Below are 51,841 nucleotides of genomic sequence, written 5' to 3'. Positions count from 1 at the left end.
CACAGGCAGACTATTTTCCATTTTCAAACATGTTTCATTCTGTTCATTTTGTTCTCTATGAGAAATGCTCTTCCCCCAACCCTTTCTGGAAGCCATCATTCAAAGCAGGTTTATTTTTATTTTTTGATGTGGACCATTTTAAAAGTGTTTATTGAATTTGTGACAATACTTCTGTTTTATGTTTTGATTTTTTGGCCATGAGGCATGTGGGATCTCAGCTCCACGACCAAGGATTGAACCCCACACCTCCTGCATTTGGAGGCAAAGTATTAGCCACTGGACCAGCATGGAAGTCCCCCAAACACATTTTAAATGTTCCTATTGGACTTCCCTGATGGTCCAGTGGTTAAGAATCTGCCTACCAATGCAGGGGACATGGGATCGATCCCTGGTCCAGGAAGACCCCACATGCTACGGGGCAACTACGCCTGTGTGCCGCAACTATTAACCCTGTGTTCTTAGAGCCCGCACATCACAACAAAGAGTAGCCCCTGTTCACCAAACAAAGAAAGCCCATAAGCAGCAATGAAGACCCAGCACAGCCAAAACTAAATAAATAGAAAAATAATTTAAATATTCCCTTTTCCATGAAGTCTTTCTGGTCTGTCAGTGTGTTTTCTTCTACTTAAAATCATCATAGTTCTTGAAGAATTTTTTTAATTAAAAAACTTATTTTCTAGCATTCTCTATTATTCAGGTCGCTAAATTTCTTATCCTTATTAAAATAGAACTCCCTCCCTCCAGCAGTGTCCCACAATGCATAGTCCACGCCAATCTGCTGAAATGAACTCCTGAATTTTTCCTTTCCTCAGTGTGCCCACTGGATTAATATTTTAAATTTGCCATGATGGGAACATTCAGCGGCAGGAGCAGAGTATGGAAGTGAGAGCCATTTTGAGGACACTGTTGGAGGCTCTGGTTCTCCAAGCCCTCACAGGGATCAGTGGACACAGGGGAGAGAGACAAAAGCCGCAGGACGTGGCAGCTCAAAGACGACCTCATTTTCCGTTTCCTAGGACCCTGCGGTCAGGGGAGGCTGTGTGGGTCATGGCCTCTTTCATGAGCTCATTAACTCTTTACAGGGGACAATCTCAACTGAGTAATAGCACGCTTGTTTAAGAATCTATATACATATTCATGAGGAAAACGCCAGTTTTCTGGTACCAACGCCCACGACAGGCCTATATAAGGTCTAGGGAAGAAGGGAGGTTTCAAACTCAAGCAAATCCAACCGTGGACACAGCAAGAGTCTTGGCCATGACTTCCATCAGCTGCTGCTCTCTCCTCAGCGGGCCGGTCTCACAGGCCGGGGCCGCCCCCCTGGGCCTCTCGGCCACCCTGGCACACGCCAACCGAGTCCGAGTGGGCACAACCCCTCTGGGTCGACCCAGCCTCTGTCTGCCCCACAGCTGCAACGCCGCCTGCGCCCTGCCGGGCACCTGCGACATTCCCGGCAACATTGGAATCTGCGGGACCTTTGGCGAAGGCTTCTTCAACAGCCACGAGAAGGAGACCATGCAGTTCCTGAATGACCGGCTGGCCAGCTACCTGGAGAAGGTGCGCGGGCTGGAGCGGGACAACGCGGAGCTGGAGAGCCGCATCCGAGAGCTGAGCAAATGCCCCGAGTCCACCGTGTGTCCGGATTATCAGAGCCACTTCCGCATCATCGAGGAGCTGCAGCGGAAGGTGAGGTTTGTGATGCTTCCCATCAGAGGTGGGCAAACAACAGTTCCTAGGCCAAAGTCACCCTCTTGCCTGACTTTGTAAATGGCTGCTTTTATGCTCCAGTGGCAGAGTCCAGTAGTCGTGATACAGATTCATGGTCTGCAAAGCCTGAAAGATCAACTGTCTGGCTCTTTTACAGAAAACGATGATTGACCTTTGCACTAAATCTTCAGGGCCTGGATTGATGGCGGAATCAGCTGTAGCTGATGTTTTTTTTAAAATTGAAGTGTAGTTGACTTACAATGCTCTGTTAATTTCTGCTGTACAGTAAAGTGATTCAGTTATACATATGTATATATATATTTTAATATTCTTAAAAATCTTTTTTTGATGTGGATCATTTTTAAAAGCATTGAAATGTTACAGTACTGTTTCTGTTATTTTTTTAATATAAATTTATTTATTTTAATTGGAGGTTGTTAATGTTTTGGTTTTTTGATTGCAAGGCATGTGGGGTCTTAGCTCCCCCACCAGGGAACAAATCTGCACCCCCTGCAGAAATCTTAACCAGAGGAGCACCAGGGTAGTCCCTATATTCTTTTCAATATTCTTTTCCATTATGGTTTATCCCTGGATATTGAGTATAGTTCCCTGTGCTGTACAGTTTCTTTATCCAGTCTTTGCATAACAGTTTGCACCTGCTAACAACCCCAGACTTAGGGGAAGAGATTCTCTTGAGTGAAGGAGAATGTGAGTATGTAAAGGGTAAGATGCAGCATTCGATTCTCTGGGATTCTGAGTTTATGCTAACTTAGTTTTGGTACTTACAATTCCTCAATTGTAGTTGCAAAAACAGTGCAAGTTAAGCTCTGGGGCAGTTAAAGGGGTCAGGGATACATGTTCTAATGTCCTTTTAGAGCCAGTGTATTCGGTAGCATTGGTCTCTTATGTATATCTGCTCTCCTCTTCAATTATAAATGGAATGCTTCTGTAGAGCTTACTTAGATTTGGAGACAGAAAGACAAAGAATGTCAGAAGAAGGGCCATGGAGCTATGGCTAGATTCAGAGAAGAACTCTGAGGAGGTTGACCAGCCAGTGGTAGAGACAACTTATTAAGACTGGATCCTACCTTAAGCGTAAGTTGGTATGGCCACTATGGAAAACGGTATGAAGATTCCCAGAAAACTAATCCTAACAGAACAGAATTATGATAATAGAATTATCATATGATCCAGTAATTCCATTCCTGGGAATATACCCAGACAAAAATATAATTCAGGATCAGAAAGATACATGCACCCCAATGTTCTTAGCAGCACTATTTATAATATCCAAAACATGGAAACAATCTAAATGGCTATCAACAGATGAATGATAAAGAAGATGTGATACCTATACAAAATGGAATATTACTTAGCCATAAAAGGAATGAAATAATGTCATTCCCAGCAACATGGTTGCAACTAGAGATTATCACACCAAGTGAAGTAAGTCAGAAAAAGACAAATTCCATATCATATCACTTATATGTGGAATCTAAGATATAGCAAAATGAACCTATCTACAAAACAGAAATAGGCCCACAGACATAGAGAGCAGACTAGTGGTTGTCAAGGGAATGGCGGGAAGGGAGAGGGATGGACTAAAAGTTTGGGGCTGGTAATGGCAAACCATTACATTGAGAATGGATGAACAACAAGGTTCTAATATATAGCACAGGGAACTGTATTCAATATCCGGTGATAAACCATAATGGAAAAGAATATAAAAAAGAATGCATATATATATATATATATATGTATAACTGAGTCACTTTGCTGTATAGCAGAGCCTGGCACAACATTGTAAATCAACTATACTTCAAGGAAAAAAAAGAGGATGGATCAGAAACATACATAACCCCCAAAAAAGAATGGATCCCATCTTACCTGAAACTTTCATAACCAGCCCATTGTTCTGTGGCCTAGATTCTAGCTCTTCTTGTTTATATAGGATTAAGCCTCAGATCTGGCAAAATAATGTCTTAGCTATGTGTTCAGTTTGCTACCATCTCCCGCCTCTTGCTTCCTTTGGCTCTATGCCTTCCCCCTTTGCCATGCATCCTTTTGCGTGTGCCTCTTCCATGCCACACCAGCATCACTCACACGTTTGGGAGTTTGTGTTGTCAAGGCAATGTTGTAGATTGAGCCTGGCCAATGGCTCTTCTTTTGACTGAGGCCATAGGTGACTCTGGGAATAAGTGAACCCCTGAGTGTACTTTCTTTCCTCAGATCCTGTGCGTCAAATCTGAGAACAACAAGCTGGTCGTGCAAATAGACAATGCTAAACTAGCTGCAGATGACTTCAGGACCAAGTGAGTCGGGGTAGCACACTTGGGGGAGGATCCAGATGCCTACCTTGATGCCTCTCTGGTGATGCACCTGGCATCAGAGATGCCATCGACCAAGATCCCAAACCAACAGTTACAGCTGACATAAACAGAGGGCATTAAGTTCGAGGTCTTGAGAAAACACCCCTGGTCCCCTGCAACTGTTTAGCCTTTATAGTTTATAGTGTGATTTGAAACACTTCCTCCACTTGATTCTATATAAGAAGACCCTGGTGAGGTGGGCAGGGCAGTGCTGGCATCTGCTTTCTGAGGACATGGGGCCCAGAGCCCTGAGGGGACTTGCCAACTGGAAGTCACATGGCTGTTGAGCAGTAGAACCAGAACTCGCCCCCTCATTTCCTATCCAAGGTCATTTTGTAAGAAATTCTGCTGCCTTGGTAAAAGATATACCTCTGCAGTGCAGCTCCACCAGTTTGTGAGCACTAGTAATTCACGACAGAAATCGGGAGCCTGGAGCCATGTGGAGGTCAGAGGGTTTACATTCCCTGAGAGGGTCCAGCGGGGCAGCAGGAAGGACATTGCATTCTATTGTCTTTCTTCTGGGCACTGTGGACGCCTCACTCCCCCAGGGTGAAGGAAGCTTCTTCCCATCGTGGTTTGGCACCTAATCTGGGACAGAGTCCAGGGTCCATCTCAGTTGGGAGGCATGGAAGATGAGGGTCTACTCTACCGCTTCCCCTTTGGCCATCTGCCCTCGAGGGCGGCACTGTCCGCGGGCCATGCTGGTATCCTCAGGACCGGCCGCTCTGCCTGGTTGTCCAGGCTGGACAGCAGACAGAAGGCCAGCGAGTTACCCTGTGGGTTGTGTCCCATGGGCCCTCTTCTCTTTAACCTCAATCCCTGTGTCTGCCCTGGTGAAGGTTCCACACGGAGCACTCCCTCCGCCAGCTGGTGGAAGCTGATGTCTGCGGGATGCGCAGGGCGCTGGATGACCTCACACTTGCCAAGGCTGACCTGGAGGCCCAGGTGGAGTCCCAGAAGGAGGAGCTGCTCTGCCTCAAAAAGAACCACGAGCAGGTGCAGTAGCCCTTTGGGTGGCGCATGGAGATGTCCTGGGGTGAATTCAGACTTCTTCGGAGGAAGCAACGAGGCCCTTCCTGGTTGTGCCTTGTGGTTAAGCCTCAAAGGGGATTTCTGGCTCTCATGGGGAGCCCACCCACTAAATGGCTTTGGAAACTACCACACTAATGTAGACAGTACCTCATCCTCAGAGGAGTGCAGGGAAATCACTGGAGCGAATGGGAAGTGGGAGGTGAGGCTCTGAGTGGAGGGCAGCGGGAGCCCCACCAATGGGATGTCCTCCTATGTCCATAGGAAGTCCACACTCTGAAGCGTCAGCTGGGAGATAAGCTCAAGATTGAGCTGGACGTGGAGCCCACCGTGAACCTGGGCAGTGTGCTGGAGGAGATGCGGGGCCAGTACGAGGCCGTGGTGGAGACCAACCTCCGTGACGTGGAGCAGTGGTTCCAAACTCAGGTGAGGGCGGTGCTGCAGAGCAGGGAGGGACCCGGCTGCATCTGGCCAGGGAGGGGAGCGGTCATTTCTCTGTGTGCTCCTGCTACAGTCTGAAGGCATCAGCCTGCAGGCCATGTCCTGCTCAGAGGAGCTGCAGTGCTGCCAGTCGGAGATCCTGGAGCTTCGACGCACAGTGAACACCCTGGAGGTGGAGCTGCAGGCTCAGCACACGCTGGTGAGTTCCTCTGGGAGCGTGGAAGACTCAGGTGGGCTCCCGCTTCTCATGGGCAGTCCCCAGGTTCAGTGCATGCCTCACTTAGACATCATCCAAGGACCCAGCTTTAACCTTGACATCTTTACCTTTGGGCTTCCCTGATGGCTCAATTGGTAAAGAATCCGCCTGCAATGCAGGAGACCCCAGTTCGATTCCTGGGTCGGGAAGATCCACTGGAGAAGAGAATTGGCTACCCACTCCAGTATTCTTGGGTTTCCCTTGTGGCTCAGCTGGTAAAGAATCTGCCCGCAATGTGGGAGACCTGGGTTCAGTCCCTGGGTTGGGAAGATCCCCTGGAGAAGGGAAAGGCTAGCCACTCCAGTATTCTGGCCTGGCAAACTCCATGGACTATACAGTCCATGGGGTCGCAAAGAGTTGGACACAACTGAGTGACTTTCAATTTCACTTTCTTTGCCTTTGCAAGAACTCTCTAGTGTGTGTGGATGCTGAGGAAATGAACATTCGCACAGTGAGGGAGGTTCTGCAAACTTCTTCTAAGGTCTATGATGAAGAGCCACAGCGTGTTGTTAGCTGTTGCTGCTGAGGACTTGCTCTTTGAGCCTGATGACGGCTTGGGGTGTCATGGTCTGAAGGGGTTGAGTACAGGGTCTGTGACCTTTAACCTCTTCCCCTCTTTCTTTGGTATTGCAGAAGGATTGTCTGCAGAACTCACTGTGTGAATCTGAGGCCCGCTTCGGCATTGAGCTGGCCCAGATGCAGAGCCTCATCAGCAACGTAGAGGAGCAGCTGTCTGAGATCCGGGCTGATCTGGAGCGGCAGAACCAGGAGTATCAGGTGCTGCTGGATGTCAAGGCCCGGCTGGAGGGAGAGATTGCCACATACCGGAACCTTCTGGAAAAGGAGGACTGCAAGTATGTAGTCTGATGTTGTTTATATCAATATCATGCGTAAAAGCAGAGACCTCTTATTGGGAATGAGCTAAAAGGAGGGAGTGGCATTGCAGATTCTACCTCTGAGGACAAACTTGCTCCCCAGTAAGCCTGGTGCTGCTTGGACATGGAGGAAGGTGTGTAAGAATCGTGAAACTCATGCCATCCCTGTTAGGCTTCCGCGTGCTAGTCACTCCCACCAGGGCTAACATACTGAGGGTTCAGTACATTTAGGTTTTGCTAAATTCCTTCTGGAACATCCCAGGAGCGTCACTTTCAGCATTTAAAAGTATTGCATGGAGCACTGGTACCTATTCTCTCATTGTTAGTTTCTCAATAGGACTGTGACATAGGTGGGCGGATGGTGTACCCCTATGAGCAGGCAGGAGCAGGAGCAGGGCTGTGTTTATAAATGCTTTGTTGCTGTTTCATCATTAAGTTGTGTCTGACTTTCTGTGACCCCGTGGACTGTAGCCCACCAGGCTCCTGGGGTTCTGGGTTCTGCAGTTCTCTAGGCAAGAATACTGGAGTGGGTAGCCATTTCCTTCTCCAGGGGATCTTCCCCACCCAGGAATCGAATCTTCTGGGTTCCTGTGTCCGCAGGTGGATTCTTTACAGCTGAGCCACCTGGGAAGCCCCTAGGGGCTGTGTTTAAATTGAGAGAGTGGCTGGCCTTGGCCTGTTCCTGCTCCACCTGCTTTCTGCCTTTCTCTTAGCTGTGTTCCTTTCCTGGTGGGAGAGAACACTGACTTTGCACAAGGCGCTCTGAGCTCTGGCTGCAGCCTCACTGAGAACTCGGAACAGTCCCTCCCCTTTCTAGGCTTAGAGGGGCCTGTATGGCCTAAGCTCCGCTTTGCTCTTCCAATTCTTTTAAAATTTATTTGGCGGCACCAGGTCTTAGTTGCAGCACGTAGGATCTTCAGTCTTTGTTGTGACATGCAGGATCTTCAAGTTGTGGCCTGTGGGATCTGTCACTGTGGCATGAGGACTCTTAGTTGAGGCATGTGGGATCCAGTTCCCCGACCAGGGATCGAACCCAGGCCCCTTGCACTGGGAGTATGGAGTCTCAGCTACTGAACCACAAGAGAAGTCCCCTGCTCTTCCAGTTCTAGAGTGCCTGTTTATTTTGGACTTTCATGTGCTTCTCATTCATTGTTGTCATTCAGTCTCTCAGTCGTGTCCGCCTCTTTGTGACCCCATGGACCGTAGCACACCAGGCCTCTCTGTCCCTCACCATCTCTTAAAGTTTGCCCAAGTTCATGTCCATTGCATTGGTGATGCCATCCAGCCATGTCATCCTCTGACGCCCTCTTCTCCTTTTGTCCTCAATCTTTCCCAACAGCAGGGACTTCTCCAATGGTCAGCTGTTTGCATCAGGTGACCAAAATACTGGAGTTTCAGATTCAGCATCAGTCCTTCCAATGAGTATTCAGGGTTGATTTCCCTTAAAATTGACTGGTTTGACCTCCTTGCTGTCTAAGGGATTCTCAAGTGTCTTCCCCAGCACCACAGTTCATGCCAATGTTTAAACACTTTCTTTTTTTTCTCTCTCTCTACAGGCTCCCCTGCAACCCGTGTGCAACCCCAGTCTCCATCACCTGTGTGGGCCCTTCAGCCTGTACCTCCTGCTCTCCCTGCCTTTCTGGGCCTTCTGGGTCCTGCTCATCACCTCGATGCTGAATTACTCCTCACCGGGAGGAGCCGGAAAATGGCAAACGCCTGTAGTCCCTTGGCTCCATCCCCCAGACCTGCCACCCCAGGCCTTTCTGCCCCAGTCAGCCTAGGGGGAGACTGAAGGCAGGAAGAGCTTCTCTACTGGTGGGCTTTCTGGTCCAGCTGCTCAGCCCTGGCCCTTGGATTTGTCCTTCCTCCTTTCAGAGTGTTCTGACTGCTCTTTCTCTCTTCTGCTGCCTCCTGGTCTTTCAGACCTTGCTTTTAATTTGATAATAAACTTCATTTCTGCAGCATAAGGAGCCCAGTGCCTGTGGTTCTGTTCCTTTATCATATGCTGAGTGATGCTGAGAGGGATGCTGTGGACCTCCCTGAGCCAGTCATTCATGTAGAAACAGAGATTGTGGTTTACTCACCAGGGTGGTTCTGGGAGAGGGCAAAGCCAGTGAGGACTGTGGCTAAAATATGAAAGTTCAGCAAAATAGCACAGGTGAGAAATACCTAGCTCTTGACCTGATCAAGCCTGATCACAGAGCCAAATTGCAGAGCTTTAAACATACAGACTAAATAACACCCCCCACGCCCCCACCTTTTTATCTGGATGAAGCCAGCTGGTCCTTGAGCAAAGGAAAAACTCAGGTCAGAGGTTCTGCTGGCCCCTCCAGAATACCTTCCTTGAAGTAAGTTTTTGTGATCACACACTCATTATGAGCAAGGCATCGTCCTGGGGCTTTATAAACACTGGGACACAGGGTCCCACAAAAACCCTGCAAAGAAGGAGTGGCTGTTACCAGTTTTAGCTGGGGGGCTGAATCAAGGCTTGAAGCCCAGTTTCTTTGAACTATATCCAAAGTCCGTACTTTGGGAGCTTTGAAGAGGCAAAAATCAAATATGAGAAAATTTAGGACAGTAGTTCTAAAATTGTGATCCTCCAACCAGTAATACCAGCATCATATGAGAACTTGGTGGAAATGTATCTTCTTGGGCCCCACCCCCAGGCTTCCTGAATAATCACCCTGTTTCCTTGAGCCTTCCAGGTGATTCTATATGCATAATCAAGTTTAAGAACCACTGTTAGGGGGTTTATTTGGGAAGTAAGATCACTGCAGAAGGAACGGGCCTTAATCTCCTGATCTCATGGATGAGGAACTCTTGATCCCATTGAGTTAGTGGTGAACATGTTAAGCAATGGTAATTGCTGAGCTGGTCACTATATCAATCTACAAAAGGCCAAACTCACCCACCCAAGCTCCCTTGCAGGCTCCAGTGGCAAGTCCTTCTGACTGCCAAGCTTGGAACTCCAGTCAACAGACACATGAACCAGAAGCTCCATATTTCAGCAGCGATGGCTAAAAAGAGCATGTCTTCAGAAAGCAGCATCAGAACTGGCCAAGTAGTAAGTAGTGAGTTCCCCATCACTAGAAGCATTCAAAGAGGGCTTTTATAACCATGTGGTGAAGACATTGAGGAAGTCACTCAGGTGTCTGATGGAGCTGGATAAGATGGTTGTAGAGGGTCTTCTAGCCCCTCAAATTGACGACTTTCTGCTTTCTAGGTCTTATTAATCAGTGAAACTACAAGCAGAGCCGATACACTGAATCCAGCAGCTGGTTCTTGTCTTCCCTCTCTACTCCTTGAACTCTCTGAATCAGAGTAGCTTGCTGAGAAATTTACAAAGTCTAGCCCATCCTCTGCGGGAGTGACCACAGTCCCAAGTCTCAGGGATGGAGAGGTTTTAAGTCAGAACCTGGCTGCTGTGCCTCCAACTGCTCTCAAGCCTGGACACCTACCTGTTGGCCACTGTCTCTGTAGACAGGACTGATTTGCTTGGGAACCATCAGGACTTGCATCGTAGGAAGCTCTGGAAGGTCAGAGGCTGTTCACCCTCCCCTCCCCTCCCCTCCCCTGTGCCTCTGCTCTTCTCCCAAGTGTAGAGCTGTGTGGGCACAGGTGATGTATCCCTGAGACACATATCCAAGAGTGGGTCCCAATAAGAAAGAGCAATCTCAATCAGTCTTAATTTAGCTCCCCAGCCCAAACACCTTTGCTTCTTCCCTTGTACTTAAATAGCTCCTTTCATCCAACAAGTTCAAAGCCATTTAACAAAATAAAGCCACTTACTCTCACACCATGAGAGAGGAGGGAAGCATTGTTCTTCCCATGTAAGGAGATGGAGAGGAGGTGAGTCATTCAGTGGTGGAGGGATTCTTCTGGTGACATGAAATGAGTCAGTGGGGCCTCAGGGTGACTGACCTGTGTTTCTTAAGTTCGTATACAATGCCTTGTCATCTATAATTAAAATATTAGCTTTGATGAGACATTGTGTGTGTGTGCCTGTGTGTGAATGTGTGAAGTGGTTTGGGAAGAAATGCTGGGTAAAGGAGATAATTATGCTTGGGAAGGTGTGAAGAGCTTCCCTGGAAACCAAACAATCCATTATTACCATCATCACTACCATCACCACCACCACAATTATCTGTTTCATCGTCATCACCATCACCATCATCACCATCGCTACCATCATCATCGTCATTACATATCTTCATCATTCTCATCATCATTGATGCTTACACTCACTGAGCTCTTACTAATTAGCCAGGCACGAATTTAAGTTAGGGATAAGTTTACATACATACACTCATTTAACCCTATAGCAATCCTATGAAGCCAATATTATTGTTATCCCTATTTTGCAGATGAGGAACCAAAGCTCAGAAAGGCTAAAGAACATGCCCAAGGACACACAGCTACTCAGTGGGGAAGCCAGGGTTCAGATCCAGGTCGTCTGCCTCCAGCAACTGTTCTTTCAACCAGTGTACTGTACAGAGGCCCAGCCTCAGATTGCGTCAGCAGGACAACAGAACTGTAATCACACCAATGTTTTGATTTGTTTTCCTTGAAGGGAATAAGACACTGTTTATGCTTGAGGATTCTTTCATATCTGAGAATTTATGCCATAAAATGAAAATAGCGTGAGGAGCCTGGCGATTTTGATGGTGGGAAATCACCAAAGAAGGCCAGTCGCTCTCCGCCATTACTAGGACCACGTTGTCCATTGAGGTAGAGAAGGAGAAGAGAAGTAGAACCCCGTATGTATGTTCATCATTTTACCATGTTCAAAGTGCCTTCATATCTGTTATCCGACTTGAGCCCCCACCCCCAAACCCTGAGGGAGACAGAACAGGTTCCACACTCTGCATTTTGCCGTGGAAGAAGTTCAAAGTCAGGGACTCACTCAAGTCTAAGTCTTCTCATTCCTGGCGCATTACCCTGAACCAAACTGCCAAACATTTTACTGGAGGCACCTCTGGATAAAACTTTGGATTTAGACACTCTCCAAGGCTGGGGGGATGGTTAGATGGTTGGATGGCATCACTGGCTCAATGGACTTGAGTTTGAGCAAGCTCCAGGAGATGGTGAAGGACAGGGAAGCCTGCTGGGCTGCAGCCCATGGGGTCACAAAGAGTCAGATATGACTGAGTGACTGAACAAGAGCAATAAGTCTGGGGGGAGATGGCTGAGTTGGATTTTGCAGGGTCTGGGAATCCCCCAAAGGATAATCTGCCCAGTGCATCCTCTCACCCTGCAATGTCCTCCCTTCCCACCACATTGCAGGCTGAGTCTCCTGGCCTCCTTCAGCTGAGGCTCCCCCTTTAGGCTAGTTTTTGTACCCACACTTCTCTTGCCTTCCTTCCCCTTTCCTCCCCCAGCTTGTCAGACATCCTAAACATGTGGTTCGTTCATTCACATTAGCTTCAAGGCCCTCTGCCGAGAGGTCTCCACCACCAGTATCTCTCTCTGATTCTGAGGGTGGCCACTGTGTCCACCTACCAGCAGGGTCACCCATCACTTCCATTTCTCCCCACTAATATCGTTCCCTTTCCTAGAAAGAGGAAGCTCTTACACTTGCTTGACTCAGCATTGCCTCTTTTCTATCTTCTGTCCCACGCCCCATCCCTTGAAGCCTCTTTCACCTGCTTTGAAACTCATCTCAATGACCACAGATCCTACAGGGATGCTGCAGAAGCACCAAGCAACGAGAACCGATATTAAAATAAAATAGCTCATTACCAGGCCTGGTTGAAGAAAAGATTCTTAAAGGGACTAGGGTTCTAGTGAGATCAGTTGTTTGAAGCTAACCTCTGAGTCACCTAGAGAGTAGAGTCACCAATAAATCTCCTTTAGGGGACAAGGAGATAATCTGAAATGGCCACATCCTTCACCTCCTGGCTGAGAATCATGGACTGGGTTGAAATGGGCTAACTGGAGTTTGGGGCAGGAACAAGTGTGGGAAAAGAGGGAGGGGGAAGGAAGGAATTGTTTTTTTTTTTGGAGGGGAGGTGAAGGGCTCAATTATATTACTGTACATTAGAGTTAGTTATAGACTTGACTGCCTGCTCAGCGGGACTGAGAGCACATCATTTGCCTGTCCCTCACAAGTATCCCCCTCCCCACCCACCCTGGCCCTCAACCCCCCATCCTACGGTCCTGGGACTATGCCAGGCATTTGGTAGAAGTTCAAAAAGTGATTACTGCCCTTAATGTGATATATACAGTTTTCTAAATCCATTAAATACAAATAAATTTCCAAATGTCCGTATACCTTTAAAATATCTCCTCTCTTCCTCTTCTGTCATTTCTCATATATTCGGGGGACCCATGTTAGTTTGAGTTGTTCATAAAAAGATAATTTGCTACAGGAACTGTGATTATTCTGTTTCAATTTCATCCCATGTCCAGCATGGAGAAGCTGCTCTTTAAATGTGCTTGAAAAAACTTAACTAAGTAAAATTGTGGGTTTGATAGTCCTGGACTGCTCAGTTTCTCTCTGAGTGAATAAACTCTGCAATTACTTCAATTAGGAGATCAAGAGAGTACATGAAATCTACTCCTAATCTGTGTGAGGCCATGCAGACCTTATAACCTTGGAGTCCCATGAAATTGTTAGTTGCTCAGTCATAGCCAACTCTTTGCAGCCCCATGGACTGTAGCCCACCAGGCTGTCCACGCAATTCTCCAGGAAAAAATACTGAAGTGGGTAGCAATTCCCTTCTCCAGGGTATCTTCCTAGTCCAGGGATCAAACCCAGGTCTCCTGCATTGCAGGCAGATTCTTTACTGTCTGATCTACCAGGGAAGCCCCTGGAGTCCCATCTTTCCCACTAATTCAAGAAGTAAATTCACAGAAGCCTATTAATATTTTGAAATCATTGCCAGAAAGAAGCTAAATTTAAAAGGGATGGTAGAATTATTGTTTACTTACCAGCTCTCTGTCCACTGTCTCTCTCCTGAATTCTTGTGCCATTTCACCTTCTGCAGGGAAAAAAGGAATCTACAGGAGAAGCCAGCAGGTAACAGGTGTAACTTGTTCTTTGCTGCATCTTCTCTGTGGTTGCCGATTGACTGTGCCCTGAAGATGCACAAGTGGGACTACCCCAGCTCCTTTCTTCCTTTCTCTTCTACACACTCCCATCATTCAGGAACAGGTAGCAGGGCCCCCTTTGACATTTTGCAGCCTGGATGTAGACAACAGGGCATTTCTCAGCCATGAACAAATCTCAGATTGGATCATGGAGTTGATGCTCTGGTCTGGACATCTTGGAACAATGCCACTTCTGTTTGAGGCCTCAAAAACTATGGTCCCATGTCTGTAGATCTCTTCTGAATCTCCATTTACATCTCTCAGGACACTCGTCAGGGTGGACCACTCTTCTGTACCTTCATTTAGGTTATCTTGGTTACTTCTCATCTTTCCATCCTCCAGGTTCCCTCACTTGAAGACAGGCTAGCTTCATCTGATCAACATGACCTGTTGTGGTTCAGAGGATTCCTTGCAGGTTCCCTCCTTGCCTCTTCTTTGCATTCTTATCTTTCTTATTAAACACATCTCTCCCTGCTTCCCTCTTTTCCCATGTCTTGGTTCTTTCTGCATTGTATGCAAGGTATGTCCGCTTTTTTGTCCCAATCCTTGAATCTTCTCATACTTAGAACCTAAACATTCTCCTTTGCTTAAAGCCTCCATGATGCTATGCTGGCCAATCAGTAGATAAGACCAAAGAGCTTGAAGGATGTTGCTGGAATTTAGTCTGAGCTCCCTGGGTGGGGAGGAAGGCAGGATGGTGATGCCTTGCTGGAAAGCCAGTGCTTTGGAGCAGGCTGACAAGAGTTGGGAAGCAGGCTTGTGCTGTTCCCTAGGAGCAAATGCCCATTGGTCTGATTCACAGGGCTTTCCATTTGTCCCAAGCCTGGATGAATGAGACAGGAGTTCCTGGCCTTGAGTCTTTCCTCTGGGAAGTCTCAGTGATGCTTGCCTTAGGACCCACCTATTTCTCCCCTTTTAATTGCCTTGGAGGAAAACAAAGAGATTTTGATTTTATTATAAGTCTGGAGCTTTTGGTCAATGGCATTATAGTAAGCAGCGATAATGACCTTGGAGAGGGTAGATGAAGGATCTTTCATCTGAGACAAAGTGGAGTGCTGCGTGAATACCATCATGAAAGCTTGCTGGGGGGAAGGACTTCAATAAGCTGTCAATAAAACTGCTTTGGAGGGCAGCCAAAACCACAGCAGAGGCTGGGGCGCTGCTCCCCAAAGGGCAGGTGGTACCTGGTGATGCAACATTTATATGTTCAGAACTTTGGTCACCCCTTCCTCAGACCTTCTAGTGCCTTCAGTGACTCCAAGATTGTCTTGCAAAATCCCCTTTAGCCGTGTTTCCTCATTTTCTCTCCTGGGTACCCAGGTTCTTGGATTCAATGACATGACCATGGAGCCCCCTCCCTTGGCACCTTTCAACCTTTGGTTCTTAAATCAGGTAGCAGGTAACCCAGTAAGGCTGATGGTGGGAGCCTGGGTCAGGGTATGATGCATCTTCCTGGTGTGACAATTATACTTGGAGAATTGGGCAAAACGTTAGAAATTCTAACTGGAAATTTACAAACATTTTCTGTTAAAGCCAACATGCAATTCTGATGCTTGAGGGGGCTCCTTTGGACTATCTCCTAGACTTACCACTCACTCTATTCTAACATGATGGCTAGATACCTCATTGGAAAAGTTTTGCAAGCCTAGCCATATTCCTTTCTCACACCTGCCTCCAGAGACTCCCTTAATTTTAATGCATTTATATGGATTTCTCAGCTTGCATTTCCTTAGCCTTCTTTCTAAATGATCTCTTCTTCCAGAATCTTCCTTGTTCTAATTCTCAAACTAATTATCAAAGCCTCTATCTTTTTTTCTTTGTTTCTTTTTTTGCTTTCTTTTTTTTATTAAAATTTTATTTTTACTTTATTTTACTTTACAATGCTGTATTTAAAATTCCTCTACAGTCCTTTTTTCTTTTGCCACACCTCGAAGCATATAGGATTTTAGTTCCCTGACCACGGATCGAACCCATGGCCCCTGTGATGGAAATGTGACATCTTAACCACTGGACCACCAGGGGAGTCCCTTCTCTACAGACTTTTATTTTTAAATTTAAATTTCAGATAAACATCAAATAACTTTTTTTCTTCTTCTTTTCAAATATAAATTTATTTATTTTAATTGGAGGCTAATTAGTTTACAATATTGTATTGATTTTGCCATACATCAACATGCATCCACCATGGGTGTACACGTGTTCCCCATCCTGAACCCCCCTCCCACCTCCCTCCTCATACCATCCCTCTGGGTCATCCCAGTGCACCAGTCCCAAGCATCCTGTATCCTGCATCAAACCTGGACTGGCAATTCGTTTCATATATGATATTATACATGTTTCAATACCATCCTCCCAAATCATCCCACCCTTTCCCTCTCCCACAGAGTCCAGAAGACTGTTCTATACATCTGCGTCTCTTTTGCTGTCTCGCATACAGGGTTATCATTACCATCTTTCTAAATTCCATATATATGTGTTAGTACACTGTATTGGTGTTTTTCTTTCTACAGACCTTTTCAAATTTTATTTTTTAAATTAAAATTTATTACTTTTTAAAAATTTATGTTTTGTAATTGGAGGAAAATTGCTTTATGATGTTACATTAGTTTCTGCTGTACAGCAAAGTGAATCAGTTATGCACATAACATGTATCTGGGTTTCCCCATTGGCTCAGCTGTAAAGAATCTGCCTGCAATGTGGGAGACCCGGGTTTGACCCCTGGTTGGGAATATCCCCTGAAGGAGGGCAAGGCTACCCACTCCAGTATTCTTGCCAGGTGAATCCCATGGACAGAGGAGCCTGGTAGGCTACGGTCCCTAGGGTCACAAAGAGGTGGACACTATTGAAGTGATTGAGCATGCCTGCACACATACATATATCCACTCTTTTTTAGATTCTTTTCCTTTTACAGTCCTTTTGAGTGATAGGCAGGTGGCATCGCACAAATAGCTGTCCATCCTTCTTGGCTGTGGCCCGAGTCGATTCTCATCCACCTCGCGCCTTCGAAGGCTTGGACTCCACATCATTGAAGGATTCTGTATCATTGAAGGATTCTGTCTCAAAGCAGATGGAAAGGGAACATATTTCTGACTTAATGCAGCTTGTTCCTTGATTCAATCCTAGTTCCTCCCTGGACATGCCAGATGGGCCAGGAGGTGAATTTGATCATGGTTTTATCAGATCGCGTAACACAAAAGAATGTCATTGGATGGACTAACTCCCAATTAACAAGGGCAGATCCTCGGGCTAGACTATGTGGCTTCTTTGAAAGTCTACCGCAGGACAATGATTTCATGGGTGCACAGCCTGAAGAGTAGTCTTGACTTAACAAGAAGCCAAGTAAAAAAGTTTATGGGACAAGGGACTCTTCTGAGGAAGGTCAATAACAGATTGAAGGGAAGGGCATTTGAAAAGCAGTGAAAAAATAAAAAGAAAAAAGACATTACATACTGTGTCCACACCCTCTGGGGATGGGGTATAAATGCTCCACAGAGGCAGAAGGCTCACAAGCTCCTTGGAGAACTTGGACCCTGTGTTCAGTCAGGAACCTTGCTCCCTCCAGCACCATGTCTTTCAACTTCTGCCTGCCCAACCTGAGCTTCCGCTCCAGCTGCTCCTCCAGGCCCTGCGTGCCCCCCAGCTGCTGTGGCACCACCCTGCCGGGGGCCTGCAACATCCCCGCCAACGTGGGCAGCTGCAACTGGTTCTGCGAGGGCTCCTTCAATGGCAACGAGAAGGAGACCATGCAGTTCCTGAACGACCGGCTGGCCAGCTACCTGGAGAAGGTGCGGCAGCTGGAGCGGGAGAATGCGGAGTTGGAGAGCCGCATCCTGGAGCGCAGTCAGCAGCAGGAGCCCCTCGTGTGTCCCAACTATCAGTCCTACTTCCGGACCATCGAGGAGCTCCAGCAGAAGGTGAGGGGGCTTGCAGTCATCTCTCAGCAGGGGGAGCGTCCCAGGATTCTTAATCTGGGGGAGAGAACTGTGCTTCTTACATCTAGGCCATCTTGATTCTTGCTTCCTCCTTTTACCTTCAAAATGGCTTTTTAAGCATTTTTAAAGAACTTGATGATTTCATAGTTATTTTCAGTCCTCACCCAGAAACCTCTCATTCCCCAGATCCTGTGTGCCAAGTCAGAGAATGCCAGACTGGTGGTGCAGATCGATAATGCCAAGCTGGCCGCAGATGACTTTAGGACCAAGTAAGTGGTTCAGATTTCGCATGGGTGCCCGCTCCTTTTGTTCAGTCTCTAGTGAAAGAAGAGGGTTTCCCATGGCTGACTGAACAGGAGTTAATCCATCAATCATGAAGGATTCTGCAGAGGACTGGGGGGACCAAACAAAGGAGTCACAAGAGTAGATGAGGACTCAAGTCAATTTTGGGATCAATATTGGGTCTTGACTGAGCCTCCAGCACCCTGCCTTTGTCTCCTGGGTCTACTCACTGCCGAAGAGGGAAGGCAAGGTGGTTGGGGTTATCCAAGATCATTCCTGTGAGTCTTCAGGGCCTGCCAGTTACTGCCCTGACCCTCCCCTTGTGCAGGTATGAGACGGAGCTGGGCTTGCGGCAGCTGGTGGAGTCGGACATCAACGGCCTGCGTAGGATCCTGGATGAGCTGACCCTGTGCAAGTCCGACCTGGAGGCCCAGGTGGAGTCCCTGAAGGAGGAGCTGATCTGCCTCAAGAGCAACCATGAAGAGGTGAGACCAGAGACGAGAAATGAAGAAATCTGACTGAGCCTCAGGCCTAGGGCAGCTTTAGTGACTTGGGGTGGTAGAATCAGGGATAAGAATCTTTAGGATTTCTTTGAAAACACCAGAACTTCATGATGAAAGAAAACATTGCGAGATGAAACCTATCCATGTTCCCAGATAAGCTGTATCTTTCACTCAAAATTGGGGCATCACTTTCATTTCCCAGGGCACCTCCCTGGGCTTGTGATTGGCTGCTGATTTGTAGAAGTCCCAGCACTGCTCTGATCATGCCGTTCGAAGCCATCTCTCTTCCCCAAAGCCAAAATATCCGTCTTGGTGAATCAAAGTCTCTATTCTTTTCAAAGTCTTGATGAAAAATGACCCAGGGTTCCTTCTCTCTCCTGGGAGGGGTCATGACAATATCTTACTTGATGGCAAGAATGGTTTGATATACATACAATCTGAAATTATACATCCAATTCTTTTTATTTATGGGGTTATCTGCAGCCATTCTACAACCTGGGAAATTTGGGCATTTATACATCCTTGAATAGCCCCCAAGCAAACCCCTGGAAAAATTTTTTTTTAATCCAAGGATCATGACACAGTCATGGCGGGAAGGAGCTGAACACATGGAACACAGACCGCTTTACCTTCTGCTGTCATAGCTGCCTCACTAGAAGTTCCTTCTCCAAGGAGATAGATGAATAGGATGTCAGCAAGCAGTGCTGTTTCTTGGGCTCCACTCTTCACTGAGGATAGTCACTCTTGCATTTTCTGCATCCACAGGAAGTCAACACCCTGCGGAGCCAGCTGGGAGATCGCCTCAATGTGGAGGTGGATGCCGCCCCCACTGTGGACCTCAACCGTGTGCTCAATGAGACCAGGGCTCAGTATGAGGCCTTGGTGGAGACCAACCGCAGAGACGTGGAGGAATGGTACATCAGGCAGGTGAGTACATCAGCACGTGGTGTCTCAGGACCCTCAGCCCCTTGGGGCCCTTCAGGCGGGGTCTGATCCTGTCCTTTGCATTTTGGTGTTTCAGACTGAGGAGCTGAACAAGCAGGTGGTGTCCAGCTCAGAGCAGCTGCAGTCCTGCCAGACAGAGATCATTGAGCTGAGACGCACGGTCAATGCTCTGGAGGTGGAGCTTCAGGCCCAGCACAACCTGGTGGGTATTGATGAGACTCCTGGTGAGGAGATGAGGTTGGGGAGTCAGGGGCACTGGGATGCCCTCCAGACCACCCTCTCCTGAACTCTTGGAGCTTGTGACTTGTTTGGAAGAGATGGAGAAGCCCCTGAAGGAGCAGCTCTGTGACCTTCCTCCCCTTCCCTCTGACAGAGAGACTCCCTGGAGAACACCCTGACGGAGACGGAGGCTCGCTACAGCTGCCAGCTGAACCAGGTGCAGAGCCTGATCAGCAACGTGGAGTCACAGCTGGCAGAGATCAGGGGTGACCTGGAGCGGCAGAACCAGGAGTACCAGGTGCTCCTGGACGTGCGGGCCCGGCTGGAGTGTGAGATCAACACGTACCGGGGGCTGCTGGATAGCGAGGACTGCAAGTGAGTACTGAGCAAGTGTTTGGTGAAGCCTTGCACACATAGGCGTACTTCTTAGTTGGACTCCAGACAAAGACCGCATACCTTGGAGAGGAAATTATGCCTTCACACCAGACATGCTCAAACAATGAAAAGCAAAGTGGTTAACATTAAAAAATAAAATGGCATGAATTGCTTGAGGGACAAACTGAAATTGTACAGCCAACTCTGCAGTCTGCTGTGATGATATTGATACATGATCAATGACATTTCTTACAGTTTGTAATACCATACTGTGCAGAGGGTACATTTCCACATGTTACCTCATCTGCCGCTAGAGTTACCACGAGGTCGACAGGATCAGTATTCTCATCATTCTGTGAGTGAAGGGATTGGGGCTTGAAGAAGTTTAGTGACTTATTCAAGGTCACCAGCTAGGAATGGACAGTGTTGGGAGCTGAGACCAGAGTTTCTGAGCATTGATAGTGAGCTTTGTATCAGGTGAGCCTGTGACCTTCTCTGTTATGGGTCAGGTCAAGTCCCAGTGGGCAGTCCACTCTTGCGGTCTCTCTGGTTGCATCACAAGCCTCCCTCACTTTATATCTTTCCCTTTCTCCAGGCTGCCCTGCAATCCCTGTGCCACGACCAATGCATACGGCAAGACCATCACACCCTGCATCTCCAGTCCCTGTGCTCCTGCTGCCCCCTGCACGCCCTGTGTCCCCCGCTCCCGCTGTGGGCCTTGCAGCTCCTACGTGCGCTAGAGTCCAGTGGTTGCCCGAGGAGCAAGGAGACAGGGCCCAGGGTTCTGGAGCTGTGACTTGGCCCTGGTTCTTTCCAACAAATGGGTTAGAAAACACAAGTGCATGGCTGGAGCTGCCCCAGGGGGGAAATCCAGAAGCTCACCCGACCTCCTCAAGATGATCCCTGCCCACGCTTTCCTTCAGTGGGGGCTGTTTCTTCTTGGCTTGCCCAGAGAGCCTGCCCACGTGTCAGCTACGCTCCCTTGTAACCTTCTAATAAACTCAATTTCCTTGGCAAAGTACATGCCTTTCCCATTGGTATTCATTTGTCTCATCACGCCTGTTGCTTGAGCACTCTATAAAAGGCCACTTGAAAGCAGAACCTTACATATAATGGCTTGAGTCTTGGATAGGAAAGCTGCTCCCGGGCTGGTGGACAGATGGCTGGTCCCATGGGAGAATGGGGGTGGGCAGGAAAGAGGGCAGGACAACTGCAGTGTGGCTCCATCTCCCCTCAGCCATTCTTGGATTTACTCCCTCACCCCTCTTGAAGAGGATATCTCCTAGAGTTGATTGTATCTGAAACTAAAATGAAGAGGCATGAGCGGGGGGCTGGAAAGAGGCTATGCAAAGCTCATCTTTTCTAAGCTGGAAGTTTTATTTATTTGTTACTGGAGTATAATTGCTTTACAATGTTGTTCAGTTCAGTGCAGTTCAGTCGCTCAGTCGTGTCCGACTCATGCCAGGCCTCCCTGTCTATCACCAACTCCTGGAATTCACCCAAACTTGTGTGCATCGAGTCAGTGATGCCATCCAGCCATCTCATCCTCTGTTGTCCCCTTCTCCTCCTGCCCACAATCTCTCCCAGCATCAAAGTCTTTTCCAATGAGTCAACTCTTTGCATGAAGTGGCCAAAGTATTGGAGTTTCAGCTTTAGCATCAGTCCTTCCAATGAACACCCAGGACTGATCTCCTTTAGGATGGACTGGTTGGACCTCCTTGCAGTCCAAGGGACTCTCAAAAGTCTTCTCCAACACCACAGTTCAAAAGCATCAATTCTTTGGTGCTCATCTTTCTTCACAGTCCAACTCTCACATCCATACATGACCACTGGAAAAACCATAGCCTTGACTAGATGGACCTTTGTTGGCAAAGTAATATCTCTGCTTGTTAATATGCTATCTAGGTTGGTCATAACTTTCCTTCCAAGGAGTAAGCATCTTTTAATTTCATGGCTGCAATCAACCATCTTCAGTGATTTTGGAGCCCCCCAAAATAAAGTCTGGCACTGTTTCCACTGTTTCCCCATCTATTTCCCATGAAGTGATGGGACCAGATGCCATGATCTTCGTTTTCTGAATGTTGAGCTTTAAGCCAACTTTTTCATTCTCCTCTTTCACTTTCATCAAGAGGTTTTTTAGTTCTTCTTCACTTTCTGCCATAGGGTGGTGTCATCTGCATATCTGAGGTTATTGATATTTCTTCCAGCAATCTTGATTCCAGCTTGTGCTTCTTCCCATCCAGCATTTCTCAGGATGTACTCTGCATATAAGTTAAATAAGCAGGGTGACAATATACAGCCTTGACATATTCCTTTTCTTATTTGGAACCAGTCTGTTGTTCCATGTCCAGTTCTAACTGTTGCTTCCTGACCTGCATATAGGTTTTTCAGGAGGCAGGTCAGGTGGTCTGGTATTCCCATCTCTTTCAGAATTTTCCACAGTTGATTGTGATCCACACAGTCAAAGGCTTTTGCATAGTCAATAAAGCAGAAATAGATGTTTTTCTGGAACTCTCTTGCTTTTTCTATGATCCAGCGGATGTTGGCAATTTGATCTCTGGTTCTTCTGCCTTTTCTAAAACCAGCTTGAACATCTGGAAGTTCATGGTTCACGTATTGCTGAAGCCTGGCTTGGAGAATTTGAGCATTACTTTACTAGCGTGTGAGATGAGTGTAATTGTGCGGTAGTCAGTTTCTGCTGAATAACAAGGTGAATCAGCCTCATGTACACATAGAGCCCTTCCCTCCTGAGCCTCCCTCCCCCCACACCCCCTTATCCCACCCCTCAAGGGCATCACAGAGCCCCGAGCTGAGCTTCCTGTGCTATGCAGCAGCTTCCCACTGGCTGTATTTTTTTTACACATGGTAGCATATATATGATAATGTTACTCTCTCAGTTAATCCCACCTTCTACCCCTGGCCATGTCCACAAGTCTGTTTTCTACATCTGTGTTTCTATTCCTGCCCTGCAAATAGGTTCATTGGCATCATTTTCTATATTCCGTATATATGCATTAATATACAATATTTGTTTTTCTTTTTCTGACTTACTTCACTCTGTACTCAGCAGGAAGTTTTAGATCTAGCCCTGTATTATCTGTGTTCCTGGTGGTCCAGGCAGCCTCAGGGTCACACAGTGAAGGGACCTCCTGGCTTGTCTGCTGTGCCCTGGACTTCCTTCTTCCTCCTTCCTCTTGATCTCCTTCCTGGGGATCATAATCAGCCTGGGCTCCAGCAGCTTGCTTCCTCTCCTCTGGGGCTCCGGGGCTCAGAGACCCCACCAGCTTTTCTGTTTATACTCCTACCTTTCTCTATCCAATCTAATCAGTACCTGTTGGATACCTACTCTATGTAGACCCTGGATAGTGGGGAAGGGGAGACACATTGTGAAAGATACAGTCCTGGCTACAGGTTGTTTTCAGTTCAGTTCAGTTCAGTTGCTCAGTCATGATCAACTCTTTGTGGCCCCATGGACTGCAGCACGCCAGGCCTCCCTCTCCATTACCAACTCCCGGAGTCTACTCAAACTCATGTCCATTGAGTCAGTGATGCCATTCAACCACCTCATCCTCTGTTGTCCCCTTTTCCTCCCACCCTCAATCTTTCCCTCCCACCCTCAATCTTTCCCAGCATCACGGTCTTTTCAAATGAGTCAGTTCTTCACATCAGGTGGCCAAAGTACTGGAGTTTCAGCTTCAACATCAGTCCTTCCAATGAATATTCAGGACTGATTTCCTTTAGGATGGACTGGTTGGATCTCCTTGCAGTCCAACAGATTCTCAAGAGTCTTCTCCAACACCACAGTTCAAAAGCATCAGTTCTTCGGTGCTCAACTTTCCTTATAGTCCAACTCTTACATCCATACATGACTATTGGAAAAACCATAGACTTGACTATACGGACCTTTGTTGGCAAAGTAATGTCTCTGCTTTTTAATATGCTATCTAGGTTGGTCATAACTTTTCTTCCAAGGAGCAAGTGTCTTTTAATTTCATGGTTGCAGTCACCATCTGCAGTGATTTTGGAACCGCCTCCCCGCCCAAAATAGAGTCTGCCACTGTTTCCACTGTTTCCCCATCTATTTGCGTGTTGTTTGTAAAGTCTTAAAAGGGATCTTTCATCTAATTTTTTATCTAAGTCTAATCCCCAGTTACTGCTATTATAAACTAGCCCCTGGCACTGTGAATTCTCAGGCTGGCACTGCGGGCAAATCTCAGAGTGCTGACCGTGACATCAGAATTCAACAAGAATGGGTATCTTGGTTTAACTCCAATGGAGAGCCTCCAGAAAGGAACACAGTCCTGCCAACATCCCAACTTTTAAAACATTTGTGGTAAAATATAGATGACATAAAATTTACCTTTTTAACCGGTTTTAGTGTACAACTCAGTGGCATAAGGTACATTTACATTGTGGTGCACTCATCATCTCTATCCATCTCTAGAAATTTTTCATCAGCCCAAATTGAAACTCTGGACGTACTAAACAATAACTCCCCAAACTCCCCTGCCTCAAGCCCCTGGTAATGTCCATTCTATTTTCTGTCCATAAGAATTTGACTCTTTTGGGTACCTTGTATAAAGAAATGGAATTTTACACTATTTGTTCTTTCAGATCTGGCTTTTTTCATTGTATACTGTTTTCAGCTTCATTCGTGTTGTAACATGTACTGAAATTTTTCTCTTTTGTTTTTTTGAAGTTAAAAATTCCTTATTTTTTAAATTCCTGGTACCACTACCACAGTTTACAGGGCAATATACCTGATGTAATGAAAAGAAAAAGAAAAAGATAAAGCTACAACAAATAAAAGACCTCAGGAATGTACATCTAATTGACACTACATTGCATTAATCAATAGCTGCACTCTTTGCAAACTGTTGCCATGACTGTTGTGAACAAGAAGGGTTTCCTGTTTAAGGGGCAGTAAATTTTCTGACTATGGATCATCGTTCCTTCTGTGGCAGATTTTTACAGTTCCTCTAACACATTTGGGATGACTGTCTCAAACTAACCTGCAGTTTTCCTGTCAACTCCTCGCTCTCCCTCCTGCTAAGAACTGTAGCCCTTTTCTTCTGAGTATTTAGAACCTTCTGCTACCATATCCCGGAGAAGGCAGTGGCAACCCACTCCAGTACTCTTGCCTGGCAAATCCCATGGATGGAGGAGCCTGGTAGGCTGCAATCCATGGGGTCGCTTAGAGTCGGACATGACTGAGCTGACTTAGCAGCAGCAGCAGCTAGCATATCCACCACTTCCACCACCAGACCCATAACCACCACCATAGCGACTGGATGAGCTTCTTCCATCAAAACTGCCTCCTTTCATGGGTCTATAATTTGATTGCTGTTGTCCACTATAATTTTCAAAATCATTATAGTTTCCATCACCACATAGTTACCTCCAATATTTCCTCCTTCATTGTAACCATCATATCCTCCACCACCGCCACCCTATCCACCACCTTGGTTACCATATTCTGGTCCAACACCACCATAGCCTTCTCTACTACTTTAACCAGGACCACTGCCATAGTTGCCACCATTACCTCCAAGTTCTTTTAAAGAGTGAATGACGATTTCATTACATACATATAAAACATTTTGTTTGTTTGTTCATCCACCAATGGATATTTTGTGTCATCCTCACTTTTGGTTGTGACTAATGAAGAAGGCTGAGTGCCGAAGAATTGATGCTTTTGAACTGCGGTGTTGGGGGAGACTCTTGAGAGTCCCTTGGACTCCAAGGAGATCCAACCAGCCCATTCTGAAGGGGATCAGCCCTGGGATTTCTTTGGAAGGAATGATGCTGAAGCTGAAACTCCAGTACTTTGGCCACCTCATGTGAAGAATTGACTCGCTGGAAAAGACTCTGATGCTGGGAGGGATTGGGGGCAGGAGGAAAAGGGGATGACAGAGGATGAGATGGCTGGATGGCATCACTGACTCGATGGACGTGAGTCTGAGTGAACTCTGGGAGTTGGTGACGGACAGGGAGGCCTGGCGTGCTGTGATTCATGGGGTCGCAAAGAGTTGGACACGACTGAGCGACTGAACTGAACTGAACTGAATGCTGCTATGGACACTGGTGAACATATGTCTTCTGTTCCAGTCCCTGCTTTCCATATTGTATGTGTGTGTGTGTTTACCTAGATGTGGAAGTACTGGGTCATACAGTAATTCTATATTTAACTGAAAAAACCCAAGATTCTTTTCCACGGTAGCTGCACCATTTAATATTCCCAGAAACAATGTGCAAGGATTCCAACATCTCCCCAATACTCATTTTCTGTTTTTTTTTTTAAGTTGTAGAACTTCATTATAAATTCTTGACATTAATCGCTTGTTAGATATATGATTGTTGAAAATATCATTCTCTCATTCTGTGGGTTTCTTTTTCATTCTTTTCATTTTCTCTTTTTAAAGATTTATTTACTTAATGGCTGCACTGTTTTTTTTTTAAATTTATTTTTCAATTGGGGGAAAATTGCTTTACAATGTTGTGTTGGTTTCTGTCATACAACAATGCAGATCAGCCATAATTATACATATATCACCTTTCTCTTGAGTGTCCCTCTGTTGCAGTCCTTTAATGGACCGGAACCTGGTGGTCCGGAGTCGATGATAGGAAAGTGAAAGAGCCGGAGAGAGGGAGAAAGAGAGAGAGAGAGAGAGAAAGAAAGACACGGGGACCCAAGCTCTGATGGAGCGAAGGTGCTTTAATGATCTTTCTGTGAGTATATATAGGCTGGTGTACAAGAAATTTCTTTCGACAATGATAAAGATCAGGAAACCAAACATACAGCAACCGTTACCAAGGGAACAAGGGATTAATAATGGTCACAAGGTCAGGAGACAATCCATATCTCAAGAAAGAGGATCGAGACTAAGCAGTTTTGTTGTAAGGAGAAGGTTTACTGAAGGAGATTCAAGCCTGTCTCATCCTATGACCTCAGTCCTGGGAGCGGCGTGCCGTTCCACTGGTTTCTGGTAACAGACACTGATAAGGAACAGAGGATTTATGAGAAACAGCACGTAGGAATCCTCCTGTTAAACATTCCCTGACATCCCTCCTCTCCTCTGACCCTACCCCTCTAGGTCATCACAGAGTGCCAAGCTGGGCTCCCTGTGTTATATAGCAGCTTCTCTCCAGCTATCATTTTATACAAAGTAATGTATATATGTCAATGCTACTGTCTCCGTTCTTCCCACTCTTTCTTTCCCCTGTGTCCACAAGTCTATTTTCTATATATGTGCCTCCATTCTTTTCTGCAAATAGGTTCATTAATACATTTTTCTGGATTTCATATATATGTGTTAATATATGATAATTGTGTTTCTCTTTCTGACTTACTTTGCACTATAAAACAGGTTCTAGGTTCATCCACTTCACTAGAACTGACTCAAATTCATTCTTTTTTATGGCTAATTGCTCTGGGTCTTCTGCTGCACATGAGCTTTCTCTAGTTTTGGCGAGTGGGGGCTACTCTCTAGTTTTGGAGCATGGGCTTCTCATTGCCGTGGCTTCAGTAGTTGCCGAGCACAGGCTCTAGGGCACGGGCTCAGTAGTTGTGGCACGTGGACTTAGTTACTCCGAGGCATGTGGAATCTTCCATCGTTGTAGTTCAGACACTAAGTCGTGTCCAACGCTATGCAATCCCATGAACTGCAGCACACTAAGCTTCCCTACCCTTCACTATTTCCTGGAGTTTGCTCAAACTCATGTCCATCGAGTCAGTGATGTATCAGGATCAAACCCATGTCACCTGCATTGGCAGGCAGATTCTTAACCACTGGGCTAGCAAGGAAGTCTCTTCTTATTTTTAATTTTTGTAAAGTTCATTTTACCTACTTTTTCTTTTGCTATCTGTGCTTTTGGTTTCATCGCCGAGAAATCATTGCCAAATCCAATGTCATGAAGATTTTCTCTTTATGTTTTCTTCTAAGAGTTCTATTGATTTAGTTCTTATGTTTAGGTCTATGATCCATTTTGCAAAAGACATCACTGGACTTTGATACAGAGTGCATTGAATCTGTAGGTTGCTTTGGGCAATGATATCTTTGTAACAACATTAAATCTTCCAATCCATAAATATGGAATGTCTTTCCAGTTACATTGTGGTTGCTGTTCAGTTGCTAAGTCATGTCTGACTCTGTGACCCCATGGACTGAGCACCCAGGCCTCTCTGTCCTTCATTATCTCCTGGAGTTTGCTCAGACTCATGTCCATTGAGTCGGTGATGCCATCCAACCTTCTCATCCTCTGTTGTCCCCTTCTCCTCCCACCCTCAGTCTTTCCCAGAATTAGGGTCTTTTCCAATGAATCGGCTCTTCTCATCAGGTGGCCAAATAATGGAGCTTCAGTTTCAGCATCAGTCCTTACAATGAATATTCAGGACTGATTTCCTTCAGGATTGACTGGTTTGATCTCCTTGCTGTTCAGAGTACTCTCAAGAGTTCTCCAGCACCACAATTTGAAAGCATCAAATGTTTGTCACTCAGTCTTCTTTATGATCCAAGTGACTATAAAGGATTTTATAGTCATTTTTCATGACTACTGGAAAAACCATAACTTTGAATATAGGGACCTTTGTTGGCAAAGTGATGTCTCTGCTTTTTTATTTTCTTCATTAAAAAAATAATTTATTTTAATTGGAGGCTAATTACTTTACAATATTGTGGTGGGTTTTTTTTGCCATACATTGAATTGACATGAATCAGTCATGGGTGTACATGTGTCTCACCATCCTGAACTCCCTTCTCACCTCCCTCCCCAACCCATCCCTCTGGGTTGTCCCAGAGCATTAGCTTTGCGTGCCCTGCTTCATGCATCAAATTTGCACTGGTCATCTATTTTACATATGGTAATCTACATGTTTCAATGCTATTCTCTCATATTGTCCCACCCTCACCTTCTCCCACATAGTCTAAAAGTCTGTTCTTTACATCTGAGTCTTTTTGCTGTCTTGTACATAGGGTCATCATTACCGTCTTTCTAAATTCCGCATATATGTGTTAATATACTGTATTGGTATTTCTCTTTCTGGCTTATTTCACTCTGTATAATCGGCTCCAGTTTCATCCACCTCATTAGAACTGACTCAAATGCATTCTTTTTTTCATAGCTGAGTAATATTCCATTGTGTATATGTACCACAGCTTCCTTATCCATTCATCTGCTGATGGACAACTAGATTGCTTCCATGTCCTAGTTATTGTAAACAGTGCTGCAATGAACATTGGGGTACATGTGTCTCTTTCAATTCTGGTTTCCTCAGTGTATATGCCCAGCAGTGGGATTGCTGGGTCATAAGGCAGTTCTATTTCCAGTTTTTTAAGGAATCTCCACACTGTTCTCCATAGTGGCTGTACTAGCTTGCATTCCCACCAACAGTGTAAGAGGGTTCCCTTTTCTCCACACCCTCTCCAGCATTTATTGCTTATGGACTTTTGGATCACAGCCATTCTGACTGGTGTGAAATGGTACCTCATTGTGGTCTTGATTTGCATTTCTCTGATAATGAGTGATGTTGAGCATGTTTCATGCATTTGTTAGCCATCTGTATGTCTTTGGAGAAATGTCTGTTTAGTTCTTTGGCCCATTTTTTGATTGGGTCATTTATTTTTCTGGCATTGAGCTGCATGAGTTGCTTGTATATTTTGGAGGTTAATTTTTTGTCAGTTGCTTCATTTGCTATTATTTTCTCTCATTCTGAAGGCTAACTTTTCATCTTGCTTATAGTTTCCTTCATTGTGCAAAAGGATGTCTCTGCTTTTTAATATACTGTCTAGGTTTGTCATAGCTTTTCTTCCAAGGACCTAGCGTCTTTTGACTTCGTGGCTGCAGTCACCATTCATAGTGATTCTGGAGCCCAAGAAAATAAAATCTGCCACTGTTTCCACTTTTCCTCCAGAAGTGATGGGACTTGATGCCATGATCTTAATTTTTTGAATGTTCAGTTTTAAGCCAGCTTTTTCACTTTCCTCTTTCATCCTCATCAAGAGGCTCTTTAGTTCCTCTTTGCTTTCTGCTATTAGAGTGGTATCATCTGCATATCTGAAGTTATTGACATTTCTGCCAGTAATTTGATTCCAGTTTGTGATTAATCCAACCTGGCATTTTCCATGATATACTCTGCATATAAACTAAATAAGCAGGGTGACAATATAGGGCTTTGATGTACTCCTTTCCCAATTTTGAACCAGTTCATTGTTCCATGTCTGGTTCTAACTGTTGCTTCTTGAAAAGTCTTCTTTAATTTCTTTTGGCAATGTTTTGCAGTTTTCAGTGTATCAGTCTTTTGCCGCCTTGGTTATGCTTATTCCTGAGTGTTTTATTCCTTGTGATGCTATTGGAAATATAATTTTCTTCCTAATTTCTTTTTTAAATTGCTTATTGCTAGTGTTTAGAAATGCAACTCCATACCTTGATTTTAGACCCATGTCAGAATTCTGATTTATAGAACTTTACAATAATACATTGTATTGTTTTAAGTCACTAGATTTGAGGTCATTTATGAGAGCAGGTATAGGAAACAAATATAGCTTGTGTCTATTGAATATCAACTACAAGTTAGGTAAAATACTAGGAACTTAATTAACCTTTGTAAGTGCTGCAAATTAAATTCATTGTAGAGATGAGGAAACTGAGCCTTAGAAATATGCTCCAAATCATAGTTAGTCATTAGCAGTTATGGGATTTGAACCAAGTTCTGTCTATAGATATCCATAAGATACTACTATAAACTGTGAGAATAATTTAAAAATTGGAGCAGATTGACACATCCAGGTCAGTGCATGCTCAGTCATGTGTGACTCTTTGTGACCCCATGAACTGTAGCCTGTCAGTCTCCTCTGTCCATGGAATTTTCTAGGCAAGAATACTGGAGTGGGTTGCCACTTCCTACTCCAGGGGATCTTCCTGACCCAGGGATCGAACCAGCATCTCTTGCATCCCCTGTATTTGCTGGCAGATTCTTTACCACTGCACCATCCAAGTCACTGACATGTTTCAAAGTTGTCTTCTACACACAAATTCCAACTGATTTTTGGCAAATCTATTTAGGAAATGGCTTTCCAGTCAGTTATGAGCCACAGTCATAAAGAAAAAAATTTTTTATTATCTAATTTCATTGTTTACCTGATTCACAAGATTTCCTTTTGAATGAATTTCAAAAAATCAAACCCATTAATAAATTACAAAGTTTGCATAAAAAAACTGGGTATTAGAAGGATATGTGGAAGTGAAAATGTTAGTTGCTCAGTTGTCTCTTTGTGACCACATGGGGTGTAGCTCGCCAAGCTCCTCTATCCATGGAGTTCTCCAGGCAAGAATAATGGAGTGGGTAGCCATTCCCTTCTCCAGGGGATCTTCCCCACCCAGAAATAAAACCTGTGTCTCCTGCATTGCAGGCAGATTTTCTGAGCCACCAGGGAAGCCCCTTAGAAGGATACAGACATTGTCAAAACGGAAAGGTCTAAACATGCTCTGAGCAGAGCGTATCAACAGAATAAAGGATAAATTCTGGCCAGAGACAAAGCTTTTTGAATCTGTAAACTCTGCCTTTTTTTTTTTTTAAAATCTATATCTTTGTAGCTACTCCTTAATTTTATAAATAAATGTCCTACAGTCCCTTAAATACTCCCACGTGGCTTTTAAATTGCTTATAGGTGCTCATCACCAAACACACACCAGGATGTAGTTCTCAACTTGATTGTGCTTTGGAATAACCGAGAGCACTTAAAAATATGCCGAGGCTTGAGTTGGCCCTCAGAGAATCTGATTTAATTGCTCTGGGATGTAGCCTGGCCACTGGGAATTTTTGATGCTATGTATACAGTTCTAATAAGCCAATTTGCCAGGTTGCCAGAGTCCGGGTTTTAGTTCTAATTTATCTTGTCATCAGCTCTGTGTCCTTGGACAAACATGTAGTCTCTCTGAGCCTCAATTTTTCGAAAGGTAGAGTGGAGGTAACACTCTCCTCTCTATCGGCTTTGTATATCTACCAAGATGATCATGGAAGACCATGTTTACGGAAAGACTTTGCAAACCAGATATTTTTATTATGATTATTAATCATTTTGATTATTGCTGACTTAACACATAGCTAAGATTCTTAAGGATAAAAACAATGGTCTTTTTTCTTTGTTTCATGCCCAATGTTAGAACTTATATATCATCCTGTTCTTCTTCTTTTTTTTTTTTTTAAATTTTAAAATCTTTAATTCTTACATGCGTTCCCAAACATGTTCTTCTATGCCACTGTTTCTTTCTTTAAATCCCCCACCCCGCTCTGCAGCAGGAGTACATGCTCTGCTAAGCATTACCTGATACTCTTTGACTCCAGATCCACCTTCTGTTGGGGCCCAGTTCCTTGGCAGCTGTACATAAATGCTCTTGATGACCTGTTTTACTGGCTCCTGGTTGTCCTGGTCTGAACTCCTAGCCAAATGGACATACCATTCTCACACTTTGATTTTTCCCCAGGCGTACATTCTGGATACTTTTGCTGATTCTTTTTATTTCTGTTTCCCTCTTATTTTATATCTGCTTTGGGATAGAGGTAAGGCACTTTCCCCCAACTTCGTATCTGATGTTAAAGTCATGGTTTCAGTTCTCTTTGGGGTCTGAGGCTGCTGTCAGGAAGATTAGGGCTGTCTAGGAGTGCTCAGCATTTTCCTTTATACAAGCCCATCACAGTACTTCCAGGATTCATGCCTCATCACAAGCTTGTAGGATTGTCACTTTTTGACCCCTAGTTTACTGAGGAGCAAAGCACTATGCGGTAAGTCTCGGTATGTCTTCCTGTCTGTACTCAGAACTGGCCTCAGAATTCATGATCTTGTTTCTATGTTTTCTCCTAGTTCTTGTGCTTTGACACATCTTGACCTCTGAACAGTGTCTCATCTCTATTTACAACGAGGTAAATTGGGCTGGGCAAACTCGAGTCTACATACTTGCGTCATTTGCACAAGATAAATCCCTCCCTAATATCTTAGATTCTTCATCTCTGTTAATCAATAACAGTAATAGAATCCAAACACCCAATGTTTTGAGTGAGGATGGAATACTATGTGTGAAGTGTCCTAGAAGACCATCAGACTAGATATTGCTATTCATTTCCAGCCTACATCACTATCTGGTCCTCAGTTTTCTCCTTTATAAGTTCAGGTCTTTCTGGCTTCAGATTCTTTGATTCTAGAAAACAGAACTTACTTCTGAGGTGAACATTTACAGGGTAAGGCAGATAGACTTTCTCCCAGATTCTAAATTGCCTAGGTCATGCCATTGTGCATTTTCATTTGCTTAGATGTTAAGAAAAGGCAATCTGATTTTCAATCTGGACAGATCAATCAATTGTGCAAAAGGATATAAATTTCTCTTGGGAAAGAGTAAATGAGCGTAACTTGGTTTGAACAGGAATAGTTCAAATCCCTGCCCTGCTACTTACAGACTTTGTCTTAGGAAAATTCTGAGCCTTTCTGTTACCTTATCTGTAAAATAGGAATAATTTTATAGGTCAGTCTTACTGGGTTGTTGGGGTGATGAAATGAGAAATGTGCCATAGCACTTAGCACCAGTTTGGCACGTAATAAGCAAATTCGTGTGTGTGTATGTGTTTGTGTGTGTGTCTGTTTGTGTGTGTGTGTGTGTTTGTGTGTGTGTGTGTGTGCTCAGTTGTGTCCGACTCTTTGCAACTCCATGGACTGTAGCCCGCCAGGCTCCTCTGTCTATGGAATTTTCCAGGCAAGAATACTGGAGTGGGTTGCCATTTACTGCTCCAGGGGCTCTTCTGACCTGGGGATTGAACCTGCATCTCCTGCATTGGCAAGTGGACTCTTTACTGCTGCACCACCTGGGAAGCTCTAAGTATTCATGAAATGGTAGCATCATCGTTACCATCGTCATCGTCAGGGGCAGCAGTAACACTATCATTATTTTATGAGTGCTCACAGAGAGTTGTAAGGCTGGAGGATTCCCAGAGGATGAGAAGAGCCTATTTCAATGCAAACACCAGAAAGGAGGCTTGTTGGCAATATCGCCCCGTGTGGAGAACTCTTCCTTCTCAAGAGTCACCCTAAGTGAGACAAACAAACCTAGAAGATGAGGAAGTTAGCAGAGAAAGTAGGGACAATAGACCATCTGTCAACTTCCTAACCTAGACACTAAATTAATGCTCATATTTGTATTTTTGTTGATTAACTCATGAATATAGTTCTGCGCCTCTACTATTTGTGAGATAAGTAAGGTTTGATCACCATTGGGTTGGCTTGGACAACCTGCCCAGGTGTCTGCTCAACAAAATTGAATGTTCACAAAATTCTTCACCTGAGCCATTTGAGCCAATAGTAGGAAGGAAGAAGTTTACAGAAGTAACTATCACCACCCCCACTCATATTCACACACAGCATCTTACTTACCTTTCACAATGAACCCATGAGATGGGCAGCATTATCATTACTTCAAATTAAGAGATGAAGAAAACAAGAGTCAAAAAAGGGATCCACTTCTCTGAGCTCATGATGTCAGGAAGGATGTTCACCCAGGTCATTTAGCTTCAAATGTGGTCCTTTCTGCTCTTCAACACTGCTTTTAAAATCTGGATACATTCTTTTAAAGTGTCTTATATTGTGTTCCCTGGTGGCTCAGAGGTTAAAGTGTCTGCCTCCAATGCGGGAGACCTGGATTCAGTCCCTGGGTCAGGATGACCCCCTGGAGAAGGAAATGGTAACCCACTCCAGTATTCTTGCCTGGAGAATCCCATGGACAGAGAAGCTTGTTAGGCCACAGTCCACAGGGTCACAAAGAGATGGACATGACTGAGCGACTTCACTTTCACTTTTCATGTTGTGTTTCACGAATAATCTCTTGGGATTTCTTTCTGAACCATGATTTTGTTCCTTTATGGAACAAAGGACAGCCAGAGAGGGACAGGGAATAGAAAGTGATCTGGGGAAGGCTAATTTGTTAATGTTTGTTACTTGGCAATAAGGGAGAATCCTTAGGGCTGGGAAGGGGTCAAAGGGTATCTGAACCCAGAGCTGATGGAGAGCTGTGTCCTCATCAGGGTGGTGCCCTCTTCTTAGGGATGAGAGTCAACTGCATTCTCATGGGCTCTGACTGTCTGAGAGCATCTCAGGCTGGAAAAGTCATATCTCTAGGGGTATTAAATGCTCTCAAAGGAGTAAGTCTAATAGCAAGGAAGGGAAATTTGTAGAGGCTTTGAGATAAGGTTGCGATGGATACAAAGATACCTCTGAGTGCCTGATTCTGGTTTTACTTTCTTGTTGACTCTGAAGTAGTCTGCTTTGCATTTATGCTTCAACACTGACCCTTGAATTCTCACTCTGTGGACTATTTCCATCATAATTTTTCTTCCAGGTATTTTTTTTCTCATTCTCACTTTTAGGGAGATTATGGCTTCAGTGCAGGTTGGTTGACGTTTTTAGTAAAGGGCCAGATAGGTTTTGCAGTCTAAATGGTATTTGTTGCAACTGCTCAACTTTCATGTAATACAAAGGCAGCCATAGATAAGACCTAAATGAAAAGGCCTGGCTGTGTCCCAACAAAACTTGATTTACAAAAACGAGGCTGCAGGCTGAACTGTGGGCTGTAGTCTGCAGCTCTAGTGCCATTCCCATCTGTCCTGAGGTTTCATTTTCTAACCATGAACACTCAGTTATTTTCTTTATTTAAAATAATTTAATTTATTTATTTTTGGCTGCGCTGGGTGTTTGCTGCTGTGTGTGAGCTTTCTCTACTTGTGGCGGAGCACAGGCTCTAGGTGTGCAGGCTTCGGTAGTTGTTGCGGTGCACAGACTCACTAGTTGTGGTGTAAGGGTTTAGTTGCTCCAGGACACGTGGAATCTTCCCTGACTGGGAATGAAATTCATGCCCCCTGCATTGGCAGGAGGATTCTTAACAACTGAACCACCAGGGAGGTCCCCTATTTCTTTCTTTTTTAGAAATTTTATTGAAGTACAGTTGACATACAACGTTGTGTGAGTTTCAGGTGTATAGCTGAGTGATTCAGTTATGCAGGCACACATATGTATTTTTTCTCAGTAGCTCAGATGGTAAAGAATCCTGGTAATGCAGGAGACCTGGGTTTGATCCCTGGGTCAGGAAGATCCCCTGGTGAGGGGAATGGCAACCTACTCCAGTGTTCTTCCCTGGAGAACTCCACGGACAGAGGAGCCTGGCGGGCTGCAGTCCATGGGGTTGCAAAGAGTTGGACACGACTGAGCGGCTTAGCACAACACGCAGCACATTCTGTTTCAGCTTCTTTTCCCGTATGGATTATTATGGAGTACGGAGTAGAGTTCTCTGTGCTTTACAGGAGGGTCTTCTTGGTTATCTATGTCACATACAATGCTCAATTATTTTTAGTCTCTCTGGGTATTGACAAATTCCCTAAGCCCCAATAAATACTCTCCCTGAGTAAGGCTCAGAATCCTCATAGTTAATACAGGACAGGCTTCTGCTCTAAGGATGAGTTGAATTGAACAGTGAAGCATGGGTAGACTTGAGAGAAGCTGGCTGGCCATTGAAAAGACTATTCACTCCACACGCTCTTTCCAAGGAGTCCAATGGCAGAAATTCATGAGCAAGGAGTTCCTGATTCTTAAGCAACTCCACCCGTGTCCCTGGCTGTCCTCTCTGAGTAATGGGGAGAGCCACTCGGGGCCATGATGATTCTACCTCCTTTGAAGCCATCTGATGAAACTCTGATATCACCAGCCATGAGCACCCTGGAGGAGCCTGTTATGACAGAAGCTGAATGGAATAATTTTATGAGTTGAGGGAGGACTCTTGGGAGGCACCTAAGTAGCGTATTTTGGAGAGAAAAATTAGCCAAAGCATTAGGAAAGGAAACTATGCGGAGTGCCAAGACCCCACCCACCATTAAGGGTATAAAAGGACCACGGAGAAAGGAGAGACTCAAACCTCATCCACTTCCACCTCCATCAGTTCACCTGCCCTTCCATCACCTCTCCCAGCACCATGTCTTACAGCTGCTGCCTGCCCACCTTGAGCTACCGTTCCAGCTGCTCCTCCCGGCCCTGTGTGCCCTCCAGCTGCCGTGGCACCACCCTGCCAGGGGCCTGCAACATCCCCGCCAACGTGGGCAGCTGCAACTGGTTCTGCGAGGGCTCCTTCAATGGCAACGAGAAGGAGACCATGCAGTTCCTGAACGACCGGCTGGCCAGCTACCTGGAGAAGGTGCGGCAGCTGGAGCGGGAGAACGCGGAGCTGGAGAGCCGCATCCGCGAGCGCAGCCAGCAGCAGGAGCCCCTCTTGTGCCCCAACTACCAGTCCTACTTCCGGACCATCGAGGAGCTCCAGCAGAAGGTGAGGGGCTGGGCTGCGAGGGGGCACAGCAGCAGCTTCCTGTCTTTGAGCAATAAAATGTTCTCAAGTTCAAATGGTCCTCACCATGGAATCTTGTTTCCAGATCCTGTGTGCCAAGTCTGAGAACTCCAGGCTGGTGATACAGATCGACAATGCCAAGCTAGCCTCTGATGACTTCAGGACCAAGTATGTTGAAATTTTGGGGCCAGGTGACCTCCAAGGGCCCTGTGTGGGCCTAACATTGCCTGGAAGAGAAGAGAAAGCCATTTCTCCCTTTTTATTTCTCCTGGCATTTTTTTTTTTTTTTTAAGGCTGGCTAGGTAAAACCACTGGCAAACAGAGATCCAGACTCATGTGCTATTTGAGCTTCAGTTTATATCACTCTTTCTGAAAGGCCTTCAACCCCCAAATTCAGAGACTGTAATGAATTGTTCTTGGTGAAGTTGATTGATTGGGTGGTATATAAACCAACAAAATTGACAGGAGAGAAAGTCCACCTCATGAGTCCCCTGAGTGCTTTCTGGTGTTGGGGTGAGTCCAAGGCTTCTCCATCCTGTTTATGTAGATCTTGAAGAAAGCATGGATGCAAAGAGGCAGAAAACTGTCAGCACAAAGAGAGCTAGGCCATTCCCATGAACACAAGACATGGGGCAGGGAGCGGGGCTTCTGCCTGGCTCATTGTCCCACTCTGTGCTGTGCGTGCAGGTACGAGTCAGAGCGTTCCTTGCGGCAGCTGGTGGAGTCAGACATAAACAGCCTGCGTAGGATCCTGGATGAGCTGACCCTGTGCAAGTCCGACCTGGAGGCCCAGGTGGAGTCCCTGAAGGAGGAGCTGCTCTTCCTCAAGAAGAACCATGAGGAGGTGAGAGGAAAAGAAACCATAGGCTTCAGGGATAAGCCTTTAGCATTGGGAGTCAGGAGGCAACTGCTGTTAGACCTGGGCTGGGACTCTTCTCTGAGGAACTCAAGGTCATCCGGGAACGGTGATGCTATCTCCATAGAGAGCAGGGGTGAGGTGAGCTGTGAGGAGTGGATGGTGTTGGAGATGCTGGGAAAGGACATATTCATTGAGGTCTCCTCTCTGCTGGTCCTGAATTTGGTGGTAGGGATAGAGGTAAGGTAAGGTAAGGTAAGGTAAGGTAAGGTAATGTAAGGTAAAGTCGCTCAGTTGTATCCGACTCTTTGCAACCCCATGGGCTGTAGCCTATCAGGCTCCTCTGTCCATGGGATTTTCCAGGCAATAGTACTGGAGTGGATTGCCATTTCCTTCCCCAGGGGATCTTCCTGACCCAGGGATCGAACCCGGGTCTCCCACATTGTAGATAGATGCTTAACCGTCTGAGCCACCAGGGAAGTCAGGTGGGGAGAGAAAAAGGAGTAACACGCTCTCTAGTCTTAAGGCTGCAGAAATGATCATGTAGAAACACAGTGCATCATACAGGTAGAGGGAAATAAATATTATATGAAGCATAAATATAAAATAGCTGCTATCATGACATCATTATTTCCTTGCTATTATTCACCCTACTAGAAAACATAATCACTTAATTCCACAATTGTGTGTTTCTAGCTAAGTACTCCAAATGGAGAAAATAACACATTTTCTTTTCCTGGTGTGCCTCTGTGTTTACAATGGAAAGCTCTGTCACATTTCATCCTTAGTGGCTGTCACCTTTGTTCCTTGTGGGTTCAATGTCTTACAAAGCGCTTGTCACATGACTTTTGCACTGATATTCTCTCCTGTCTGATATTGCACCGATATTTTGCTTTTGCACTGATATTCTCTCCTGCCACTGCTCCATGGGAACGCACGTTGCTCACGTGAAATTCTGGGAAGGAATTGGAAATACCCATTGTGGGGGAGCGTGTCCCACCTGCAATGAGGTTGACTGTGATCCTGGGTGGGCATCTTGGATGGTCAGGGAGATAGTTGGACCTCAAGAAAGTTTTAAATTCTGATTCTGATCTTATTCTACCATTTTAAGCTGAGGCACTTGGTGATGACTCACTGCTTTTAAAAACAGTAAAAACACATTTTTGCTACATGTATTCCAGGATAGGCATGTAGAGTGGGAAGTTTAGATTTATCTTCTGCTTGCCACACTTGCCCAATGGGTATTTTATTACAGAAGCTTTTGTTATATAGAGACAATCTTTATATGTATATGTTGTGTGAGCTTCAGGCTCTGGAAACAATTTGATCTGCCTGAAGGGAGATTGGGAAGTCTTCTCAGAGGGAAATCAGAGGAAAGAGGAGGATTTCAGCCCTTTGGTCTAAGGGAAGAGACTGAGCAAAGACCCAGATGTGGCAGAGCACAGCGTACCTGGGAGTATGGCTGGGAAAGCAGTATCTATGGGGATGTAATGGGAAAGAGGCAGGAAGGACCTGCATGCGTGAATGAGTTTGGACTTAGGCTTACAGGAAAGGTGAGCTTGTTTCAGTGTTGGGGGATGGGAATGGATGTGATGCCTATTTGAGTTTATTCCTACACCATATCTGTGTCAGTTTGGGGGAATGATCAGAATATTCCTTTCAGTGCATTTTGGGCAGCATTGTGCTCACTTCCCTGCAGCAGGAAGATTGCAGATCCATTTCTGTGGGTTCATTTCTTCTCCTTCCTCCCTCAGGAAGCCAACTCACTGCGGAGCCAGCTGGGAGATCGCCTCAATGTGGAGGTGGATGCCGCCCCCACTGTGGACCTCAACCGTGTGCTCAATGAGACCAGGGCTCAGTATGAGGCCTTGGTGGAGACCAACCGCAGGGATGTGGAGGAATGGTACATCAGGCAGGTGAGCATCTCGGCACATGGCCTTTCAGGACCCTCAGACCCTTGGGCCCTTCAGGCAGGGCCTGATCCTGTCTTCTGCCCTTTGGTGTTTCAGACTGAGGAGCTGAACAAGCAGGTGGTGTCCAGCTCAGAGCAGCTGCAGTCCTACCAGGCGGAGATCATTGAGCTGAGACGCACGGTCAATGCTCTGGAGGTGGAGCTTCAGGCCCAGCACAACCTGGTGGGTATTGATGACACTCCTGGTGAGGGGGTGAGGTTGGGGAGTCAGGGGCACTGGGATGCCCTCTGGACCACGCTCTCCTGAACTCTTGGAGCTGGTGACTTGTTTGGAAGCAATGGAGAAACCCCTGAAGGAGCAGCTCTGTGACCTTCCTCCCCCTGCCCCCTGACAGAGAGACTCCCTGGAGAACACCCTGACGGAGACGGAGGCTCGCTACAGCTGCCAGCTGTCCCAGGTGCAGAGCCTGATCGTCAGCGTGGAGTCACAGCTGGCGGAGATCAGGAGTGACCTGGAGCGGCAGAACCAGGAGTACCAGGTGCTGCTGGACGTGAGGGCCCGGCTGGAGAGTGAGATCAACACATACCGGGGGCTGCTGGACAGCGAGGACAGCAAGTGAGTAGGGGGAGAAGGGATCCTGGGGAAATGTGTGGTGGGTCTACAAGACACTGGGCATGCCCATGTTGGCCATGTTTTCAATTCATCAAAGAGCACACATTCATGGAGTGTCTTCTTTGTGATGGTTAGGCAAATGTGAAAGGTCAAAGGTAAAAGGCATTCATTCCCTGCCTCTGGGAGCTAACAGTGGAGGGGTGGTGGTAGAAACTGTTACAATAGCAACTGTTGGGTAATGGAGACTATGTTGAGTTCTGTGAGATCTCAAGAGCATTAGATAACAGTTGTCCCCCTCTGCACATGGCAGAGAGGGAGAGAGATTTGGTAACAATCAAAGTTGATTGCAACTAACTTCAACCACTGAGAATTCAGATGTATCTCGTAAAGTACCTTAGCACTCTTGCCGCTCCTCTCCCTAACCCATTCTAAACCTCTGTGTTCTCCCAGGCTCCCCAGCAACCCATGTGCCACCACCAATGCTAGTAGCAACTTCTGTAGGTCCTCCTCTCAAAATCGTCGCTGTTAATTAAAAAACCTGCCTCCTCTTTGAAGATGACAGTGAAGCCTAGAACAAGCCCAGGAAAGGTCCCCAGGTTCTGCCTTGGCTGGAGCTCAGTTACCATTTAGATACCTTGTCAAGCCAGCTCTGAAATTTCTACACATGGAAATGCTCTCCACGAGCCAAGACACACCTCATCTGCTTCCGATGTCTGGAAAACTCCCTCCTGCTGAAGGTCGAGTCTCTGTCTCTGAAGATGGTCCAGCAATCTGAGCTCCAGGTTTTACTTTAGGGTGTTTCCTCTAGGTATGGTGTTTCCTGCTTTCCTAGCTTCTTTGATATTCTCTGGAATGTAAGAAGGCTACTTCATTTACTTCCCAATAAACTTTATTTTTCTGGCATCGTAAATGTGTTTCTCATCCATATGCATGCATTGTAAAGTACTTGTTATGGCTGTTTCATAAAAATAACCCTTCATTAGGAGGATGAAATGAGTCCAGTGACTGTCCTAGTCATATGCTCCACTGGTAAATACAGAGGGAGGGAGAAGGCTGTCCTCCTGAGAGGCTCCCACCCAGGAAGACCATGAAGAAAAACTGGCTTTTAAAACTCATGCTTTTTTTTTTTTTTTTCTTTTCTGGCCATGGCTGCAATTGTGAGCATCCTCCCCAAACCTTACACCCATCTCCCACTCTCATCCCCATCACTCTGGAATTCTCTGTTTACATTTCTCCCTAACTGTGAGCACTAGCCCCTGTAGAGACTGTTCAAGAGGCGCTCTCCTCTCCTCTCAGCCTCTTGGCTGGCACTAGTGTAGCTGCCTACTGTTTCCTTAGAATGTACCTTCAATGATTTTCATCACCCCGCACATTCTGGGTCCTCTTGTTAGACCTCTGTTTTCTCTCTGTCTTCTGATTAGCCTGTCTTCCTCTTTCTGTCTCAAGTGGAGGAAATGCCTGGAATTGTGAGTCTGCTTTTCTCCTTCTACATCTCTGCTCAGGAGAACTTGCACCTCTATGCTGACAACTTCAAAATCTTGCACCTCAGCTTGAGTTCCAAGTCTTCACACATAGGACAGTTTCACTTGGCATCAAGCCATCACATCACATTTAGTTGGACAAAAACTTGTCTTTGCCAAACTGGTCCATCTTGTTACCCACTTGTTATACTCAACACTTTGTAATCTAAGGACCCTTTAATGCAAACAGGTGTATCTCTTTACCTCCCTCTCTTCAAAGTTATTCTTTCCACTAGCTCTTTGCTCATATCTGGAATGTTCTTCCATAACTTTGTTATCATTTCATTGCCTATCATTTCAAGAAAGGCCAATGTTCATTAAGTTTCCCTACAACAAACATGAATCCTACCCCACCTTCACTAGCCTCATCTCTGAATATTCAACATTTCAATTCTATTGGCCACTATCTCAATGATTCATTCATTTTGATGCTGACTAACATAGCCCCAAATAACCATCTGTTGTGTAGTACTATGTGTGGTACTGAGGACACAGAAATAAGTGAACCCTAATCCTAGACCACAGTGTGTTTGTAGTCTAGAGTGGATAAGACAAAGAAGCATCAAATAGACAAATGTAAGTGTGGCTCCATAGTTAAAAAGGATACCTGCATGCCAATGGATGCTGCAGCACTATTTTTCAGTAGCAAACTAAATATCCATCAACAGAGGAATGGATAAATAAGATGTGTTACATATGTACAATGGAATATTACCCAGTCACAAAAATGATAGAAACTGTGTCATTTGCAGACATGGACGGACCAAGAGAATGTCATTCAGAGTGAAGTAAGTCAGGAAGTGAAAAAAAATATCATATATTAGCATTTATATGTGGAATATAAAAAAATGGTATAGATTAACTTTTTTGCAAAGTAGAAATAAAGACAGAGACATAGAGAACAAATGTATGGATACCAAAGGGGGAAGGGGTGGGTGTGATGAATTGGGATCAACATATATACACTGTTGTTGCTAAGTCGTTTCAGTTTTGTCCACCTCCGTGTGACCCCATAGACAGCAGCCCACCAGGCTCCCCCATCCCTGGGATTCTCCAGGCAAGAACACTGGAGTGGGTTGTCATTTCCTTCTCCAATGCATGAAAGTGAAAAGTGAAAGTGAAGTTGCTCAGTTGTGTCAGACTTAGTGACCTCATGGACTGCAGCCTACCAGGCTCCTCCATCCATGGGATTTTCCAGGCAAGAGTACTGGAGTGGGGTGCCACTGCCTTCTCCACATATATACACTGCTGCTGCTGCTGCTGCTGCTGCTGCTGCTAAGTCACATCAGTCGTGTCCAACTCTGTGTGACCTCATAGACGGCAGCCCACCAGGCTCCCCCGTCCCTGGGATTCTCCAGGCAAGAACACTGGAGTGGGTTGCCATTTCCTTCTCCAATGCCTGAAAGTGAAAAGTGAAAGTGAAGTCGCCCAGTCGTGTTCAACTCTTAGTGACCCCATGGACTGCAGCCCACCAGGCTCCTCCATCCATGGGATTTTCCAGGCAAGAGTACTGGAGTGGGGTGCCATTTCTATATGTAAAACAGATAACTAATGAGAACCTACTATATAGCATAGGGAACTCTACTCAGTACTCAGTGGTGACCTAAATAAGAAGGGAATCCAAGGAAGAGGGGCTATATGCATACATGTGGCCGATTCATTTTGCCTTACAGCAGAAGCTGACACAACCTTGTAAAGCAACATTGTTGCTTTACAACAATTTTATTGTTGTTATACAACAATAAAATCTCTTAAAAATGTGGCTCAAGAAAGGTGTAAATAAAAATGATGAATTTCCAAGGTGTGAGAGTGTTAAGAAGAGACTCCAAGAAGAAAGTAGCACTCAATCAGAGCTTTGAAAACCCAAACATTGTTCATATAAATTTCACCTGCCTGCATCACTGATTGTAGGGCCTTCAAGAGAGAGTAGCTTCACCTAATTGAAGCCTAGTGTAAACCATGGAGCACTGTAAGGAGAATAAATCATGAACAGTAACACTAATGAGGGTTCATGAGAAGGTTATTAAGACTTTATGTACTTCCCATAGTTGCAACTTCAATCAACTATTAGTGTAAGATATCAGCATAATTCTGTAATAGAGTTTGATGGGATATGGTTAGACAGATGAATATGTGCAACTCTAAGAGGAGGGAAAGTTTTTTAAGCATGAACTTTGCCTGGTAGGGAGATGAGAGAGCCTGAGGTGTGTTTAGAGCCTGACATACCAATTTCTGTCCTGGAGCAGAAGATGATACTGCAGATTAGTTAGGGAGGGCCATATCTAGCAGCGCTTTGAATGGTTACCTGTAAGATCTGCTGCTAAGGAAGATTGACATAGGATCTATAGGGCAGCTGTGTATAGGATGGATTGTAATGGGTCCTAGAAGTTTGTGAAAAAAGAAGGAAGATCAATTGGGAGGCTGGTGAGAGAAAACGAGAACTGAGATGGTTGGTGGTGGTGGGGAGTAATGGGGCAAGTTAGTGGGGTGGATTTCAGAGGCACATGGAAGCCGATTGGAGGTAGAGAAACAATGGAGAAAAAAGCCAAGAAACAGTACTGATTGACTCTCTGGTATGGTCAACACGAATAAAGTTTCTGAGGCTTAGAAAATGAAGTAATAGTGGTTCTCCAGGAGAGAGCTGGAAAAGGAGGGCTAGATTTGGGAGAGATGTCAGAGAGTTACCTAAATAAAGATGATAATAGAGCTGTGGGAGCTGTTTAGACTGTCAAGGAGAAGATCTGGGAGTAGGAAAGAACCTTGGGGATCACTGTAGAGGATGACAGAACAGGCCTGGAGCTCTCCAAAGTCCTTGACCTGAGGTTTGCCTTGGTTTAGCTGAGTCTCTGAGGAGAGGGAGGCTACAGGCCATGGGGTCACAAGAGTCGGACACGACATAGCAACAAAACCACCACTGAGGAGATAGATGATATCTGGTTACAAGCAGTTGGAGAGGGAGGTGGGGATGCAGCTGAAGAAGCACAGAAGTCTAAAGCAGTCAGTTTCAACAAGGGCATGATCAATAGCATCCAGGGCAAGGAATACGAGTATTCAGACAAATCTACTGGGTACAGTAACAGGGAGATCACTGGTGGCTATATGGAGACATGGTTGGACTCTGGGTGAAGGAGTCATATTTCAAGGCTCTTTCACATCTGTCTCAGATCACCAACTCCACAGTGAACTTAATGCAAGAATTCAACTCAGCGCATTCATAGTAAACATGAATTTTGCCTTGCTTTTTTCTCTGTGTTCTTTGATAAGTGTTTTAGCATCTGCTCTTCCGTTTGACGGCTTCCCTGGTGTCTCAGGTAGTGAAGAATCTGCCTGCAATGTGGAAGCCCTGGGTTCAATCTCTGGGTTGTAAAGATCCCCTGGAGAAGGGAATGGCTATCCACTGATAGTCCATGGGGTCACAAACAGTCAGACACGACCGAGCAACTTTGACTTCTTTCTGAGGTGCAGAGCAGTCACATAATCAGGCTTTCATTTCTTTTCTGAGTGGGCCCTGAATCCAGCTCACCCAGAAGATTAAAACCATTAAGATTACATTGCCCTGGATTGTTTCACGTTTTTTTAACTCCTTTATTTTAGACTGGTAGAGTTAAAAACATGGGGAATAATTTTGCATTTTTCTAACTTGGCCTGTCTCTTAGAACCTCCCTGGACTCCATTCCTATTGAGAATCCAGGACTGAGTGTAAGAGAAATAATGCATGCTTTGGAGAGGCTTTGTGGAGTGGTCCCTGAATTCTCTCTGAAGTGTCTATATCTTTCTTTGCCCAGCTCATTTTGCTCCTGAGGTGACTCATCCTTCAGGTCCTCTGCTACTTGTCCCTCAATAGAAATCCTGTGTGAGTATCTTCTCAGAGCCAAATCTGCTGGCTTAGTTCCTGTATCACCAACACAATTTCTCTCCTCAATGCAGTGAGGCTGGATAATTAGTAAATTGGCAACAGTTGCCTTTATGGAACAGCCTGTGGAAGCCTTCTATCCTGTTCTTATGCTGCTGCTGCTAAGTTGCTTTAGTCATGTCTAACTCTGTGTGAACCCATAGATGGCAGCCCACCAGGCTCCACCATCCTAGGGATTCTCCAGGCTTGCCCACTGGAGAACCCACTGGAGTGGGTTGCCGTTTCCTTCTCTAATGCGTGAAAGTGAAGAGTGAAAGGGAAGTCGCTCAGTCGTGTCTGACTCTTAGCGACCCCATGGACTGCAGCCTACCAGGCTCCTCCGTCCGTGGGATTTTCCAGGCAAGAGTCCTGGAGTGGGGTGCCATCGCCTTCTCCGTCCTGTTCTTATAAGCACCTCTAATTTGGGCTGGCTTGGGTGGGCTGGTGTTGTTATTGGGCAGTGTTTCTGGTTTTCTTATCACTACTTCATCACTCTTTGGCATAAGTCGGTCCCCCTGATCTATGTGCACCCAGTGATTCCACTGTTCATGGGGTTCTCAAGGCAAGAATACTGAAGTGGCTTGCCATTCCCTTCTCCAGTGGACCACGCTCTGTCAGACCTCTCCACCATGACCCGCCTGTCTTGGGTTGCCCCGCAGGCATGGCTTGGTTTCATTGAGTTAGACAAGGCTGTGGTCCTAGTGTGATTAGATTGACTAGTTTTCTGTGAGCATGGTTTCAGTGTGTCTGCCCTCTGATGCCCTCTTGCAACACCTACCATCTTACTTGGGTTTCTCTTACCTTGGGCATGGGGTATCTCTTCACGGCTGCTCCAGCAAAGGACAGCCGCTGCTCCTTACCTTGGACGAGGGGTATATATGCCAGAAAATTTGGAAAACTCAGCAGTGGCCACAGGACTGGAAAAGGTCAGTTTTCATTCCAATTCCAAAGAAAGGCAATGCCAAAGAATGCTCAAACTACTGCACAATTGCGCTCATCTCACATGCTAGTAAAGTCATGCTCAAAATTCTCCAAGCCAGGCTTTAGCAATATGTGAACCGTGAACTCCCTGATGTTCAAGCTGGTTTTAGAAAAGGCAGAGGAACCAGAGATCAAATTGCCAACATCCACTGGATCATGGAAAACGCAAGAAACTTCCAGAAAAATATCTATTTCTGCTTTATTGACTATGCCAAAGCCTTTGAATGTGTGGATCACAATAAACTGTGGAAAATTCTTCAAGAGATGGGAATACCAGACCACCTAACCTGCCTCTTGAGAAATCTGTATGCAGGTCAGGAAGCAATAGTTAGAACTGGACATGGAACAACAGACTGGTTCCAAATAGGAAAAGGAGTATGTCAAGGCTGTATATTGTCACCCTGCTTATTTAACTTATATGCAGAGTACATCATGAGAAATGCTGGACTGGAAGAAACACAAGCTGGAATCAAGATTGCTGGGAGAAATATCAATAACCTCAGATATGCAGATGACACCACCCTTATGGCAGAAAGTGAAGAGGAACTAAAAAGCCTCTTGATGAAAGTGAAAGAGGAGAGTGAAAAAGTTGGCTTAAAGCTCAACATTCAGAAAACGAAGATCATGGCATCCAGTCCCATCACTTCATGGGAAATAGATGGGGAAACAGTGGAAACAGTGTCAGACTTAATTTTTTTGGGCTCCAAAATCACTGCAGATGGTGATTGCAGCCATGAAATTAACAGACGCTTACTCCTTGGAAGAAAAGTTATGACCAACCTAGATAGTATATTCAAAAGCAGAGACATTACTTTGCCAACTAAGGTCTGTCTAGTCAAGGCTATGGTTTTTCCTGTGGTCATGTATGGATGTGAGAGTTGGACTGTGAAGAAGGCTGAGTGCCAAAGAATTGATGCTTTTGAACTGTGGTGTTGGAGAAGACTCTTGAGAGTCCCTTGGACTGCAAGGAGATCCAACCAGTCCATTCTGAAGGAGATCAACCCTGGGATTTCTTTGGAAGGAATGATGCTAAAGCTGAAGTTCCAGTACTTTGGTCACCTCATGAGAAGAGCTGACTCATTGGAAAAGACTCTGATGCTGGGAAGGATTGGGGGCAGGAGGAGAAGGGGACGACCGAGGATGAGATGGCTGGATGGCATCACAGACTCGATGGATGTGAGTCTGAGTGAACTCTGGGATATGGTGATGAAGAGGGAGGCCTGGCGTGCTGCGATTCATGGGGTCGCAAAGAGTCGGACACGACTGAGCGACTGAACTGAACTGAGTGATTCCACTCCTGGCCTCTCCTTGCTATGTGTAAACATTAAAATTCGGTAATTTATTTTAATTGGGGAATAATTACTTTAAAATGTTTGTGGGTTAGTCACTCCATCGAGTCCAACTCTTTGTGACCCATGGTCTGTAGTGCACCAGGCTCCTCTGTCTATGGGGTTCTCCAGGAGAGAATACTGGAGTGGGCTGCCATTTCTGTCTCCAGGGGATCTTTCTGGCCCAGGAATTTAACCCGGGTCTCCCACATTGCAGGCAGACTCTTTAGTGGCTGAGTCACTAGGGCAAGCCCTTTACTTTAAAATATTGTGGTGGTTTTTGCCATACATCAGCATGAATTGGCCATAGGAATACATGTGTCCTCTCCCTTCTGTACCTCCCCCCCACCACCTCCCTTCTCACCCTATCCCTCTTGGTCAGTAAGTGGTTCAATGTTACTTCACATCTCCCACAGAATACATTTTACATTTCTGGTGGTGAGAACTTCAGGTGCAGTGCCTGGCCATCAGGGGAGAAGGTTTTGGGAAGGAGGAGAGAGGCTTCTGATGCCTTTAAAGTCCTGCCAAAGGGAGGATGCCTCAGCACATCTGCCCTGCCTCTACTCTATGGTTAAGAGATTGTGTGTGATCCCTCCCATAGAAATAGCCTTGGCTTCCATAATAAATAGTATCCTTCAACCTCAACTGCAATTTGCTCACATCTGGAGACAAGAAGCCTTACCATGGCGTCTGCCACAATTACATGAGCAGGTGTAAAACCTTTCTGTTTGTTAGCGGTTGATTTGCTCATCATATTAATTGAAGGATCATTGACTAGAGACAAGGCCATTACTAACATAAAGGTAAGAATTCACAGAACACAGTAAGTGGGATAAAAAAAAGGCAATTGCCTTCCAGAATTTCTGGGAAGTGAATTAAAACTTGGCTGTTTTCTATTTTTCTTTTTTAATTTTTTAAAACTTTTATCATTATTATTATTTTTTTACTTTACAATACTGTATTGGTTTTGCCATATATCAACATGAATCTGCCGCGGGTGTACATAAGTTCCCACTCCTGAACCCCCCTCCCACCTCCCTCCCCATACCATCCCTCTGGGTTATCCCAGTGCACCAACCCCAAGCATTCTGTATCCTGCATCGAACCTAGACTGGTGATTCATTTCTTATATTATACATGTTTCAATGCCATTCTCCCAAATCCTCCCGTCCTCTCCCTCTCCCACAGAGTCCTCTTAACCATCATCTAATGACCACTATGTAGTGATCATAGTTACTTCTGTGCAAGATGTAGGATGGTTTCTTTTTATAAACATTGCCTTCCACTTTTGAAGATACAGGATACTTACTTCTGGATTATTCCATCCTAACTGAGATGAAAGCTACAGTAATCGTTATAGGGATCCCCATGGACATATTTACCAGTCTACAACACACTATTCCTTTCCTATTCCTTAAAAAATGCTGTTGAATAGATTTTTATCTTTTGAAGCTTGGGGTATTGAAGAAGGGGAGAAAGAGAAAAGCTAATGAATTCAGCTATTCCATGATGCAGAAGACTTGGGCTTGATCCCTGAGTCAGGAAGATCCCCTGGAGAAGGAAATGGCAGCCCACTCCAGTATCCTTGCCTGAAAAATCCCATGGATGGAGGAGCCCGGAGGGCTATAGTTCATAGGGTTGCAAAAGAATTGGACAAGGCTGAGTGACTAAATAACAACAAAGCAACAAATTGGCTTTACGTTATCGGATCTCGTCCAGGAATGCTTCAGTCAATTTGGTAGCAATTTTGAACTAACACACCTGTTCCTCATCTCCCTAAAGGTAGAGATTCAGGCAGGAGGAGCAGATTGTGGATTGTGAATGTGGGCAAGGATATAATTACCTTCAAAATGAAACCGCTAGGTGGCATTTCAGGGGGCTCCAAAGAGCTCTGGTCCTTAATGTCTTAGCCCAGAAAGAATTCAGCAAGAAGCAAACTGATAGATAAGAAGTGATTTATTAGAATAGGATACTTGTAAGTCTTACGAGTAGGTGGATGAGAGGGTACTGCCCCGAGAACTTGGAGGGCTACCATTTTATAATCAGAGGAGAAAGTGAAGAGGGGGAAAAGACCACTTTCTTCCTCATTCTTGAGTAGACGTCGTGCTTCCATCATCAGCTCCTCCTCCAAGTTGGGCTGGGGGGTTTTCTTGTCTCTACATGGTCAAGCCAGAAGTGTCATGGCACAGTGGAAGAATTATTTCAGGTTTCAGTATGATGAGGATCTTTACTTTGAAATGTCACTTGTCCATAATTTTTTTATCTGTGTAGAGAGCATATCCTAGGAGTCATTAACTCACTGAGCTCACTGGGCAGAATGTGGGTCTCATGACACCATTGTTTTGTTGTTTTGGGTCATGTCTCACGCTTCTGCTGCACGATTTTTTTTGTTGCTAAGCATGCCTGCTGTTTTATGGTTAAGCAAACCTGCTTTTTTGAGTAATCATTAACTTACAGGGTCTTCTACACTCTTTCTTTACTTATAATTCTCTAGTGGAATGAACTATATAATTACCTATTTTGTCCCTATCAAAAACATACCTTCTGGAAGAATACAAGTTTATTCCCATGCTGCTGTCTTTTATGAATACATAGTTGAAGTTCCACATTGGAAATGACTTTCAGAATCACCCAAGAAAACATACATTAATTTTATAGTCACAATGTATAACTAACTCACTGAAGATGCTATTAAGTTTGGTTTTTATCCAACTCACTGGACTGGGCCCCAAAATAAGCACACTCTCTTAGAGATAAAGACTTGCTTTCAGTGAGGGTAACAAAAAGAAAGAGCCTAGTGAGAGCAAGTTAGAAGAAGAGGTGATCTGAGTAAGGCTATATGGGAGGAATTAGCATGTAGCTACTAAAAGGAACTTTAGCTACTAAAGGTAGCTACTTTAAGGAGTATTTTTCATATCTTGAGCACTGATAGATTGAACATAAAATCCTCATGTTTCATATCTCCATCTGGAATAGCAAAAGGGTAGAATATGTTTGCCAAAATGTATAGACGGTCTTGAAATGCCAATAAAGCATGTAATTTAAATCTAAGTGGGGCAAAATGTTTACTTAACAAAAACCAGTCCTATTTAGGGGCTTCCCAGGTGGCACCAGTGGTAAAGAACCTACCTGCAATGCAAGAGTGCTGGTTCAGTCCCTGGGTTGGGAAGATCCCCTGGAGAAGGAAATGGCAACGCACTCCAGCATTCTTGCCTGGGAAATCCCATAGACAGAGAAGCACGGCGGACTGCAGTCTATGGGTGACAAACAGTCGAACATGACTGAGCCCGCATGTATTAGTCCTATTTAAGTCATTCTCTAGTGCCTCCTTTGAGCAGGCCTTTATCTTA

The 51,841-nt window shown here is 45.3% G+C and overlaps 3 protein-coding genes across 3 annotated transcripts; all 3 read left to right on the top strand.

The window, feature by feature from the left end:
- On the top strand, positions 373-8,647 carry LOC102176161 (keratin, type I cuticular Ha7-like). The gene is made up of 7 exons (XM_013972078.2): positions 373-1,686; positions 3,937-4,019; positions 4,916-5,072; positions 5,370-5,531; positions 5,620-5,745; positions 6,436-6,656; positions 8,234-8,647. The coding sequence occupies exons 1-7, from the start codon at positions 1,138-1,140 to the stop codon at positions 8,352-8,354; spliced, it is 1,419 nt and encodes a 472-aa protein (XP_013827532.2). The 5' UTR covers positions 373-1,137; the 3' UTR covers positions 8,355-8,647.
- LOC100861381 (hair acidic keratin 1) lies at positions 17,317-21,035 on the top strand (the record flags this gene model as incomplete). The annotated part of the gene is given in 7 exon segments (NM_001285717.1): positions 17,317-17,680; positions 17,885-17,967; positions 18,309-18,465; positions 19,249-19,410; positions 19,505-19,630; positions 19,802-20,022; positions 20,618-21,035. Coding segments are annotated over 7 exon segments (1,242 nt in total). The 3' UTR covers positions 20,763-21,035.
- Positions 36,953-41,680, top strand: LOC102176457 (keratin, type I microfibrillar, 47.6 kDa-like). Its single transcript, XM_005693813.3, has 7 exons — positions 36,953-37,371; positions 37,475-37,557; positions 38,077-38,233; positions 40,000-40,161; positions 40,255-40,380; positions 40,553-40,773; positions 41,221-41,680. Exons 1-7 carry the CDS (start codon positions 37,024-37,026, stop codon positions 41,297-41,299), a joined length of 1,176 nt encoding a protein of 391 aa, XP_005693870.2. The 5' UTR covers positions 36,953-37,023; the 3' UTR covers positions 41,300-41,680.

This window comes from Capra hircus, chromosome 19 (genome assembly GCF_001704415.2).
Source record: "Capra hircus breed San Clemente chromosome 19, ASM170441v1, whole genome shotgun sequence".
Taxonomy (NCBI): Eukaryota; Metazoa; Chordata; class Mammalia; order Artiodactyla; family Bovidae; genus Capra; species Capra hircus.
The sequence above is the reverse complement of the archived record's forward strand: the minus strand, read 5'-3'. Positions and strand labels throughout refer to the sequence as shown.

Excerpts from the sequence above, each read along its gene's own strand:
- LOC102176161 (XM_013972078.2), top strand. The coding sequence starts at position 1,138 with ATGAGGAAAACGCCAGTTTTCTGGTACCAACGCCCACGACAGGCCTAT. Across the intron at positions 1,687-3,936 it reads TCGAGGAGCTGCAGCGGAAG|ATCCTGTGCGTCAAATCTGA; the intron begins GTGAGGTTTGTG and ends TTCTTTCCTCAG. Across the intron at positions 5,746-6,435 it reads TGCAGGCTCAGCACACGCTG|AAGGATTGTCTGCAGAACTC; the intron begins GTGAGTTCCTCT and ends TTGGTATTGCAG.
- LOC102176457 (XM_005693813.3), top strand. The coding sequence starts at position 37,024 with ATGTCTTACAGCTGCTGCCTGCCCACCTTGAGCTACCGTTCCAGCTGC. Across the intron at positions 38,234-39,999 it reads TCAAGAAGAACCATGAGGAG|GAAGCCAACTCACTGCGGAG; the intron begins GTGAGAGGAAAA and ends TTCCTCCCTCAG. Across the intron at positions 40,774-41,220 it reads CTGGACAGCGAGGACAGCAA|GCTCCCCAGCAACCCATGTG; the intron begins GTGAGTAGGGGG and ends GTGTTCTCCCAG.